Source organism: Astyanax mexicanus, chromosome 16, assembly GCF_023375975.1.
Source record: "Astyanax mexicanus isolate ESR-SI-001 chromosome 16, AstMex3_surface, whole genome shotgun sequence".
NCBI classification, from domain to species: domain Eukaryota; kingdom Metazoa; phylum Chordata; class Actinopteri; order Characiformes; family Acestrorhamphidae; genus Astyanax; species Astyanax mexicanus.
Genome location: NC_064423.1, coordinates 8,629,370 through 8,691,765, shown reverse-complemented (window position 1 = coordinate 8,691,765; position 62,396 = coordinate 8,629,370). Strand labels below are relative to the sequence as shown.

Genomic DNA, 62,396 nt, shown 5'->3' with positions numbered 1-62,396 from the left:
TCTGTGAACTGTGGTTTACTGAAATCCCAAAACTTTAGAAATCACTTTATAACCTTTCCCAGACTTTCTCTCTTTTTTGTTCCTGATTTTTTTGGATATTGGCATGATGCCTAGCTTTTGAGTATCTTTTGGTCTGCCTCGCTTTATCAGGCAGGTTCTATTTAGGTGATTTCTTGATTGAGAACAGGTGTGGCCGTAATCAGGCCTGGGTGTGGCTGGAAAAATTGAACTTAGGTGTGATAAACTAAAAATCATGAGGGAAGCAAAAATGTTTTCACACTACTATATATATACTGTATATATACTGTATTCTTTTTTCACAATCTGCTGTTTGTTCGTTATGCTTCAGGAAACTTCCCCAATGAATGTAAAGTGATGTAACTGTGTACAGTTACAGCCTGGATGAAGATATTACACCATACATATTCATTTTCTTTAATACATTAAATGTTTATATTTATATATATATATATATATATATATATATATATATACACAGGAAATTTGGCAGTGTTAAATTAACACTGAGAGTGTAAAGTTTAACACTGCTATATTTCCTGTGTATATATCTGACTTTTTGTCTAGAAATAAGTTCTATTTCAACTTGAAAATAAATTATTTAATACCTGCTATGAATGATTTAGTTTCAACCATTCATTATTCAGGGTCTACTATGAATGAGGAGTGGGTATGAAGTGATATAGCCCTAAAATAGCATCATGATGTTTCAGTGTATATTTGCAATAAAAATATTATAAATATATATAGTTCTGCTGCTCGCTTTCTAGTCTTAAAGGTCAACACATTCTCACAAATTTTGTAAAGATTTGCCATTTAAATTTACGGGATGGAAATGACTTCACCTACAATTCCAACAAACAAACAAACTTACTTGTAAACACACCCCAAAAGTCAAGAAATCAGGAAACGTAATCAGGTTCTCACTCACTGAAGAATTTCTTTATAAGTATGCAGCAGGTAATGATTCACTGGATTTAGCCTGGAAGGTTAATTGTGCAAACCTGCAGGATATAAATAGGTTCTAGCTCATTATTTTCACATATGTTTTATGAACAAGGTGTGTCTTTTAATAACTGACATAAACACACAGTCAGATTGTAGCACACACCTGGCAGGTGGGCAGATGAAGGAGCACAAAGTTCAGAGGTTCCTGGTAGAATTTCCACGGCTTATTTAATTGAATTACTTAATTTATTTATATATGCATATTCTCTAAAGTATGTATACCAGCTAAAGAAGATAATCTATATGAAAAATATACAGTACATTAGAATACTAGATATTAATATGCATAAGCAATCATTTTAAGGGGAAATTAAAAATATAGTTTGCCTGAAGATCATAGAAAACTGTGGATTGATGGACAGTTTTAAAACCTTTTTACACATATTGTGATGTTCTGCCTGTGGTTCAAATGCTTCTGCCTGTCCCAACCTATTCTTCATTCTGGCTTTAAATCAGTAAACTGTAATCTTTATACTTCATTTAATAATACTTAATTTACAGCACTTTTTATAACTCTCCTCGTTTAATAAAACTGTCCATGTTTTCCTAAATAGGTATGTAAAAAAGGAAAGTCATAAAATGTTGAGAAAGCACGGGTCTGAACAGTAAAATTTAGTGGTGGTTCCATTAAGCTGTGTGATCAGTGCAGGTACTGGGAATCTTGTTAAAGTTGAGGGTCACATGGGTTCCAGTCAATATCAGCAGATTCTTGAGAACAATGTTTAAGAATCAGTGAGAAAGTTGAAGTTGGTTGGGGCTGGATACTTCAACAAGACAACGACCCTAAACACTAAACACTAAACTCTGCTCTAAATCTATTAAAACATTCATGCAGAGGAACAAGTACAACATTCTGGAATGTTCATCTCAGACCCCAGACCTGAATATTATTAAAATCTGTGGTGTGATTTTTTTTAAAGCGGGCTATTCATGATCAGAAACCTGAATCAAACCTGACTGAACTGGAGATGTTTTATAAAGAAGAAAGAAATGATCCAAAACACCTTTAACCAGAAGCCAGACTCTCATTGGAAGCTATAGGAAGCATTTAGAGGCTGCTATTTCTGCAAAAGGAGGAGCCTAATTTAGTTTAAAGAATTATTGCACACTTTCTGTAAATACTATAATCTTCATTTCACTTTTCAAGGAAAATCATCGAAATTATCTATACCACTGTATTTTAGTAATTCTTTTGATCTCACCACAGTACAGAATACAGTACACCACAACTCTTATTAAAGTGTTAAATGATATGCGGCTTAATACTGACTCTGGTAGAATAATGGTCCTGGTCTTTAGTCCTGGATCTAAGTGCCATATTTAACACCAGAGATCATAGTATATTTTTAGAAGCATTAGAAAACTGGGCAGAACTTTTTGGAAATTTCCAAAACTGGTAAAAGTCTTATTCAGAGGACCAGAATTACTTTGTCACTATAGGTAGTGGTGAATTGGACAGGGTGGATTAACGTGGTATGCTCCAGGGGTCAGTTCTCAGACCTCTCCTGTTTAATCTCAATTTGCTGCTTTTTGGCCAAAAGCTACAAACAAATAAAATTATTGTCGTTACGCAGATGACTCCCCAGATGATTTTAGCCCTGTAGACTCACTATGTCAATGTCCGGAGCACATAAATAATTGGACGAATCAAAACATCCTGCAGTCAAATAAGGACAAGGCAGAGTTTGTGGTGTTTGGTGTTTTTTAAGAGAAAAAGATTTGAGTTATCGAACATCTTTGTTCTCGGGGTTTAAAAAACAAAAACTAAGTCTGATAGACTCAGATCTTTTATTATCTTAAAAAGTATAACTAGAGTCAAAGGGTTGGCATCCCAGCATGACCTAGATTAGCTTATACATGCTTTTATTTTAAATAGAGGAAACTATAGTACTGCATTGGATTGGTGGCCTGTCCAGGGTGTATACTTCACAAAAAGACTAGTAAAGAGTTGCAGCTTATCCTGAATGCTGCTGTTAGGTCTTACCAGCACATAACTGCTGTTCTGAGATCTCTACACTGGCTTCCAGTTACAGGATAAACTTTAAAGTGCTGTTATTAGTCTATAAATCACTGAATAGTATTGGCTCAGAATACATTGTTTAGGGAATATAAAGCCAGTAAATCTCTTAGCTCCATAGACAGCTAGTCAAGTCCAGAAGTCCAGTCTAAAGAAATGTTCAAATCCAGGGTATGAACTGTTTTCTCGTGCCTATGACTGAGCTCTCAGTTTTGTTGCACATTATTTATTTATTTTAATCCTTTTACATTTTTAATTTATGTTACTGTATTGTATTTTGTATACTGTTTTGTTTTAGAACATTTTTATTTTTCTACGTTTATTCTTTTTAGTTTTTAAGCACTTTGTCATTGGTCTAAATTTCACATTCTTTTACTACTTAACTGTACACAACACAAGCTTTATGTTCACCATGTCCAGAAGCTCCGCCCACTTCTCTACAATACAGAGTTACTATATATTCTTTAATACCACTTACAACTCCAGAAGCTCTACCCATTTCTCTACTAAATTCAGAGGAATCTGAGATAATCAACTATCACACAGTGGAAACACAGTGTACTGTTGGCAAACTGATCAGCATTACAGATCTTTCTTTCGAGAGGAAATAGACGCTGTGAGCTTAAAGATTAAAGATGACCAAAAGGATCATCCAGAATGTTCTCAAGTCCACAAGCTGTCATGGTATGGGGGTGTCAGTATCTTCTGTGATGAAGAATTAATGCAGAAAATACACTGAGATTTTAGAGCAACATATGCTGTTTTCAGGACCAATAATCTGTCTAATAAACAAAATGAATGTTGTCTGCAATGGAATATTGTCAAAGGAAATGTAAGAAACACTGTGCTTTTTTAAATTAGCTTTTTTTACTTGCCCATAATTTTCAGATTTGGTGTTGCAGTAAATAAGTACTACTTCACAGTAAAAAATTAATATATCCAAAAATATAGCTATTATTAAAATATATACATATATTATACATGTTAAACAGGTTATATACAAATTTATGAAACAAGCTCAACATAATTATGCTGTGTGTGTACAGGAGGAATGTTCTACACAGCTTCAGTGTCACATTTATAAATTAACTGGACAGATTCCTGCATATCATCTCCAGCACCTGAGAGTAAATAATGACTGAACGTGGTGTTTGTGGAGATGACACAAAGATGAGACACGTTGACACTGAGAATACAGTGAACATTTTGTTTGCTTTCTTACTGTTGGATCTGCAGGCACGGACGTGTGTGATGATAAATATTGGCTAAAGAAAGACTTGCGTAAATGTTTACTCGTTGACGCCCAGCTGCAGCCTGATGCGTTAATTATATCGGCAAATATAGAAAAATTTAAGCATCTGCAAACAAATACCAGACTGTATACACTCAGCTGTACCTGCTTCCTCCATCTTATAGTCTGTGCAATAATTCTTAGTCCTAATGCTCCCTGACCTCATTAAACCTTCTCCAGACTGAACCATGAGCAGTACCATTCTTCTGATTCATAACACAGCAGACCAACATTCTGGGACTCTGTTTTTTTTCTGTCCATTTTTCCAAATTGCAGTTGTCCACAAAGACTGCAAATACCAAACAAAATTAAATAATTTTAGTTAACTAAGTGCTGGAATTTAATAGCATACAACTATTATTAAAAAATGAGTTTAAAACTTATTGAAATTGACTCATGTTTTATCTTATTTAATTAGATCCTTAAATAAATAAATAGGACTTACTTACCCCAGTGAAATATTTGCCCCGGCTGCTTCAGAATTTTATGAAACGTCATGACATCACAATTACAATATTCTTCAGCGGGCTTTTATTTTGAAATAACAGATGCAGAAAGAGGGTCAGAAAGACAAGACTGTTTATAAAACTGAATATGAAGTTTCTGCTGCTAATGAAACCACATGTTTATCTATTTTAACTAAGTAAAGGATTTTTCTCAAATATAAATTAATTTAAAATGAAATTTCAATACATGTGTCCCAGATTGTTTTTGTTTTCATCCCTTTTTTTTCACACCTGGTGTCGAAGCCACTCCTGTCTCTCCCACACTAAGCTACCTGCAATCTCCAGACTACAATACCCACAATGCACCACACACTGACATCACTTTCGTTTATATTCATATGACGCTGCACAGGGTACTACCAGGTAATCACCTGAATATTGATTTCACCTGTTACACTCACTATATATACAAAGCGTTTATCCCATTGCCTATGTTAGCTCTTTTGTTACGACCTTGTTTTGTATTTACCAACCGTGATTTTTGCCTGCCCTCTGATATTGTCTTGCTTTGTAAGACATGTGGACTGTTTCCTGTGTAAGCTATGTTTACTCCCTCCTGCTGCAAACTGCATCTGCACATGTCTACCCATGCGCATTCTACCCAGCCATGACAGTCTCACCACCTATAAACTTAATAATCAATTCCTCTGACATTATCACTGAGGAGATGACATGCCACATGTCTCTTGAAAGACAGACAGCAAATAACTGCAAGTGTCCCTTTTTTTAACGTAAGTTCCATGTTTTTATTATAAGATGGAGATTGTCAGGCTCAACAGTTCAATCTTATTATATAAATAAATGAATTAATAAATAGTTTAGGAATAGAATAGATCCATACTGTATGAAAATGTGAATTTTCAATATTGTCAAAAACATGATCCAAAAAGTTTGCTGGTCTCCAATCACCAATAAAGCCCTTTAGCCTCACACAGCCTCGAAATTCTATCCAAATAAACCCATCACTCTCTGCAGAGCAGCAGTGTGGCTGGAACAGTGCCACGCTGTGGTAAGGAACGTGGTGTGAAAGTGCTGGGTAATCTTACAGGTGAGTGTACACAGGTGTGTTTACCCATTACTTGAACATAAAGCCACAGGTGTATCTGAAGTAGCCACAAGACCCTTATTTATTATTCATTTATTCAGCTTTAAACAATATTAACACCCACTAACAGGAGACGTGATAGTGCTATAGTTTAGTTTACTTTTAATTTACTTACAGAGTGATTTACAGACAGTATTGTAATAGGGATGTTTGGCCTCTATGGTTAAACATGCAATATTGCTATATTTATAGCCACTGTGTTTTTTGGACACAGGTGGAATGTGACCTCTGCCCTTAACCCATTTGTGCAGTGAACACACCAACACACACACACACACACACACACACACAAAATGTATTACACTTTTCATAAAAAAATAAAAAAAGAAACAGATATTGAACACTAAGAAATAAAAAAGAGAAAAATTAGCCACACCACGCAACATCCTGCCCCAGCTGATCCACACAGCATGTCAGCATGATTCTCTCTCTTCTTGGAATAAAAATGATTTATGGGATTAGTTCAGCTGCACTACAATGGAAAACAAAATATGTGGAATAAAAATCAGCAGAAAACATTGCAAACCATATGAGGCATATGTTTCACTAGCAAGATATTTAGAAACAGGTAATCTGATGTTACGTTCAGATTTATGGAAGGTTGTTTATGTAACTTAACTTCATGTTCATGACTTGTGTTGCATGACTTCACCATAAGAAAGAGAAAAAATGGCCTGCATAGCAGAGTGCCAAGATGAAAACCACTGCTGAGCAAAAATAACATTAAGGCTGATCTTAATTTTGCCAGAAAACAATTTGATGATTCCCAAGACATCTGGGAAAATACTCTGTGGACTGACATGACAAAAGTTGAACATTTTAAACACCACATTTTCAGAAAAAGAACATCATACCTACAGTAAAACATGGTGGTGGTAGTGTGATGGTCTGTGGGTTTTTTTGTTGCTTCTGGACCTAAAAGACTTGCTGGGATAGATGGAACCATGAAAGAAAAAAATCTGCTGTCTAACAAAAGATCCTGAAGGAGAATGTCTGACTATCAGTTTGTGACCTCAAGCTGAAAGGAACTTGGGTTCTGCAGCAGGACAATGATCCAAAACACTCCAGCAAGTCTACCTCTGAATGGCTGAAGAAAAACAAAAGGAAGACTTTGGAGTGGCCTAGTCAAAGTGCTGATCTAAATCCTATTGAGATGCTGTGGCATGACCCTAAACAGCAGTTCATGCTGGAATATACTGCAATGTGGCTGAATTACAACAAATCTGTAAAGAAAAGTTCAAAAATTCCTCCCCATGGCTGTGAAAGACTCACTGCAAGGTACTGCAAACGCTTGTTTTTCACACAGGGCCATGTGGGTTGTTTCTCCCTTAGTAATAAAAACCTTAATTTAACCCTTGTGTGGTGTTCGGGTCTGTGGGACCAGTTTTCATTTTTCATCAAATGATACTAAAAAAATATTTTTTCTAACTCAAACTCATTGGCATTGGCTCATTTTTTGTGAAAAACATATACTGTATCAAAACACATTTTCGATAAACACACACTGTACACCTCCCCACCCCCCACACACACACATTTATATTACATACAGTATATTTGGCCAAGGGCTAATAAACATTGCTACATTTGTAAATTTGAAATTAAACAAATTTTCTACTCATATCTTGAGTTTAATTCATTTTCTTTTACATTTTATTAAAAAACTAATAAAAAAGAGTAGCACTTTTTGAAAGAAATGTAACATAAGAAAGGTAAAGGGCAAATATTAACCATGTAAGCTGTTTATGTTGCTTGCAATTTAGGTGAAGCAAGCATGTGTAAAGCATTTTAATGTAAAATTGCTTAATTTTGCTGAATTAAATACAAGTAACAAAGCAAACGAGTAACAAAAATAGGAACACCACACAAGGGTTTAAAACGGCATTTTTTCTTTATTTGTGTTGTCTTTGATTAATATTTAAATTTGTTTGATGATCTAAAACTTTTAAAAGTGAAAAACATGCAACAATTCATTATGGGGCAAACACTTTTTTACACCACTGTATTTCTGAGCCGCAGGACAGTACTCTCTATGTAAACTTTGGTTACAGGGTGGCCAAAATACAGATGAATTGTGTATAGTCTCACTTGCAGAATAATTTGGAACACAGTGTGTTAAAGTGTAATTACATTAAAAAGGATTTTTAATAAAATGACTTTTTTATAAAAAAAAAAAAAAAAAAGAAAAGGTTGTGGTATGCACCTTATTCACTCTGTGCCCATGTTGAAATGAAAGTGAACCGGGGTGTACACTCCTAAACCTGAAAAGTAACCTCCCTGAATTAACTATGAAAACAGTAAAAAAATAAGCAGGAAATAAGTGCAAGATTCTCTGGCTGTTTTACTAAAAGGCAGGATCAAGGCTTATGTGCATGACGTGGAAGGTAACTGAGTAATTGCCTTTGTTTACTGTATTGAAAACTTGTGTGTAAGCAAGCTTGCAAGCTAGTTAGTTAATATCTAACTTAGTGACTGTAGAAAAATACAATGTGTGGCAATATGTGCAAAAACAAAGATGTGGTCATAATATTCAGACTGTGTATAAAGGCCTAAGAAGGGCTATGTTTTCTTCTTTTTTACTTAATTAAATACTTTTGGTAAATTAAAAAACATAAAAAAGCATAAAAATGAATGAGCCTTACAGGAGGAAGTCCTGAATGATCCACTTACAGTGCCAGAAGCTTAAGATAAGTGTAATTTGGAATATATCAGATATTTTTTTATTAACCCTCAGGTTTTGATATAACCCTGAGAATTTAGTTTTTCTGTGAGAAAGTGTTAGATGATGATGGTGTGTAATGGAGGTCACAAGAATGGGATCTTATATACTGCTTCCTGAAGAGTGTTATTCTGGCACTGGCACAAGCACACACAATTTTATTACCAGAGCCCACATTCGTAATTAAATGCTCTATGTTATGAGAACCTTGCAGCTATCTGACAGCTAAAGAAAGTATTCTAAACTGTACAAGTCAAAGCAAACCACAAAGAGAAAAGTAGCACAGACTTTGCTGCCATTTTTTAATCTGCGTGAACATGTGGTCTAGGCCTGGAAAATATTTTGATATCGGTATTTATCGCGATAAGAAATGTATCAATAAAGGTGATATCATTTTTGTGTATTATTTAAAGAATCTGTCACGGACAGGCGATGAATCTCGGCTGTGCTCCGGGCCGCACCTAAAATCTCCCGCGATTAAGCGACACCGACCCTAGCAGTTTCACTACATACAGTATTTTCCTTATTCTGGCTGTAGCACTTTTGTAGTTTATGTTGTATTTAAGTTATTTATAGTTAATAAAGCCTATAGGTTTGCAGACATCCCAAGTTGCAAAAGTTGATTTCAGGGAGTTCCATTCATAACCAGTCATTGTCTGGGGACCCCAGGTCAGCTTGGGGCCCTAGGCAATTGATTGGTTTGCTTGCCTTGTTGCAACAGGCCTGGCTCCGCCCCGACCGTGAATTATAAATATGAAACGCATAATGTTTACAACTGTTCTAAAGACATTACAAATAAAGATTTTTCTAACTTTGTTTTTATTAAATTAAGTTATACAAATAATATACACAGTTATACAAAAAAATTAATAAAAGCCCAATAAGTTATATTTTATAAACACTGACTGTAAATAACCTTTAAAACATATTATATTTTACTTAAATATAGCTGAGCGTTTACCAGTTAGTGTTAGCTTGTGCTAATTGACAAATGTTCATACTTAACTGTGATAGAAGCACAAAAACTCATTATTACATCTCCTTTATCCGCTGACTTGCCACGGACAGTAGGTACAGATCCCCTCCTCAGATAAAGCTATGTACCTATCTGAGGTTTTCGACTAGATGACCTTCATCTTACATTCCTCTTTCCATCTTCATTTTTTTCTGTCCATCAGCTGCTGTTCTACTGTTGGTAATTTCCCACACCAGCTAAATAAAGATTGACACGTTACCCAAAATACAATATTTGATAGTAGTCTAAATAAAAATAAAATAAAAAAGGGAGCATACTTTAATATTTTATGAGCTGATTATGTTTCTACTGGTATTCTGGGTTGTGTGGATGTGTTGGGCACTGTTGTGAGCTGTCAGCTTCTCTCTCATCCATACAAGAGTGACATCACTAACTCTGCCCCCACATACTCTACTGTTGTGGTGTCAAATTTTGCATTCATAGTGAATCATAGTTTGGGGTTTTGAGTCACTCAATCGCTGAAAAATGAGGAAAAACTTTAATTTCATTTTTAGTGACATTTGTTATTTCTGTGATGTTCAGACGCTTTGAGGAAGTTACATGACTTACATGACATGACTGAAGAGTCGACTCATAAACGAGTCAGTTGCATCCTTAAAATTACTCCGAATGTTGATCATGTTTTTGGACTAGGTCACAGATCTTTCAGTTTGGAACAGCCTACAATAAAATGCAGCCTGTACTTTTGGAAGGCAGCTAATGTGTTCACAACTAGGACCCATTCTGGACTCATTTGGGGGTGCGGCCATTTGAGTCTGTTTGTAGTTAACCCAAGACCATCGATTTCAGTAGGACAAGTTCACCAAAACAGCTTTTTTACACAACCTGGGTCTGGAAGAAAGGGCTAGACCTAAAACACCCTTACATTTCTTAGGCATGATGAATAAGCTTATAGCAGGTATTACATTTTGCTGGATAAACTGCTGGTTTAATTTTGTAAGTTTTTGTTTTAAATCAATTTAAATAAAATGTATTTGTACCTTGCTATTTACAACAGATGTTGCAAAAATAAGAGTTCTCAAACACATGCACAAACACATACACACAAATTAAATGAATGGACCAAAAATCAGACAAAATCAGCACACACGTTCATGTCTCAGTTTAGTCATCAAAATATACATATAGATAGATATACTTTTCTTTTTCTTTCTTTCTTTTTATTTTATTTATTTTTTTATTATTATTATTTTTAATTATTTACCTTTTTTCTTCCCACCTCTATCAGTCTTATTTTCAAACTTTTTTTTTCCTTTTTTTCTCTCCTGTTATCTCATCTTCCCCCAATTATCCCCTTTTCTTCATCCCCCAGCACCCTCCCCCTTAACTATACTCACAAAAGAAAAAAAAAGAAAAAGAAAAAGAAAAACACACAACAAAAACAGAAACTAGTAACTGTTGTAATGTGTACATAATCAAATAAATAAACAAAAAAAAATACTAATAGTCCTCCGAAGAGGGGGGTGGTGGCGGGCCAAAAAAAAAAAAAAAACGTTCTCCAAGTCCTAAAGTTTTTTTCATATAAAATATGAACGAAATATTATATTTTAAAAGTGCAATTTAGTTTTTTGTGCTGTTGTGACAAATTATACAACCAACCCTAAACAACAGGCACACTTTACTATAAATCACTGATCTACACTGAAGTCATCTCATCCCACTGGTAGACAAACAACCCTTACACTTCTACACCTCTTCTGAGTAGATTTAACTGTGAAATGTTGGTCTATTTGTTTTCATTCTGATAAGAGATTTCCATCTTTTGGTGCAGCCTTAATCCCATTACTGCTGAAATCTTAAAGGAAGGGCAGGCGGCTGCTGCTGGTGTAGCTGCTGTTCAGTGAATGTTATCAGGTTTGTAGGTGAGGCAGCTTTAGAAATTGCTTTGTTAACTTTCTCTTTTAGTCTGCTGATTCCTGAGCACAAAACAGAGTAAAGGGACGCTAGAAGAGTCCTGAATAAAGAGCAGCAGTTTTAGCACTTTTACGATTTAGTGTTGTAATAAAAATATACCTCAGGAAAAAAATTATGGAGTGATGTAACTGATGTGGAAACATTGACTGCTATTTTAAAGCTAGGCCTGTTCCTGGTGGCTGTTAAATACTTAGGGGGATATGTGGATCAGTGAGGGTAACCCTCAGTATACAGGTGTAGCTCAAAAAATTTGAATATCATTGAAAAGTAACTTTACTTCAGTAATTCAGTTGACAATGTAAAACTCATATATTATATAAATGTATTACACACAAATTGATCTATTTTAAGAGTTTAATTTATTAATTGTTGATGATTATGGCTTACAGCCAATGAAAAAATCAGCGTCTCAGAAAATCTGAATATTATATAAGACCAATACTTCTCTCTGCTGACAACTTTTATGTAGATGTGGATTTCATTTTCCAGCAGGACTTGGCACACTGCCCACACTGCCAAAAGTTCCAATTGGAACTTAGTTAATATTAAAATTTTCTGAGATACAGATTTTTGGGTTTTCATTGGCTGTAAGCTTCATAATCATCAACAATAAAATAATAAACAATTAAAATAGATCACTCTGTGTGTAATACGTCTATATAATATATGAGTTTCACATTTTGAACTGAATTACTGAAATAAAGTAACGTTTCAATGATATATATATATTTTTTAAATGCACCTGTACCTTTGAGTCAAAATTAATGGTTGATTAATTGAGTGATTAAAAATAATGATATGTAATATACAGACAAAACACAGTAAAATGTTCCAAATAGACATTTCCCAAACGGATTGCAGCTTTAAGCAGGTGGTTCAGATTTTAGCATAGCACTAAATGCCTTCCCGTAATCCTGCTCACAAATTAATTTCTTCATAAATCTTTATAGCAGATCCTGAATCCTGACGGGGAATAAATGAGTCAAATTAACACGTTCGGCTTCAAGAATGTGCTTTAGGTGTGGCATTAAAATATGTAATTAGTGACCAATCACAGGAGAACACACCTTGATACAGATGTGTGAGTGTGATACCGCACACCATTTGAGTCCAAATCAAACAAATCAGTGTGAAAAGCTGCATGCTGTGAGTAATTTGAGGCATTTTATGAGAAATGTGATATTTGTCCAGGTGAAAAAGCCTGAGTGCTCCAATGTGTTTGAGCTGGTGTTTAATGCAGTAATGAGTAAATAGTGATTTGTGTAAGCAGCAACGCATCAGCCGTGATTTGTGTGACAGGTGTGTTGGGCGTGTGCTTGTTAGACATGAAGGAGAAATTAAATCAGAATAATTAATTCCCCTCCCAGTTAGAAGTGCTTTAGTATAACCTGAGAGTAAAGTGCTGTGTATCAGCAGGTGCAGGTTGAGTTATTTTCGCTGGTGAATGTGTTCAGGTGTCTCCATCATACAGACAGGCTGTGCCATCCCACCGAGCGGGTGAATGTTGGCACAGTGATTTCTCGCTGGTATCACAAACACTTTTCTGTGTGACAGAGCAAACGTACACGTGGGGTTTCATTCATTTTGACTCACTAGCTTTTAATGCCTCTGTGTAAATTTGCTGTTAGAGAGATAAGACAGAGAAAAGGCGGTGGCAGCAGGAGTTTGAGGTCAAGGGAGATAATTGGTAATTAATCTTGTAGTAGGTACACACCTACAGAGGCTGTGTGTGTGCGCGCTATGAGTCAAATTAAGATAAAACAGTCAAACAAACACAACAAAAAATGCCATAGGAACCTATTTTCAAAAGAATATGTACTCAGACACATGTAAAGGAATGTAATATCAGAGACAGACAGCAATACTGAGGGATTAATAAACATCCAGGCTTCCATCTCTCACTCTTATAACTCAATAAAATAATAATCCAGCAACAATCCAGACATAATGCACACTTTTCCATGTTTTTTGACTGAATAATATGTTTTAAGATTTTAAGAAAATATGTACAGCTTAATAATGTAATGTCCCTTTTAATTTTTTTTCCCTTATATAACTCAATAATACAGAAATGATAAAAAATCAGTTAGCACAGTTTTAATATGTTAATATGTAAACTACTGCAAGTCTACTAATCAAGTGTCCCCTCAAATGAACAGGCCTGGACTTCCACTTCTTCACTCATATAACTCAATAATAACAGCAATAATTCAGACAGCCTGCATAGTTGTCCATGTTTTTTGCTAAATAATATGTATTTAAAATTGTGGATTGTAAAATATTGCTACTAATTGAAATTTCTATGCCTGGACTTCCATTTCTCACTCCTAGAACTTAACCCTTGTGTGGTGTTCATATTTTTGTTACTCGTTTGCTTTGTTACTTGTATTTAATTCAGCAAAATTAAGCAATTTTACATTAAAATGCTTTACACATGCTTGCTTCACCTAAATTGCAAGCAATATAAACACAGCTTACATGGTTAATATTTGCCCTTTACCTTTCTTATGTTACATTTCTTTCAAAAAGTGCTACTCTTTTTTTATTAGTTTTTTAATAACATGTAAAAGAAAATGAATTAAACTCAAGATATGAGTAGAAAATTTGTTTACTTTCAAATTTACAAATGAAGCAATGTTTATTAGCCCTTGGCCAAACATACAGTATGTAATATTAATGTGTAGAAGGGAGGGGGGGGGGGTGTACGGTGTGTGTTTATCGAAAATGTGTTTTGATATATGTTTTTCACAAAAAATGAGCCAATGCCAATGAGTTTGAGTTAGAAAAAATATTTTTTTAGTATCATTTGATGAAAAATGAAAACGGGTCCCACAGACCTGAACACCACACAAGGGTTAAGAATGTTCCAGATAGTTTGGATTGATGTACTTTCTGAAATGCTTCCAGTTTAATAGTCCATCCATTTTACATATATTTCCATTTAATTTAAAAAAACATATATATATATATATATATATATATATATATATATATTTTTTTTTTTTTTTAAGTGAAAGACCCGGTTATATTGTTGTAGTCCTCATAAACTTTTTGAACAATTTATAAATGTGTTCAATCCTTTTCAAATTATTAATCAAAATTCTCTATTAAAATATTAGAATTTGTCATTAATTGATCACAGTATAAAGCTGGTGTTGCATTAAAAGTTGTGAAATTGTGAATTCATAAGTGTCCAATTAGATTGAAATCACTGAGTCGCTGACATGTTGGTAAAGCGCCAGGTTCAGCCCCTCCTTGGCCTTCAGACAATAGAAGGTCTTATAAAGGCTAAAGCTCAGCCAGGAGACGCACTCAAACTCCTGTGGGCCAGCAGTCGACCCACAGGGCCACCATGGGGAATTACCGAGCGGTTCCGACGTGGGCGCTGAGATGGATGGTACTAGCCGTTGGAATAAGCTCCACACAGACAGGTAGGAGAACCAGCTTTTCTTTAGTGAAGCGCTGTGGATCAACTGCTGCCGCTCGACTGCTGTAAAAATCAGCGTTCCTTATGAATCTGCTTCTCCTTCATGGAAGGGCTTGGAGTTGTTTGACCAATGTGGGGCCTTTAGAAAAGCCTGTGTCCTGTTCTTCCAGTTCTTCTATTGTGAATATCTAAAGCTGGACGGCTGATTTATGATTAATAATGATGCTGAGCAACAGTGGAAAGCATTTGGATGTTTTTCAATAACTTGCTAATTGTTTGGCTTGTTTATGTTTATGAGCATCACACTGATCATCCGTTTGTTCCAACAGCGGACGGACCGGTCAACATCATTCCTCAGATGACCAAGATAACCATGACCTCAGGTGAGAATCCATCGTGAAGATAATCACACTGTAATCGGACTTTAATCACACAATAATTCATAATTCATAATCACGTCACAAACTTTTGGCCTAAAGGTGTCTCGGCCTTTAAGTCATAATATAAAGTTTGTAAAGATGGATTAGGGGATAAGTGATGAAGATGTACACACATGAATTCAGTGCATTTAATACGTCACTCAGAAGACCCCAGCATCGCTATCGTCCTGTAGACTTTATCCTGCAGCTAACACACCCTGCTGTAGTAACACACCTGAAATCTTTCAGAACAGAGAGGGTGTGTCCGGTGCTGCCACTGGTACTTAATTTAACTTGAGTACATTTAAATAGCCTTTACCAGTTTTTGAAATAAATGTGATTCAGATGCAATTTAAAGCAATTAAAATAGATTTGGATCATTGAGACTGTGAAAATGATGTGATCTGAAATCCTTTAAAATATTCTCAATTTAAACATAAATAATGCACCCGCACCCCCCATTTTAATGCCTAATATTGTATTAAAATGTTAAACTAAATCCATTATAACTTATTATGTATAACTAATTATAAAAAAATCATCATAGGTATTGAATAATTTATAGTAAAGACTATGTAATTCATAGTGGATAATGAACAATCTATAGCAGGTTCAGAATAATTCATGGTTAAAACTAAATATTTAAAAGTAGATATTGAATCATTCACAGTGGATGCTGAATAATTCACAGTCTATACTAAAATAAATTATTATACAACAGTCCACAGGCCAGAGTTCTCTGCTGAAGAACGAGTGAAATGTTAAGTTTGTTAAGTTTGAAATATTTTATTAAGTTATATTTTAATAAGTAATTTCTGTTTTATTTGGCAGGTGTGAGCCCTGCTCATAACGAACGAGTCTGCAGCACATGGGGGAACTACCACTTCAAGACCTTCGATGGAGATATCTTCCAGCTGCCGTCCACCTGCAACTACATCCTGACCTCTCAATGCAAGGGGAGCTACGAGGACTTCAACATCCAGATGCGGCGGCAGGTGGAGGACGGCCATCCTACCATCACCAAGATCACCATGAAGCTGGAGGGCACGGCGGTGGAGCTGACCAACAACTCCGTCACTGTGGACGACCAGGAGTGAGTACATCCAAAGCTCTGAGTAAAGAAATGAAAAATACCAGGTTTAAATGAATACATTATAGAATATATAATATACAATAAAATAAGTCTGAGCTTTACTACCAGGGCTGTGTATTGACAAGAACCTGGTGATATGATATGTATCACAATACAGGCATTATAATTCAATATAAATTCTAAGAAGAAGAAAAGATCAATTTGTATCCAGTCAGAACAGTGGGATCTGAAGACAGAGAGCAACAATAAGATTAAACACAACACAAAACCTCTGTCTGCTGCCAATCATAGCATGTACACTAAATCACTCTACTACCTTTTAAACCTATTTACTAAACATAGGCACTCTAAACTCCCTAAGACCTCTAATTAGACTTACTAAATTCATTACTCTATACAGTGTCGCAATAATCTAATGAATAGGGTAAACCTAGGGTAAAGAATATTGGTTGAAAATTATGTGAAACTGACACCAATAAATCCATAATTACTGGTATTCGTTAATTTAGGAGCATTTTATCCTCTTCAGTAACAAAGATGCTGTGAAGTATCGTAGAGAATTGTCTTCTGATATATTGAGAATCACAGTATTGTGATATCATTGTTATCATGATAGTTGTTCCTACCTTTACTGTGAGTGAACATGTGCTGGTACCCAGGTTTATATGGTGGATTAATGAAGAATGTGTGTGTGTTTTGCCGCAGGGTGACTTTGCCCTACAGCCACTCTGGAGTCCTGATCGAGAAAAACCCCTCTTACATCAAGGTTTCAGCCAAGCTGGGACTCGTGGCCTGGTGGAATGGGGAAGATGCTCTCATGGTGAGTGATACATTTAAAAATAATATTCACATAGAATTGGAGACAAATAAGGACTATTGATTTATTTGATACTCTGAGCAGAGTTTTTTTTAAGACTCTTACATAATAATAAAATAACTTAGTACAAATGTACAGAAAATGCTGATAGAGCAAAGTGTGAATTCAATTGCTGTTCTATTGCTCTACATATATGATTAATAGAAAAAAAAACTATTCATCACATATATAGAGACTCTGTAACGAATGTGGATCATTACCTGAGTATTTTGATTGGTGTATCATTGCGTGCTGTAGTGTAATGGGCCTTTAGCTTGACTTTAGTATGCTTTACATTAACATTACTGTTTACTGATATTTACTGAGTTCACTGTATTTACACTATCCTAAATATGATATTGAATTAATCTAAGAAACATCGCAGTTTAATCTATTTTGTCATTCCTTCATTTCTTCAGATTGAACTTGACAACAAGTACAAAAATCAGACTTGTGGACTCTGTGGTGACTTTAATGGAGTCCAGCTCTACAATGAGTTCATCATGAACGGTGAGTTTTAGTTTAACATTATAATCCATTTGACATTTATACATATACAGTATATTGCTGCTAGAATACAGACATACAACAAAGTTATTCATAATTCTGTAACCACTATTTTACACATACATAACCATTTATATGCATAACCAGTTAAGTCTGTTTATTCTCCTTTATAAAGGTGCTGAGATATCTCCATCAGACTTTGGACAATTTGCCAAGATAGATGCTCCAACAGAGAGCTGCACTGCTTTACCCACACCATCAGATGACAAGTGCACCAAACTGGTAAGATCTGGTGCAGTACTGATATAATATTTCATATTATGCCAAGACTGGCAGACCCAAGAGCATCAATAGAGGGTCTTCTTTTTCAGAGGAACATCATTCACTCATTGTCTTAATAAAGCAAAGTTATAGGCTGTAGCCAGGTGAACACCACCACTTTATCGAATAATCCTTGGCTGGTGGTACATTCTCATCACTGGAATGAATGTTGGGTTGCTATACATATCGCTGTCACTGCTGGGTTCCCCACCCTGTAAATTACTCACCAATAGAATGAAAATGAGGAACTAGAAGGTGATTAAGATTATCTACAGGCTACAGTGTACCTCAGCGCCTCAGGTGGAGTTCTGATGAAGGGGTCAATAAAGGATGATACAGTCTCCTCTTTCCTCCACAGACGGCAGTGTGTGAGCAGCTGTTCTCAGGTCCAGCCTTCAACAGCTGCAAGGAACTGGTGCCTCTCGACTTCTTCATCAAAGCCTGCGAGGAGGACATGTGCCAGTGCAGCAGCAACTCCAGCTCCTTCTGCCTGTGCAGCACCCTCTCAGAGTTCTCCCGCCAGTGCGTTCACGCCGGCGGGAAACCCGGCCAGTGGAGGACTGATCAGTTCTGCTGTAAGTTTGGTTCAACACTTATTATGCTTTCCACTTACCTCAGATTTTGAATGGTGGAGTTGAAAACTATGTTAAACCCGGTTGACTGTGATCCAGTTAAACATTTAGATACTAGCTATCATTGTCAGCATTGTCCCAGGTAGCACTGGTACTGATATTGTTTGATAACACAAATTATACGGTATTTTGCAGATCCAAACAGCATGTAATCATATCCACTGATATAAGTAGTACAATACTGTGTGTAGGACAGATTTAATGAGATATAAGTGATAATAAACCTTAAAATAATATCAATTCTACTAGTGCTGATGTGAGAAGCTCAATTTCCTGACTTTCCTAGTAGAAAATCTGACCTGAAATTTCCTATTTGGAACAAAGAAATTCCGACATCTGAGTTCAAATGGAATTCAGCATTAGATCTAACACAGAAGCTTCAGCTCTGTAGAAGCAATGGAGCATAGTGATAATTCAGTCAAAATGTATTATGCGATGTGTCACATATGATGTATGTTCTTATTTTTTCTTCACATTAAAATTCTCTGGTGTTTCTTTTTCCAAATTTAAACAGCCAACAAAATTTACAACAAAGTTACCATTTTTAACAACATGCAACCAACCTGTTCTGTTTTACAGCCAAGACATGCCCTAACAAGAACATGGTGCACCAGGAGTGTGGGAACCCATGTATCAACACCTGCTCCAACCCTGACCGAGGCCATGTCTGTGAAAGCCACTGCATCGACGGCTGCTTTTGTCCAGCAGGTACATTTAGCTATTAAACATTTATTTATTCCTATAATAAATAATATTCCTAAAAAAACAATAACAAAAAAGCAGGCAAAATCATGTTCTTTGATCTGCCATGTCCAGTGAAAGCCAAATAAACTTGCATTGACCTGTACTGAATGTTGATGTAATTTAGCCTTGTATTGGAATCTCAAAAATGACATTTCAAACAACATTTAAAATTGCTCTGTTTCTAGCATGAGAAACTGATATTAAAAAAAATCTTCAGTGCTATGTAGAAGCCATTTGCTTGGGTTCCTATTGTTTTGGAAACTAATTTACTTAAAACAGCAATGTCAAAAGAGGCCAATGTCCAAAGTGTAGTGGAAACAATGGTTTTAGTTCAGCTGGTGCTATAACGCTCATCAACTCTCATTTATTTAAACTTGAGGGAATTTATTCCATTAAAACCTTTATAACATATTACTATTACCCTTTGTTTCAGGTTATGTGCTTGATGACCTCACCGGTAAAGGCTGCATTGCTCAGGAACAGTGTTCCTGCACCCACAATGGAAAGGTCTATCAGCCTGGACAATCCTTCACCAGCAACTGCAAAGAATGGTGAATAAAACCTTTTTCACTGTCCAGTTATCTCAGATTTAAAGCTGCCAGTTTTTGATTTTGATAATTTATTGTCCTATAGTGTTGACTTGTGTATCAACAAGGCACTGGACGTAAAGGCATAAATTCAGTAATAATTAGCAACCTTTTAATTTTACATGTATCTTCTTCCATTTAGCACATGCACCTCTAATCAATGGAGCTGTAAAGAGAAAGACTGTCCTGGGACCTGCTCTGTGGAGGGAGGGTCTCATATCAGCACATTCGATGGAAAGGCATACAATTTCCATGGTGACTGTACATACGTCCTTACTAAGGTCAGTGCAACCCATATATATTTATCATATTTTAAGTTGCTGTGAATCAAGGTATGGACTGCACTCACTGACGTAAGTTCTTCCATTTTCTGGAGCCATGTGCTATTTAATCCAGTGACTCTGGACCTCTGGATTACCCAACTTTCATTTATATCGATGGCATTAATGGCATCTTTTCCACAGTTCTTACGTGTCAGTCATGTTTCCCAGGTAAGAAAATCTACTGTTAGGAGTCTTGCCTAAGGACTCTTTTTAGTGTAGTGTGGAGTACTTCCTGTCAGGAAAGTCAAACCCTAGTCTCCCACAGTGAGGGGGGTGGTGTTATATTCATCAATCATCACTACCAATCTGAAAATTCCCAAGATTTTTCTTGGGTCTTCACACTGTTCCAGAACTTACAGCTACAGGCTGTTACGGAAACCTGTTCACGTAACAAAACCAGGCCTGTAGGACTTGACATAACATCACGTTTCTTTCTACATATCTTTTCTTATTTCCAGCACACAAACAATACGTTAATGTTTCTTTCTTATACGAAAATCATAAGAACATTCATACTATTCTTTACCATCTCAGCCATTAAGTCTTTGCCATACTGATAAACCTTCTTTCAGTTTTCTTTACTTTATTGTCCGTGTCGATGGTCCGAGTCATTCCTCCCACCTTCTACACAGAAGGAGATCATTCCAGGGCCACGCACTCCATTCCAGTCTGTTCTTGCTTTCTTTATTTTTACCAACTTAAAATACTCAGAAGTGTTCTTCATTTCTGGTTTGTTTGGAGTCATGGAACAAATGAATGATGGTTCCCTTATAAATATATATTTAATATAATATATATTTACAAAGCTATTTCCTATTAAATGCATATAGGGTTACTTTGTTCTTGCGTTTCTTACAGCAGAATGTTTATTTTTCTCTGCACAAGTTCATGTTTTTCTGAAGTTCTGAACACTTTCCATCTCATGTGCTGTGATGCATTCAGTACCATCATTATCCTTTGGCACATCTCTATCAACACATTATTTCTTTATTTAATTTGATTCAATTAATTAATTCTTGTTCTTTGTTATTCCATTTCTTATCTTGATTTCGATTTCTAATTCATTTATTCATCTGTCTCAACAGTGTTTGTTGAAATCTTATTGTTGAAGTCTTATAAAAAATCTTCTGGAATTGTGTTTGTTGTGTTATACATGCCACCTTTGATTATTACGGCGATTATATGTGGAAATACACAGTGTTGTTTATTTTGTCATGGTGATACAGCCCTAATAAAGCCATCTGCTGTTGCCTTTCAGTCTTGTTCTCATGGGGCTCTTGCACTGAATCATCTTGAAGAAACTTCAAGACTTATTCCATCTATATTGGAGTTGTTATGTCCTTGGTCCTTGTGCTTAATGAAATAAATACTTTAACTTACACATAGTTAAATAATAAACTTAATATATGGAAAACCTTACAACGTAATCATATATAATTAACTTATACTAATGAATCTACAGATCCTTCTTCATGCAGGTTTTGTTGTTAACTTTATTGTTTTCTCCAGCAAACCAATGGCACAGAGTTCACGGTTGTAGGAGATCTGGTGAGGTGTGGTCTGACTGATACAGAGACGTGTCTGAAGGCAGTCACCCTGGCCCTTTCTGGAGGAAACACTGTAAGGAAATTTTTTACCCATTAAAAAATCTACCCACTCAATAAATCTGTCTATTATTGCTAGCATCTAACGCCCTACAGGATCCCTTTTCCAAATATAATATTATAAGTCTTTGAGGTGCAGTGTTCACTATAAATTATTATTATTTTATTTATAACTCTGTATTACTGGTAACACTGATATTCTGAGCAGCCAGATGGACATTTTATGGATTATTTGATATTTTCAGAAATATGTTTGAGCACATAAATGATACAGTACAGCACCCAAGCAAGATGAAGCCTCCAGCTGCTCATCTTATTAAATAAAAAAATAAAAACACAGCGATACACTAACATCACGTTTGTGAACTCAGAGACTACAGAAATGACCTTCCACCCTGCAGCTAATCAATCACAACTCTTACCATATGATTAGTGTTACAATGTGGAGTAATGATGCTGTAACTTTAGTAAATCTAATTGGGGGCGATTCTTAGAGAGTTTAAAGGGCCTATGTTTCAGTAAATATGTCAATATTTGATGCTACAAATCATATAATGTATCGCAAACAAAAACAATATTATTAATGTATTTGCTTATTTAGAGGTATTTTATTCTCTTCAGTAACACAAATACCATGAATATCATAGAGAATTGTGTTTTGATATATTGAGCATCACAGTATTGTGATATTCACTCCAACTCAGAAGATGCGTATCCCTTTAGTGCAGAATCCCGATGAATGTTTGCATTGCCCTGTAGGTGTTCAGCATCCAGCCAGATGGAAAGGTCTTCGTCAACAGGCTCTTCTCCCAGCTGCCTCTCTCTACAGGTGAGTAGATCTCGGTCTGTTCGATAATTCATAAAAAAAATCAAACAAACAGGCATTCTAATCTAAAAATCATGTATTTTACACTTGATAATAATGATAATCACACAGCATTTATCGTCTTTTCTAGCGGGCGTGAACATTTTCAGACCAACCACCTTTTATATCATCGTCCAGACTTCATTTGGTCTTCAGATGGAGATCCAGCTTGTGCCAATCATGCAGGTCTACATAACTGTGGATGTGATTCTTAAGGGGAAGTTAAATGGTGAGTAAATTTATCTCATGTTCACATGCTGTATCATATCAATATTATATCTTACTGTAAACTGATTAGCTGACTGAAGGGTTTCAGAATACCACTGATTGTCCTCCACTTGGTTTTTTTAGGCCTGTGTGGAAATTTTAATGACATGCAGAGTGATGATTTCACCACTGCGAGTGGAGTCTGTGAGGGAACCGGAGTAGGATTTGCCAACAGCTGGAGGACCAGAGCTAACTGCCCTGAGGTGAAGAACAGCTTTGAGAACCCATGCAGTCTTAGTCTGGAAAACGGTAAGTTGCCCCTAAACTCGTCTCTTTCTTAAGCACCTCTGTGCTCATTAACCCTTAGCGTGTTCTGAGTTTCTCTCTGCGTTTTCGGACCCTCAAATTAATCTATTTTTTGTGATTACAGAGAAATACGCTCAGCACTGGTGCTCTCTGCTGACCGACTCTAAGGGGGTTTTTGCTCCATGCCACAACGAGATCAGCCCTGATATCTACCAAAAGGTACCAAACAGCGAATAGACTGTTTCCACACAATGTTATCTTATTATTAACAATAGCTTTTTAGCTTGTGGGTATTATTTTCCATTACCTTACTATTATCATATTTTTATAATTTGCTTTCTATTAGCATTATTTTTTTATTATCTTACTGTTAACATTATCTTCTTAAACATGGCCAATTATGCACTATTATTATTAAATACAATACAATAACATTTTACCTTTAGCTTGTTTCTGTCTTTAGCTGTTGAAACCCATTTGAACCTTTAGTTTTTTTACAGTTTCGGCAATAAGCTTTTATTATTGTTGGTTTTTAACCATATAAAGTAGTTTTTATTTAGGAGGCCTAGGGAAGAAACTTTTGAGGCTTACCATGTTGTTGTTTTTTTAACAGAACTGCATATACGACACCTGTAACTGTGAGAACAGCGAGAGCTGCATGTGTGCAGCGCTGTCGTCGTATGTTCATGCTTGTGCTGCTAAAGGGATCTATCTCACCGGCTGGAGGAGCGAAGTCTGCAGTAAGTGATTCATTTTGATTCACAGATCAGAGTTTCAGATGAGAGGGTTGTATGGCAGTGAGGGAATAGTAGAGCTCTTCAAACTGTCACTTATTTAACCTGTACAATTAGACAGAAATCATGACCAATCATTCGTTTTTTCATATGACAGTTCCAACCACACGATCTGATTGTTAGAAAATGAATTAATGTGTTGGTTTTATACTGTATGGTCTTAAAATATTTTTATTGCATTCTGGAACTACTGGACCAGAAGCTGGGTTTTAATCAGAACTGGGTCATTTCTGTTCACAGCGAAGTATACCACCTGCCCCAGCACCATGGTCTACTCCTATGACGTTCAGAACAGTACCCAGTCCTGCCGCTGCCACAGTGACCCAGACTTCACCTGCGCTGCCACCTTCGAGCCGGTAGACGGCTGCGTCTGCGCCTCTGGAATGTATCTCGATGAAGGTGGAAAGTGTGTCTCACCCAGTAAATGTTCCTGCTACTATAAAGGATCAGTGATTCCCCCTGGAGAGGTCATCAGTAAAGATGGCGCCATGTGGTAGGTCCAAACTTTTGTGTTTCTTGTTGTAGAGTGACGGTAAACACATCAATCATTGATTCTGTCCTAAATAACGTATTACTCTTTTTTCAGCACCTGTAAGAATGGCCAGCTCAGTTGCATTGGACATTCCACAGACCAACCAAGTAAGCTTGCACAGAATTTTATATGTATGCACTCAGGCCACATGGAACATGCGCCCTAAGTGGCAAAAATTCGAATATATGTTAAAAGAAAAGGCAGTTGAGCTTGACTGCGATCCATGGAAAATACTAATGGACTGTGATGATCAATATGTGGGCAGAAATCAGGTTTCCTGTCATTTTTATGTACCTGTGAAATACACTAAGTGAGTAGTTCCTGAGCCCTGTGAGAGCTGGTCAGTCAGTTGATTAGATGAATCAGGTGAGCTGTATTTAGTATAAACTATAAAACCTGCAGAGTGGTGCTACTTTAGGACCAGGACCAAGAACCACCGCATTAAGAAGAGTCTGAAATCATACAGGTTTGGGTTCTGTGAATTGCAGTGATCCATTTGCTCCTCATTTAACGCTGCCACTCATTCTGTCGTTTTGACACTTAGTAGGCGCAACTGCAGTAACTTCCCACCAACTGTGATATCATGTGTATATCCTCTGTGTGTATATATATATATATATATATATATATATATATATATATATATATATATATACAGTGTATGTACACTGCACTGCATAAGAAACAGGTCTGATAACTTCTGTAGTAAACAGTCAGCATGTCGTGACACAGCCACAAGTATAAATTTAGACCTGCACCGAAAAACAAATAACATACAAAGAAATGGGCGAGTGCTGCAATAGAGAGGATCACGATGGACAAAGACACTAACGTGTGTTGAAGCAAATGAGAGATAATGCAAACAGTTTGTGACATAAGATGCCGCAAGTATGACAATTAAGAAAATACGTCATGTGTTTCCAGGAAAGGAAGAGGTTTGTGCATAAACAGAAAAGAATTTAGCAAAGATGCAGGAATACTATCATAATGTATAGCAGTGATCCCCAAACTTATGCCAGAGAGGCACAAATTTGATGTATACCCTTTTTTTCTTGGTTGTACATAATATATATGGAATGTATAAAAATAATCTGATAAATACATAACATTTAAAAATATAGGAGTTACATTTTTCTTTAAAAAGTATTTTAAAACACTACTAAATACCCTTTTAAATGGAAATGAGTAGTTATGCCTGGAGCATCAGCAGCTTGACTGTTTGATTCGTTAAAACTTTAGTCCAGTGAGTCCTACTGTGTCAGAAACCAAATAAACGTAAGTATATTTGTCATTACTGAACACCTCCACATGGTTTGTGCAGACTGTGTAATGATTATGCTAATCCCATGCTAACTGGTGTATATAGCTTTCATTACTTTGGCTATGTTAGCCTTGTAGCTCCTGTGTAAAACTAAAGAAGCACACACTAGACCCAGTAAAAACTCACCTGAGTGAAAATGTGTATCCCACTGCAATTCTAAAACACTGATTAAAAATAGTGCATCATTTAGAAACGCTGTCTTTTCTCACCCTCAGCTTGCTCCTCACCGATGGTGTTCTTCAACTGCTCCAGCACGGCACCTGGATCCACAGGCTCCGAGTGCCAGAAGAGCTGCAACAACCTGGACATGTCCTGTGTGAGTTATCTTCTTATTGTAGAACCAATCTGACTTCCTGTTACAACAGAAACGGGTACATTATTTTCATGTGAACCCTATATGTATACTAACAACTAATCCACTCCACCAACAGATCAGTACTGAGTGTATCTCGGGCTGTGTTTGCCCCGCTGGCCTCGTCTATGATGGGAACGGAGGGTGCATTAAGGAGGAACTGTGCCCCTGCGTCCACAACAGTGTTCTTCACCAACCTGGAGAGTCCATCAAAGTCGACTGCAATACCTGGTAAACACATCTCAGCTGATTTTAATGTCAGTTTTGATGACAAGTCAGGTTTAATATAGACAATTTTTATCTATCCATTCATTATAAAATGTTTGCACCATATTGAAACAGCACAAATAATACAGCGACAGTACATTAGAAGTACAATTTAGGTATTACATTTTGCACCACATTACAGCTTAAAAATTTAATAAATTTTATTAAAGAAATTCAAATAAAATATATTGTTTTTAATGCTAAAGAATCTAAAAATGACTATGAATAGATACAGTGCAAAACAGTGATGAAAAGTGTTTAGTTATTAATTTTTCTCTCTAATCTTCGTTGACTATAGCACATGCAAAGACAGGAAATGGCAGTGCACTGATAACCCGTGCTATGGAACCTGCACAGCTTATGGTGACGGACATTACATCACATTCGATGGGAAAAGATATACCTTTGATGGAGACTGTGAATACACCCTTGTCAGAGTAAGTGAGAGAAAACTATATATATATATATATATATATATATATATATATATATATATATATATATATATATATAAACCTTATAGACTGGTTTTCCAGAAGGGGGTTAAGCCTAGCTCAATTTAAAATACCAAGTCTATGATTTAATACGTTTGGGTGCTGTGTGAGTAAATTAAAAGTATTTTTCTACGTTTGACTTAGGATCACTGTGGTCACACTAATGCCAGCGCTACCTTCAGAGTCATCACTGAAAACATTCCCTGTGGAACCACCGGCACAACCTGCTCCAAGGCTATCAAGCTCTTCCTTGGGGTGAGCCTTGGTCTACCTCTACTGTTACTTCAAAATTTTAAGCTGTCAGTTTAAGTGTTTAACTTTACTTTTTTTTTTGGTTTTGTTTCTTTTAGAGGAACGAGCTCATACTGACAGATGGAAGCTATCAAGTTGTCCAAAGAGATCAGGGTGATGAAATTCCTTACCAGATCCGAGTAATGGGAATCTATCTGGTGATAGAGACCAATAATGGCGTGATTCTTATGTGGGACCGGAAAACAAGCATATTTATCCAGCTGAATCCAGAATACAAGGTGAGAAAACAGAACAAACCTTGTGGTTTTATTTAGACTGCCATTGTAGTCCCTGTTGATGCCACAGCCATTCATGGCCTGGGATGTGCAGAGAGCATAACTGTGTGATGCTAATCCATGCTGGGTGAGGGGGTGGAGTCAAAGAGTCAGGGTGGGAATTGGGTTAAAATAAATATAATAGATATCATATATGCATGTTTTCTAAAGAATGCCGCTAATTCTGATCTCCTGTAACAGGGTGCTGTCTGCGGTCTTTGTGGAAATTATGACGGCAATTCAAAGAATGACTTCACCTTGAGGAACCAAGGAGTGGTGAACAATGCGCTGGACTTTGGAAACAGCTGGAAGGATTCATCCAGCTGCCCGAGTGCAAAGAGCATCCAAAACCCCTGCTCCTTTAACCCCTACAGGCAGGCCTGGGCTGAAAAACAGTGCAGCATCATCAAGAGTGATGTTTTTAAAGCCTGTCACTCACAAGTACGATTTAAACTTCTAAATTTGTTGATTCTTTTCATTTCTATGCTGAAGACTGCGGGACATTTTCAATGGTGTGTTTTTTTGTTGTTGTTGTTGTTGTTAAGGTGGATCCTACTCCGTATTATGATGCTTGTGTGTGGGATTCGTGTGCTTGTGATACTGGAGGAGACTGTGAGTGTTTCTGCACTGCTGTCGCAGCCTACGCTGAAGCCTGTAATGAGGGTGGAGACTGTGTTGCTTGGAGAACTCCTAATTCCTGCCGTAAGTCAGCTACTTAATGCTGAATGATGTTGAACAATGGGCTGTCATTCACACACTGTTTTCTGAGGGAGGAAGAGTTTCTTAGCTTCAAATTTTTACAACGTCCAATACTGACTCAAAACAGGATCAGTTTCTGCTGTATATATGCTAGCCGCTCTAAATGGTCTGGTGTTTTAATATTAAAAAAGCAACCTGTCAAACTTAATGTTTAACTTTCCTTTCCTTTTTTAATAAAAATGTTTTTTAACCTTTTTTGGCAAAACAGTTTAATGTAAAAAAGGAAAAAGAAGAGCAGAACTACACAAACTAAAAGATAAAAAATACTAAAAGATACTTTTTAAAGGAGAACATTCACATACCCTTAGTAATTTGATCATAACGATATTTCTGCAGTTTTATGATTTTTTTATTTAAGTAGTCATGTAAACTGATTTCTTGAAACTGAATGTGTTGCTTTAACAGATAAAATAATGAAGATTCATATTTACCTATAAAATGTAATAATCCATGTTTTCTGAAAGCCACGGTAAGAGTTTCAAAGTATGCATCACGTGATTGCGTGAGAATAGTGGCTGGTAGTAAAAATATGTTACCGAAAACCTTGAGTGGGAGTTTCTCAACAGTGTCTTTTTATTCACGCTTCCAGTTCTACCTTCTAAAGTGCTCAGTTTATAAGCAGACCCACAACACGCATGAGAGAACCTGAATTAAGTTGAGTGGAAGAGTTGAGTAGAGCACTGAACAAGTCGGTCCAATTCAGTCTCTATGTGTGATATAACTTAAGCCACGTTGACAGTTGCAGCTTTTGCGACTCGTCAAGTATAAACCAGTCTATTCTCTGCACACTCCCCATGGACTGTCAGAACCCCCCTGGGATAGATAAAGGGTAGCAGTTCTCCAATATGGCAGGCATTATCTGTGAGCTTTAATGCTGTGTAGTTCAGATTTAGCACAAAAACCTAATTAGGAACAGACTTTAACTTTAACATGACACCTTTACATTTACAGAATTTGTCTGAAGCTCTTATCCAGAGTGACTTACATGACTATCATGAAACACACAAAAAGTTAGGGTATTGCCCAAACACCAGTTTGCTGCAGGAACACTATAAACTCACAGTTTGTTATTTAATTAAAATATTTCCAAATATGAATAATTTGTGTTAGGTGAACATTTGTGTGCTTTACTGTTCATTCTATAGCATCACTCCCTCCCCCATCTAATTTTCTATAAATATTTCAAATCTTAATTTTAGTTAAATTAAATCAGGAGGACTAAATTAAACTGTAATAATTTAGGTAAAAATGTGTAAAGCCTTAAGCTTAATTAACTTAACCAAAAGTTTATAGTAAACCGTATTTAAAACTGGAATTCTCAAATGATTTAGGTAAATTAAAACTTATGCCTGTATCCCAAGCTCACGGTGAAGAGCACGCCAAACACCCACCAAATGCACCAGTCACTGAACAACAGACAAACTGCTTATTTAAAGTAGCCACTGTTTTAATATTTTAATAATTTGTTTTTTGCAGCACTCTTCTGTGATTACTACAACCCTCCTGGTGAGTGTGAGTGGCACTACAAACCATGTGGCGCCCCCTGTATGAAGACCTGCAGGAATCCCTCTGGCACATGTTCCAGTCAGATACCTCCACTGGAAGGTATACTCATCTTTTTTTAAGATAAAGTAAAAGAATACATACATTTAATTATAAGCCCCTGCAGCATTTGCTCTATCTGTTCTATCTGCTCTATCTCTATCTAATATGATCTTATACTCTTGTATAGCTTCTCAGGATTTAAATTGTAAACAGGAAGTTGTAGAAGTCCTTCACAAAATGATGCACATAGCTGTTAATTAGTGTTTCAAAAAAGAATAGAATAAATAACCCAACAAGCATTTCTACAAATAAGAAATATTTTCAGTGTATTGCATGGTACACTATATTCCTGATGTTTGTGTAATAAATGCATTTAGCTACTTTATGTTAAATCCATTGATGACACTGATGTGCACACACACACACACACACACACACACATCTTTTCTAATCCCTATAGAGAAGTATTGCCAATAGAATACAACCCTCTGGCTATAAAGCCCCAGCACTGATCTGTGGTGCAGTGGAACTGTGTTCTCTGCAATGATGGAGCTCTGTCCAATACTTTTGGATGGGGTAAGTTAGGGAGTTGGGGATTAGGTGAGGTGGTGATCCTCACCCTCCAACATCAAGACCTTACTAATGTTCTTGTTGCTGAAAGTAATCAACCCAACAGCAATGTTCAAAAATCCAATAGAAAATCGTAACTTGATAGTTAAATATAACTGATTTCTAAAGAATCAATGAATAGGTGCCCCTATACGTTTGTACACATAGGTTATTTATAGTTTTAACATATAATTACTAACCTTATTTAATGAGTTCAAATGCAGTACTGGATAAAATAACTAAAAGTAACATAACATACCAGCAGAGTCAGAGGATAGTTTAGGATGTGTAAGAGTTTACAGCCACATTTAATTCAGAATACGTCTTAATATCTCTTTAGGCTGTTATCCAAAATGTCCTGCTGACCAGCCATACTTTGATGAGGACCAAATGAAGTGTGTTGACAACTGTGGCTGCTATGACAAGGAAGGAAACCATTACACTGATGGAGAGAATGTTCCCACCACAGAAAACTGTCAGACATGGTACACTTTTGCTTGATATCTTCAGAAACATATTTGCCTTTTCATCATATTTAAAACTAAGTGATTTTTTTTTCTTATGTCTGTTCTTATAAAGCTCTTGCCATTCTATGACAATTGACTGCAAAAAAGAGCAAAAAGGTAAGAAGATCTGCTCTGATAAAACTCAATTCTATTTTCAAGTGTTAACCAAAATATCCTTCTAGACTAGACTAGTCATCTGTTGATGGTAAAAGCTATCTTTCATATATTTTATTCTGCAGCCTGTACCTGCCCTTACCTTGGGAAGAAATATCCCTTTGGAAGCATTATCTACAATACCACTGATGGGAATGGCCACTGTATGCTAGCTACATGTGGAGATGATGGCAAAATCGAAAGGAACATGTTTCCTTGTTCAACACCAGCCCCAACCACATCACAATCCACTCCAACAACTGCATTTAACTTCTCCACGACAGCACCAGGTTAGTGCCATTTTTTTAACAAAGAATATGTTATATAACAAAGAATAGCTAGCGACTAGAATTACAGCAGGTTCCTGTAGTCATGCAATTTTCAAGTTTCTCAAAATCACCAATGAATATCATAGAGGACAAGGTCTATATACATAATGTCTAAGAACAGGGGGACAGATAGTAACAACAAATCAACCTACAAACTTCCTCACTAACAGAGAATGTAATGATAATTAACCAAAATTTCACCAGGCAATAACAGGTTTGTTTGAGATTGTACCAACCAAACAAAGAAAACATTAGTACAAAGTGGTCCAAGGTAATCTTTAAGAATAATACTCATCAAAGTCATAAAATACCTAAAAATTCATAACCACAACACATTTGATTTCCTTTACATGTTTATCACTTTGCCTTCTAGCTATTTTGCAAGAGCAAACAATAAAGGCAGTACTAAAGAACTGAAAAAAACTAAAGCCTATTTCCAGTCAAAACAATTTGCTGCAACTAAACAAAGGAACAATCCTGTAATAATTCAGATTTTGTAGCACAGAAGTGGCACCAGTCTGAGCAGTGATCCAACTGCAAATATATTGCAATTCTTTCATATAAATGTAACGGAACCAACAAGTGTGCAACTGATAACCATGAGAATGTTTTTTTTTTCAGTTTCAACTATGCAAACTAGTACTCACACAACACCTCAGTCAACCACTACGTGCCAGCAATCATGTTCGTGGTCACAATGGTTTGATTCAACATTCCCCACCCCTGGTCCCAATGGAGGCGACTCTGAAACATACAACAATATAAGAGCAGCAGGCTATAAGATCTGCGATAAACCAAGTGAAATTCAGTGCCGTGCTGAAAAGTATCCAAATAAAAGTATAAGTGAAGTTGGGCAGGTTGTGGAATGCAATGTCAAAGAAGGCTTGATATGCAAAAATGATGATCAATCTGGTCCGTTTCCACTATGTCTGAACTACCAAATGCGAGTTTACTGCTGTGATAACGAGCAATGCCAAACAGCTCCACCACAAACAACAACACAAAAACTAACAACCACAGCAAAGACAACCCAACGCCGTTGTGAAGTCTGCTCTTGGACCAAATGGATAAATGTTGATTATCCAGAATATGGACCAAATGGGGGTGACAATGATACAATCAAAAACATCATCAAGTCAGGAATCAACATTTGTGAAAAACCAGCTGAAGTCAAGTGTCAAGCAGTGCGCTACCCAGGTGTTCCTTTATCAGAGTTGGACCAGAATGTTACTTGCAATGACGAAGGTTTGCTTTGTGAAAACAAATACCAAACTATAATATGCCTTGACTATGAGATAAAAGTTAAATGTTGTACCACCACTGAATGTCAAACCACAGTTCCAACAACTCCAACAACTACAACAACACAAACTCCAATAACTACTACAACATCTCCAAAAACAACTTCCCCAACCACAACTCCAAAACCTACTCCAACAACCAAGACCACACCCCCAACTACAACAACCTGCAAACTTTGCCGTTGGTCACAATGGATGGATTTTGGTCCTCCTACAACAGGTCCCAATGGCGGGGAAATTGTGCCAATACAAAGAATAACTGAGACTTATCCTGGAACTTGCCCTTCTCTAAAGGAAACACAATGCAGAGCAAAACTCTACCCTGGACTTCCACTTTCAGATATAGGTCAAGAAGTGACCTGTAATGCCCAGGATGGACTGATTTGTTTGAATCAAAACCAGGGTCTCCAGGAGCAATGCTTTGATTATGAGATTAGGGTGTACTGTTGTGACATACCTTGCAATGAAACAACTCCGATTACAACTCCGACTACAACTCCAACACCAACTCCAACAACCACTCCAACAACAACTCCAACAACGACTCCAACATCCACTCCAACAACTCCAACTACTACAACCACAACTCCAACAACAAGTCCAACAACCACTCCAACAACTTCAGAGACTACAATAACAACAACCACGACAACTACAACCACAAACTTACCTCCAACTTGTGAACCTTGCCAGTGGTCAGATTGGATGGACTTTGGTCCTCCTACAACAGGTGTCAATGGTGGTGAAATTGTGCCAATAAAAAGAATAACTGACACTTATCCCAGTGTCTGTGGCAAACCCAGTGAAGTGCAATGCAGAGCGAAACTCTACCCTGGACTTCCACTGTCAGATGTAGGCCAAGAAGTGACCTGTAATGCCCAGGATGGACTGATTTGTTTGAACCAAAACCAGGGTCTCCAGGAGCAATGCTTTGATTATGAGATTAGAGTGTACTGTTGTGACAGATCAGAACATTGTACAACAACTCCAACAACAACTCCAACAACCACTCCAACAACAACTCCAACAACAACTCCAACTACAACTTCAACAACAACTCCAACAACAACTCCAACAACAACACCAACGACAACTCCAACAACAACTACCACCACTCCAACAACAACTACCACTCCAACAACAACTCCAACAACAACTCCAACTACGACTTCCACAACAACTCCAACGACAACTCTAACTACAACTACAACAACAACAACAACTACCACCACTCCAACAACAACTCCAACTACGACTTCCACAACAACTCCAACGACAACTCTAACTACAACTACAACAACCACAACTACAACTACAGCAACTACAACTACAGCAACAACCACTCCAACAACAACTCCCACCACAAGCTTACCTCCAACTTGCGAACCTTGCCACTGGTCAGATTGGATGGACTTTGGTCCTCCTACAACAGGTGCCAATGGTGGTGAAATTGTGCCAATAAAAAGAATAACTGACACTTATCCCAGTGTCTGTGGCAAACCCAGTGAAGTGCAATGCAGAGCAAAACTCTACCCTGGAATTCCACTTGCAGATTTGGGCCAAGAAGTGACCTGTAATGCCCAGAATGGACTGATTTGTTTGAACCAAAACCAGGGTCTTGAGGAGCAATGCTTTGATTATGAGATTAGAGTGTACTGTTGTGACAGATCAGAAGGTTGTACAACAACTCCAACAACAACTCCAACAACTACTCCAACAACAACTCCAACAACAACTCTAACTACGACTTCAACAACAACTCCAACGACAACTCTAACTACAACTACAACAACAACAACTACAACAACTACCACCACTCCAACAACAACTACCACCACTCCAACAACAACTCCAACCACAACCTTACCTCCAACTTGCGAACCTTGCCACTGGTCAGATTGGATGGACTTTGGTCCTCCTACAACAGGTGCCAATGGTGGTGAAATTGTGCCAATAAAAAGAATAACTGACACTTATCCCAGTGTCTGTGGCAAACCCAGTGAAGTGCAATGCAGAGCAAAACTCTACCCTGGAATTCCACTTGCAGATTTGGGCCAAGAAGTGACCTGTAATGCCCAGAATGGACTGATTTGTTTGAACCAAAACCAGGGTCTTGAGGAGCAATGCTTTGATTATGAGATTAGAGTGTACTGTTGTGATAGATCAGAAGGTTGTACAACAACTCCAACAACAACTCCAACAACTACTCCAACAACAACTCCAACAACAACTCCAACTACGACTTCAACAACAACTCTAACTACAACTACAACAACAACTACAACAACAACCACTCCAACAACAACTACCACCACTCCAACAACAACTACCACCACTCCAACAACAACTACCACCACTCCAACAACAACTCCAACCACAACCTTACCTCCAACTTGCGAATCTTGCCACTGGTCAGATTGGATGGACTTTGGTCCTCCTACAACAGGTGCCAATGGTGGTGAAATTGTGCCAATAAAAAGAATAACTGACACTTATCCCAGTGTCTGTGGCAAACCCAGTGAAGTGCAATGCAGAGCGAAACTCTACCCTGGACTTCCACTTGCAGATTTGGGCCAAGAAGTGACCTGTAATGCCCAGAATGGACTGATTTGTTTGAACCAAAACCAGGGTCTCCAGGCGCAATGCTTTGATTATGAGATTAGAGTGTACTGTTGTGAGACATCAGAAGGTTGTACAACAACTCCAACAACAACTCCAACAACTACTCCAACAACAACTCCAACAACAACTCCAACTACAACTTCAACAACAACTCCAACGACAACTCTAACTACAACTACAACAACAACAACTACAACAACAACCACTCCAACAACAACTACCACCACTCCAACAACAACTACCACCACTCCAACAACAACTCCAACCACAACCTTACCTCCAACTTGCGAACCTTGCCACTGGTCAGATTGGATGGACTTTGGTCCTCCTACAACAGGTGCCAACGGTGGTGAAATTGTGCCAATAAAAAGAATAACTGACACTTATCCCAGTGTCTGTGGCAAACCCAGTGAAGTGCAATGCAGAGCAAAACTCTACCCTGGACTTCCACTTGCAGATTTGGGCCAAGAAGTGACCTGTAATGCCCAGGATGGACTGATTTGTTTGAACCAAAACCAGGGTCTCCAGGAGCAATGCTTTGATTATGAGATTAGAGTGTACTGTTGTGACAGATCAGAACATTGTACAACAACTCCAACAACCACTCCAACAACATCTCCCACAACCACTCCCACAACAACTCCAACGACAACTCTAACTACAACTACAACAACCACAACTACAAAAACAACCACTCCAACAACAACTACCACAACTCCCACCACAACCTTACCTCCAACTTGCGAACCTTGCCACTGGTCAGATTGGATGGACTTTGGTCCTCCTACAACAGGTGCCAATGGTGGTGAAATTGTGCCAATAAAAAGAATAACTGACACTTATCCCAGTGTCTGTGGCAAACCCAGTGAAGTGCAATGCAGAGCGAAACTCTACCCTGGACTTCCACTTGCAGATTTGGGCCAAGAAGTGACCTGTAATGCCCAGAATGGACTGATTTGTTTGAACCAAAACCAGGGTCTTGAGGAACAATGCTTTGATTATGAGATTAGAGTGTACTGTTGTGACAGATCAGAACATTGTACAACAACTCCAACAACAACTCCAACAACCACTCCAACAACAACTCCAACAACAACTCCAACTACGACTTCCACAACAACTCCAACGACAACTCTAACTACAACTACAGCAACAACCACTCCAACAACAACTCCCACCACAAGCTTACCTCCAACTTGCGAACCTTGCCACTGGTCAGATTGGATGGACTTTGGTCCTCCTACAACAGGTGCCAATGGTGGTGAAATTGTGCCAATAAAAAGAATAACTGACACTTATCCCAGTGTCTGTGGCAAACCCAGTGAAGTGCAATGCAGAGCAAAACTCTACCCTGGAATTCCACTTGCAGATTTGGGCCAAGAAGTGACCTGTAATGCCCAGAATGGACTGATTTGTTTGAACCAAAACCAGGGTCTAGAGGAGCAATGTTTTGATTATGAGATAAGAGTGTACTGTTGTGACAGATCAGAACATTGTACAACAACTCCAACAACAACTCCAACAACCACTCCAACAACCACTCCAACAACCACTCCAACAACAACTCCAACTACGACTTCCACAACAACTCCAACAACAACTCCAACAACAACTCCAACTACAACAACCACAACTACAACTACAGCAACTACAACTACAGCAACAACCACTCCAACAACAACTCCCACCACAAGCTTACCTCCAACTTGCGAACCTTGCCACTGGTCAGATTGGATGGACTTTGGTCCTCCTACAACAGGGGCCAATGGTGGTGAAATTGTGCCAATAAAAAGAATAACTGACACTTATCCCAGTGTCTGTGGCAAACCCAGTGAAGTGCAATGCAGAGCGAAACTCTACCCTGGACTTCCACTTGCAGATTTGGGCCAAGAAGTGACCTGTAATGCCCAAAATGGACTGATTTGTTTGAACCAAAACCAGGGTCTTGAGGAACAATGCTTTGATTATGAGATAAGAGTGTACTGTTGTGACAGATCAGAACATTGTACAACAACTCCAACAACAACTCCAACAACCACTCCAACAACATCTCCAACAACCACTCCAACGACAACTCCAACAACAACTATGACAACCACAACTACAGAAACAACCACTCCAACAACAACTCCCACCACCACAACAACTTCAAGCACAACCTTACCTCCAACTTGTGAACCTTGCCACTGGTCAGATTGGATGGACTTTGGTCCTCCTACAACAGGTGTCAATGGTGGTGAAATTGTGCCAATAAAAAGAATAACTGACACTTATCCCAGTGTCTGTGGTAAACCCAGTGAAGTGCAATGCAGAGCGAAACTCTACCCTGGACTTCCACTGTCAGATGTAGGCCAAGAAGTGACCTGTAATGCCCAGGATGGACTGATTTGTTTGAACCAAAACCAGGGTCTCCAGGAGCAATGCTTTGATTATGAGATTAGAGTGTACTGTTGTGACAGATCAGAACATTGTACAACAACTCCAACAACAACTCCAACAACCACTCCAACAACAACTCCAACAACAACTCCAACTACAACTTCAACAACAACTCCGACAACAACTCCAACAACAACACCAACGACAACTACAACAACAACTACCACCACTCCAACAACAACTACCACTCCAACAACAACTCCAACAACAACTCCAACTACGACTTCCACAACAACTCCAACGACAACTCTAACTACAACTACAACAACAACAACTACCACCACTCCAACAACAACTACCACCACTCCAACAACAACTCCAACCACAACCTTACCTCCAACTTGCGAACCTTGCCACTGGTCAGATTGGATGGACTTTGGTCCTCCTACAACAGGTGGCAATGGTGGTGAAATTGTGCCAATAAAAAGAATAACTGACACTTATCCCAGTGTCTGTGGCAAACCCAGTGAAGTGCAATGCAGAGCAAAACTCTACCCTGGAATTCCACTTGCAGATTTGGGCCAAGAAGTGACCTGTAATGCCCAGAATGGACTGATTTGTTTGAACCAAAACCAGGGTCTTGAGGAGCAATGCTTTGATTATGAGATTAGAGTGTACTGTTGTGACAGATCAGAAGGTTGTACAACAACTCCAACAACAACTCCAACAACTACTCCAACAACAACTCCAACAACAACTCTAACTACGACTTCAACAACAACTCCAACGACAACTCTAACTACAACTACAACAACAACAACTACAACAACAACCACTCCAACAACAACTACCACCACTCCAACAACAACTACCACCACTCCAACAACAACTCCAACCACAACCTTACCTCCAACTTGCGAACCTTGCCACTGGTCAGATTGGATGGACTTTGGTCCTCCTACAACAGGTGCCAATGGTGGTGAAATTGTGCCAATAAAAAGAATAACTGACACTTATCCCAGTGTCTGTGGCAAACCCAGTGAAGTGCAATGCAGAGCAAAACTCTACCCTGGAATTCCACTTGCAGATTTGGGCCAAGAAGTGACCTGTAATGCCCAGAATGGACTGATTTGTTTGAACCAAAACCAGGGTCTTGAGGAGCAATGCTTTGATTATGAGATTAGAGTGTACTGTTGTGATAGATCAGAAGGTTGTACAACAACTCCAACAACTACTCCAACAACAACTCCAACAACAACTCCAACAACAACTCCAACTACGACTTCAACAACAACTCCAACAACAACTCTAACTACAACTACAACAACAACAACTACAACAACAACCACTCCAACAACAACTACCACCACTCCAACAACAACTACCACCACTCCAACAACAACTCCAACCACAACCTTACCTCCAACTTGCGAATCTTGCCACTGGTCAGATTGGATGGACTTTGGTCCTCCTACAACAGGTGCCAATGGTGGTGAAATTGTGCCAATAAAAAGAATAACTGACACTTATCCCAGTGTCTGTGGCAAACCCAGTGAAGTGCAATGCAGAGCGAAACTCTACCCTGGACTTCCACTTGCAGATTTGGGCCAAGAAGTGACCTGTAATGCCCAGAATGGACTGATTTGTTTGAACCAAAACCAGGGTCTCCAGGCGCAATGCTTTGATTATGAGATTAGAGTGTACTGTTGTGAGACATCAGAAGGTTGTACAACAACTCCAACAACAACTCCAACAACTACTCCAACAACAACTCCAACAACAACTCCAACTACAACTTCAACAACAACTCCAACGACAACTCTAACTACAACTACAACAACAACAACTACAACAACAACCACTCCAACAACAACTACCACCACTCCAACCACAACTACCACCACTCCAACAACAACTCCAACCACAACCTTACCTCCAACTTGCGAACCTTGCCACTGGTCAGATTGGATGGACTTTGGTCCTCCTACAACAGGTGCCAATGGTGGTGAAATTGTGCCAATAAAAAGGATAGCTGACACTTATCCCAGTGTCTGTGGCAAACCCAGTGAAGTGCAATGCAGAGCAAAACTCTACCCTGGACTTCCACTGTCAGATGTAGGCCAAGAAGTGACCTGTAATGCCCAGGATGGACTGATTTGTTTGAACCAAAACCAGGGTCTCCAGGAGCAATGCTTTGATTATGAGATTAGAGTGTACTGTTGTGACAGATCAGAACATTGTACAACAACTCCAACAACCACTCCAACAACATCTCCCACAACCACTCCCACAACAACTCCAACGACAACTCTAACTACAACTACAACAACCACAACTACAAAAACAACCACTCCAACAACAACTACCACAACTCCCACCACAACCTTACCTCCAACTTGCGAACCTTGCCACTGGTCAGATTGGATGGACTTTGGTCCTCCTACAACAGGTGCCAACGGTGGTGAAATTGTGCCAATAAAAAGAATAACTGACACTTATCCCAGTGTCTGTGGCAAACCCAGCGAAGTGCAATGCAGAGCGAAACTCTACCCTGGACTTCCACTTGCAGATTTGGGCCAAGAAGTGACCTGTAATGCCCAGAATGGACTGATTTGTTTGAACCAAAACCAGGGTCTTGAGGAACAATGCTTTGATTATGAGATTAGAGTGTACTGTTGTGACAGATCAGAACATTGTACAACAACTCCAACAACAACTCCAACAACCACTCCAACAACAACTCCAACAACAACTCCAACTACGACTTCCACAACAACTCCAACGACAACTCTAACTACAACTACAGCAACAACCACTCCAACAACAACTCCCACCACAAGCTTACCTCCAACTTGCGAACCTTGCCACTGGTCAGATTGGATGGACTTTGGTCCTCCTACAACAGGTGCCAATGGTGGTGAAATTGTGCCAATAAAAAGAATAACTGACACTTATCCCAGTGTCTGTGGCAAACCCAGTGAAGTGCAATGCAGAGCAAAACTCTACCCTGGAATTCCACTTGCAGATTTGGGCCAAGAAGTGACCTGTAATGCCCAGAATGGACTGATTTGTTTGAACCAAAACCAGGGTCTAGAGGAGCAATGTTTTGATTATGAGATAAGAGTGTACTGTTGTGACAGATCAGAACATTGTACAACAACTCCAACAACAACTCCGACAACCACTCCAACAACCACTCCAACAACAACTCCAACTACGACTTCAACAACAACTCCAACAACAACTCCAACAACAACTCCAACTACAACAACCACAACTACAACTACAGCAACTACAACTACAGCAACAACCACTCCAACAACAACTCCCACCACAAGCTTACCTCCAACTTGCGAACCTTGCCACTGGTCAGATTGGATGGACTTTGGTCCTCCTACAACAGGGGCCAATGGTGGTGAAATTGTGCCAATAAAAAGAATAACTGACACTTATCCCAGTGTCTGTGGAAAACCCAGTGAAGTGCAATGCAGAGCGAAACTCTACCCTGGACTTCCACTTGCAGATTTGGGCCAAGAAGTGACCTGTAATGCCCAAAATGGACTGATTTGTTTGAACCAAAACCAGGGTCTTGAGGAACAATGCTTTGATTATGAGATAAGAGTGTACTGTTGTGACAGATCAGAACATTGTACAACAACTCCAACAACAACTCCAACAACCACTCCAACAACATCTCCAACAACCACTCCAACGACAACTCCAACAACAACTATGACAACCACAACTACAGAACCAACCACTCCAACAACAACTCCCACCACCACAACAACTTCAAGCACAACCTTACCTCCAACTTGTGAACCTTGCCACTGGTCAGATTGGATGGACTTTGGTCCTCCTACAACAGGTGTCAATGGTGGTGAAATTGTGCCAATAAAAAGAATAACTGACACTTATCCCAGTGTCTGTGGTAAACCCAGTGAAGTGCAATGCAGAGCGAAACTCTACCCTGGACTTCCACTGTCAGATGTAGGCCAAGAAGTGACCTGTAATGCCCAGGATGGACTGATTTGTTTGAACCAAAACCAGGGTCTCCAGGAGCAATGCTTTGATTATGAGATTAGAGTGTACTGTTGTGACAGATCAGAACATTGTACAACAACTCCAACAACAACTCCAACAACCACTCCAACAACAACTCCAACAACAACTCCAACTACAACTTCAACAACAACTCCAACAACAACTCCAACAACAACACCAACGACAACTCCAACTACAACGACCACAACTACAACTACAGCAACAACCACTCCAACAACAACTCTCACCACAACCTTACCTCCAACTTGCGAACCTTGCCACTGGTCAGATTGGATGGACTTTGGTCCTCCTACAACAGGTGCCAATGGTGGTGAAATTGTGCCAATAAAAAGAATAACTGACACTTATCCCAGTGTCTGTGGCAAACCCAGTGAAGTGCAATGCAGAGCAAAACTCTACCCTGGAATTCCACTTGCAGATTTGGGCCAAGAAGTGACCTGTAATGCCCAGAATGGACTGATTTGTTTGAACCAAAACCAGGGTCTAGAGGAGCAATGTTTTGATTATGAGATAAGAGTGTACTGTTGTGACAGATCAGAACATTGTACAACAACTCCAACAACAACTCCGACAACCACTCCAACAACCACTCCAACAACCACTCCAACAACAACTCCAACTACGACTTCAACAACAACTCCAACAACAACTCCAACAACAACTCCAACTACAACAACCACAACTACAACTACAGCAACTACAACTACAGCAACAACCACTCCAACAACAACTCCCACCACAAGCTTACCTCCAACTTGCGAACCTTGCCACTGGTCAGATTGGATGGACTTTGGTCCTCCTACAACAGGGGCCAATGGTGGTGAAATTGTGCCAATAAAAAGAATAACTGACACTTATCCCAGTGTCTGTGGCAAACCCAGTGAAGTGCAATGCAGAGCAAAACTCTACCCTGGACTTCCACTTGCAGATTTGGGCCAAGAAGTGACCTGTAATGCCCAAAATGGACTGATTTGTTTGAACCAAAACCAGGGTCTTGAGGAACAATGCTTTGATTATGAGATAAGAGTGTACTGTTGTGACAGATCAGAACATTGTACAACAACTCCAACAACAACTCCAACAACCACTCCAACAACATCTCCAACAACCACTCCAACGACAACTCCAACAACAACTATGACAACCACAACTACAGAAACAACCACTCCAACAACAACTCCCACCACCACAACAACTTCAAGCACAACCTTACCTCCAACTTGTGAACCTTGCCACTGGTCAGATTGGATGGACTTTGGTCCTCCTACAACAGGTGTCAATGGTGGTGAAATTGTGCCAATAAAAAGAATAACTGACACTTATCCCAGTGTCTGTGGTAAACCCAGTGAAGTGCAATGCAGAGCGAAACTCTACCCTGGACTTCCACTGTCAGATGTAGGCCAAGAAGTGACCTGTAATGCCCAGGATGGACTGATTTGTTTGAACCAAAACCAGGGTCTCCAGGAGCAATGCTTTGATTATGAGATTAGAGTGTACTGTTGTGACAGATCAGAACATTGCACAACAACTCCAACAACAACTCCAACAACCACTCCAACAACAACTCCAACAACAACTCCAACTACGACTTCAACAACAACTCCAACAACAACTCCAACAACAACTCCAACAACAACTCCAACTACAACGACCACAACTACAACTACAGCAACAACCACTCCAACAACAACTCCCACCACAACCTTACCTCCAACTTGCGAACCTTGCCACTGGTCAGATTGGATGGACTTTGGTCCTCCTACAACAGGTGCCAACGGTGGTGAAATTGTGCCAATAAAAAGAATAACTGACACTTATCCCAACATCTGTGGCAAACCCAGTGAAGTGCAATGCAGAGCGAAACTCTACCCTGGACTTCCACTTGCAGATTTGGGCCAAAAAGTGACCTGTAATGCCCAGACTGGACTGATTTGTTTGAACCAAAACCAGGGTCTTGAGGAGCAATGCTTTGATTATGAGATTAGAGTGTACTGTTGTGACAGATCAGAACATTGTACAACAACTCCAACAACCACTCCAACAACCACTCCAACAACCACTCCAACAACAACTCCAACAACAACTCTAACTACAACTACACCAACAACAACTACAACAACAACCACTCCAACAACAACTACCACCACTCCAACAACAACTCCAACCACAACCTTACCTCCAACTTGCGAACCTTGCCACTGGTCAGATTGGATGGACTTTGGTCCTCCTACAACAGGTGCCAATGGTGGTGAAATTGTGCCAATAAAAAGAATAACTGACACTTATCCCAGTGTCTGTAGCAAACCCAGTGAAGTGCAATGCAGAGCGAAACTCTACCCTGGAATTCCACTTGCAGATTTGGGCCAAGAAGTGACCTGTAATGCCAAGAATGGACTGATTTGTTTGAACCAAAACCAGGGTCTTGAGGAACAATGCTTTGATTATGAGATTAGAGTGTACTGTTGTGACAGATCAGAACATTGTACGACAACTCCAACAACAACTCCAACAACCACTCCAACAACAACTCCAACAACAACTCCAACAACAACACCAACGACAACTACAACTACAACAACCACAACTACAACTACAGCAACAACCACTCCAACAACAACTCCCACCACCACAACAACAACCCCAAGCACAACCTTACCTCCAACTTGTGAACCTTGCCACTGGTCAGATTGGATGGACTTTGGTCCTCCTACAACAGGTGCCAATGGTGGTGAAATTGTGCCAATAAAAAGAATAACTGACACTTATCCCAGTGTCTGTGGCAAACCCAGTGAAGTGCAATGCAGAGCGAAACTCTACCCTGGACTTCCACTGTCAGATGTAGGCCAAGAAGTGACCTGTAATGCCCAGAATGGACTGATTTGTTTGAACCAAAACCAGGGTCTCCAGGAGCAATGCTTTGATTATGAGATTAGAGTGTACTGTTGTGACAGATCAGAACATTGTACAACAACTCCAACAACAACTCCAACAACCACTCCAACAACCACTCCCACAACAACTCGAACAACCACTCCAACAACAACTCCTACAACAACTCCAACGACAACTCCAACTACAACAAAGACAACTACAACTACAACAACCACAACTACAACAACCACTCCAACAACAACTCCCACCACCACAACAACAACCCCAAGCACAACCTTATCCCCAACTTGCGAACCTTGCCACTGGTCAGATTGGATGGACTTTGGTCCTCCAACAAAAGGTGCAAATGGTGGTGAAATTGTGCCAATAAAAAGAATAACTGACACTTATCCCAGCATCTGTGGCAAACCCAGTGAAGTGCAATGTAGAGCGAAACTCTACCCTGGACTTCCACTTGCAGATTTGGGCCAAGAAGTGACCTGTAATGCCCAGACTGGACTGATTTGTTTAAACCAAAACCAGGGTCTCCAGGCGCAATGCTTTGATTATGAGATTAGAGTGTACTGTTGTGACAGATCAGAACATTGTGCAACAACTCCAACAACCACTCCAACAACTACTCCAACAACAACTCCAACTACAACTTCAACAACCACAACTACATCTACAACAACAACCACTCCTACAACAACTCCAACAACCACAACAACAACTCAAACTACAACCTTACCTCCAACTTGTGAACCTTGCCACTGGTCAGATTGGATGGACTTTGGTCCTCCAACAAAAGGTGTAAATGGTGGTGAAATTGTGCCAATAAAAAGAATAACTGACACTTATCCCAGCATCTGTGGCCAACCCAGTGAAGTGCAATGTAGAGCGAAACTCTACCCTGGACTTCCACTTGCAGATTTGGGCCAAGAAGTGACCTGTAATGCCCAGACTGGACTGATTTGTTTAAACCAAAACCAGGGTCTCCAGGCGCAATGCTTTGATTATGAGATTAGAGTGTACTGTTGTGACAGATCAGAACATTGTACAACGACTCCAACAACCACTCCAACAACAACTCCAACTACAACTTCAACAACCACAACTACATCTACAACAATGACCACTCCTACAACCACAACAACAACTCAAACCACAACCTTACCTCCAACTTGTGAACCTTGCCACTGGTCAGATTGGATGGACTTTGGTCCTCCAACAAAAGGTGCAAATGGTGGTGAAATTGTGCCAATAAAAAGAATAACTGACACTTATCCCAGCATCTGTGGCCAACCCAGTGAAGTGCAATGTAGAGCGAAACTCTACCCTGGACTTCCACTTGCAGATTTGGGCCAAGAAGTGACCTGTAATGCCCAGAATGGACTGATTTGTTTGAACCAAAACCAGGGTGTCCAGGCGCAATGCTTTGATTATGAGATTAGAGTGTACTGTTGTGACAGATCAGAACATTGTACAACAACTCCAACAACAACTCCAACAACCACTCCAACAACAACTCCAACAACAACTCCAACTACGACTTCAACAACAACTCCAACAACAACTCCAACAACAACTCCAACTACACCTCCACCGACATCAACAACCACCACAACATCAACCACAACCTTACCTCCAACTTGCGAACCTTGCCACTGGTCTGATTGGATGGACTTTGGTCCTCCTACAAAAGGTGCCAATGGTGGTGAAATTGTGCCAATAAAAAGAATAACTGACACATATCCCAGCATATGTGGCAAACCCAGTGAAGTGCAATGCAGAGCGAAACTCTACCCTGGACTTCCACTTGCAGATTTGGGCCAAGAAGTGACCTGTAATGCCCAGAATGGACTGATTTGTTTGAACCAAAACCAGGGTGTCCAGCAGCAATGCTTTGATTATGAGATTAGAGTGTACTGTTGTGACAGATCAGAACATTGTACAACAACAACACCACCAACCACTCCAACACCAACTCCAACAACCACTCCAACAACCACTCCAACAACAACCACCACAACATCAACCACAAGCTTACCTCCAACTTGCGAACCTTGCCATTGGTCGGACTGGATGGACTTTGGTCCTCCTACAAAAGGTGCCAATGGTGGTGAAATTGTACCAATAAAAAGGATAACTGACACTTATCCCAGTGTCTGTGGCAAACCCAGTGAAGTGCAATGCAGAGCGAAACTCTACCCTGGACTTCCTCTTTCAGATTTGGGCCAGGAAGTGACCTGTAATGCCCAGGATGGACTGATTTGTTTGAACCAAAACCAGGGTCTCCAGGCGCAATGCTTTGATTATGAGATTAGAGTGTACTGTTGTGACAGATCAGAACATTGTACAACAACTCCAACAACCACTCCCACAACAACTCCAACAACCACTCCAACAACCACAACAACTCCTCCACTGACTGTAAAGACTGAATCCACGAGAAGGCCTTCCACAGATAAACAAAAATGTTGGTGTATTTATGATGGAAAACCTTTCTTGGAAGGTAAAACTTTGTATTTCAGTCGCAACATTTATGGTGTAATTAAGCAATAACAAATGTGGTAATGCTTGCGTTTTTATTTATGTTTGAAATAGGTTCCGAAATATACAATGTAACCGATGGCGATGGATGGTGTTACATTATGAAGTGCGTTAAAACAGAGCATTCCAAATGTTCCTCTGTTGCCCAAATGCAACAGTGTGGTGTAACCACAACTACACCTTTACCTACTACAACTACACCACTGCCTACCACACCTGCACCACACAACTGTGATAATCACCAGCCTCCCCTAAAGGTAACGCATTTAACAATCTGCTTTGTATAATAGTGACTCTACTATTTGCCATTCACACAAAAATGTTTCTGCAACAATTGGAAATTTTAGTTCTTCTCTTTATTCTTTGGTTTATGTTTAGTTTCATATTTGTCAGTTATTTAATGTCAAAACACAATGCTGTGCATTGTTCATTAAAAGCATTCCTTATCAATTGCAATTGAGGTACAGTGCTCAATTTAATTTGATATTGATTTGTGGTAATTTGACTGCACACTCTTACGCAAAATATTTTTTGTAATGATGCCCAAACTGTTTTGTCTGACATTTGATAATTTCATTCTCAATTAGAAAATTTACAAACGTATATCCTTTTAAATTGCAATACATACAGTATTGAGCTGTGGAGCTCTCTGGAATGATGGAGCTCCATCCAATACCTTTAGAATGGGATGAGCTGGGGAAGATGTGGTGGGGGGTGAACACCCAACTTTCTGACCTCACTAATGCTTTTTTTGCTGAATGCGACCAACTCCTCATTGCAACGCTTAAAAATCAAGTATAAAGTCCTTCAGTAGAGACAGTTATTCCAAAAAAGGAAGGACAAACTCTTTGTAACACTTTTGATTATAAAAACTTTTTAACAGAATGGTGAAAGTATTCCAGATGGAAAATGCTCCAATATCACATGCATCAATGGATCAATCGTGCATGAGCATATGCACTGTGCGCCTGCACATTTGCCTGTTTGCGTCAACAACCACCCACCAGTGAAAGTGACTGATGATTCTGGGTGCTGCTCCACTTATGAGTGCCAGTGTAAGTACATGCAATAGCTTCACTTCTGTCTAGTGCAATACTCTAAAGCTCAGATGTGGGGATAACACAGTGTGTTGTGTCTCATTCAGGTGTCTGCAGTGGTTTTGGAGACCCACATTACATCACCTTTGATGGAACTTACTATCCATTCCAAGGAAACTGCTCCTATGTCCTGGTCAAGGAGATACATCCAAAATACAACTTCAGTGTCATCATTGACAATGTTTACTGTGATTCTGAAGATGGCCTCTCCTGTCCTAAATCACTGACAGTGCACTACAAATCCTTCGAGATTTTCATGGCACAGAACATTTCTAATGGAATTGTCACAAACCTGGTAACTAATTGAAGTTTTGATGTGATCTGTTTAAAGGCAGCAGACTTTTGTAATTATAAAGCTTGAATTAATTTACAGGGAACCTGGTATAGAAAAACTACTAGATAGGGGCTAATCTACTGATCAGTTTATTTTACAAAAACAAGTTTCAGAGCCATAGAAATGAGATGGAATGCACTCAGGGAAGCATATATTTTATAAGGTCTTAGTTTAGTTGTGCTAAACTTCAGGCACACTGCGATACAAATAACTGATGATTGTTAGCATACTTCAGTAATGGGTATGCACTGTGGGTAAAACTGGGAAAAGTAACCTCCCCTTTTCCCCTTATAGATTGATATAAACGGGAAGCGAGTGCTGCTGCCATTTGAAAACAGTGATTTCCGAATAACAGACAACGGCATTGAATCACTGGTGGTGATACCAGCCATTAGCGCACAGGTCACCTTTACTGGAATGATGTTTTACATCAGTCTCCCCTGGCAGAAGTTCCATGGCAACACTGAGGGACAATGTGGTAAGATATATTATCTTATTAAAATAAGTAGAAATATAAAACATACAGCGTCCTGAGTGGTGCGGACGGTTTCTCCCAATGGGAGGTTAACATTTTCTTTTCAATCCGAACCAATGGCTATTTTAATCCAAATCCAGTTTAGAGTCTTTGTTTTAACCGGTGTCTGCAATGTTACTCTGCTATTTCACAATGGAGAATTAATATGTCCCATATTATCTAAAAATATGTAAGAGTAATACAGAAACACTTAGAACGAGATTAAGCTAATGCTAATTCACACAGGGTACAGAAATCCCCATCACAGCAGATTCACCCACTTTTAACAAAGGAGTTTTAAAGGAACTAGATAATTAAATCAAAGGGCCACGCTGATCTAGTTTTAATGATTCAAGTGTTTATACTGATTTTATTCAGTATAATTATTAATTATTATTGATTTATTTTTAATAATAAATAATCTGGCAAGTATTTACAAACTTACAATATTGTAATTGTGTTGTAACCACAACAAAATTGTATACATTAAAAAGAAAAACAATATTACTGTCACACTAAACTTTGCATGTTTTACTCAAAAAAAATTGTGAAAATGTCCTGTGTGAAAGCGTTCTCAATTGTATAATTTGTCCATGTTGATGTGATTTGTTTACAATGCCCTTTCAGGAACCTGTGATAATAACCGCACTGATGACTGCCGCCTACCAAATGGCACCATTCTAACATCATGTGAGAAGATGGCACCCCACTGGCATGTTCATAAAAATGACAGCTACTGCCCACCATCTCCAACACCAGAACCACCAATCCAGTGTCCTAATTACACAATCTGTGAAATTCTTAGTAGCAAGTAAGTATTACTTCCAAATTTAGACAAGTTTACCCAGAGGGATGTTTATACTGCAGTGCTATAGTGCATACTGCTGGTTTAAACACTGATGATTTACGTTAGTTTGTGTGCATTTGATGTTTAACAGGGTCTTTGAGAAATGCCACAAGGTTGTCCCTTACGAGCCTTTCATGAAGGGCTGCAACTACGACATATGCCACACAAACAAAACGTCATTTGGCTGCACCAGCTTGCAGATGTATGCAGAGGAGTGCTCTATGGCAGGAGTCTGCATAGACTGGAGACCGGAAACACGAGGAAAATGTGGTAAGGGCAATAAAGCTGCAGCTTACAACTGTAACATTTTCAAACTGACTCAAATCAAAATGTCAAAATCTCACATATTTCTGTTCCTTACACACACAGAATTCAGGTGCGAATCCCCCAGAGTATACAAAGCCTGCGGTCCTCAGATTGAAGAAACTTGTGATGCAAGGTAGCGTAGACTGTACCACTATAATGAACGCTTACTTACTACCGTTGTTATTTTAAACAGAATAAAACACATAATGACGTTTCATTTCCTGTCATTTTAGATTTAACCTGAGGTTTTTAAGTGAGCCAAGTGAGTTCAGTGCACTGGAAACCATGCGCTGGGAGGGATGCTACTGTCCAACTGGCACAACATTGTTGAGCCCATTCATAGATGCCTGTGTTAATAACAGCTGTTGTAAGTGATCTTTATGTGAATTTTACTTACATGATCAATATTACTGTGTATATTATCGGTTAAAGTGTCAATTCAGATGATGCAGGTGTTAGTGGTAGACTTTTCTGCAGGTTTGTATGTTCTGTTTTTTATTTTAATAACAGAATCATACTGAACTAATCTGTTCTTTCTGTGTAATTCTACAGCATACTGCATTTTGCCAAATAAACAGTGGAAACCGGTAAGACAAGCATTTGAAAAAGCTGAAAGATTTGGGCAAACGTTTGTTCGATTTTTTCAGAAACACACTACATTGTGATTGTCTCTTGTTTTCTTTAAGGCTGGTGCGATATGGACACTAAACAACGGATGTGAGATTTGCACATGTGTGCCAGAGACCCTGAACGTGTTCTGTGAGGCTCCAGTATGTCCTACACAAAAACCAGTGACCTGTGACAAGGAGGGTCAGGTCCAGATCACAGAGACAGTGGGTTGCTGTAAGAACACCACATGTGGTGAGTGGTGCGACCTGCTTGATTTATACACTAGAAACATTTAACCATGTTCTGTTTCAAAAGACATATGTATTTTTTTCTGCATCTCAGTATTCTTACTGAATTTGAATCTGGCAGTTGGTCTTAGAAACAGAAATGCTCCAAAATCATTTGGAACAAAATCTTTTTCAATATGAAGGTTTTTTCCGCCTGCTGTAGTTGACATATGTGGAAGATACAAAGTCAATGATGTTAATATATATAACACATCTGTAGAAGAGTGTTTATTTTTAAATAATATACCGAAATGATTGGCCTAAGGATAAGCACTGGAGTGTTTTTCTAGGTTAAACCATCTTTATGTGGGATTGTGTGCTGATTTCACAAATGACCCTCAAACTCACAGTCAATGGATGCGATTGGTGAGCCATGCACGTATGTTTTATTAATTTAGAACATCTTTCTACAGTGTGTAATAGCAGTTTATGTCAGAGTAAGAAGCACAGCTGCCCTGTTGGATACACACCAGAGGTTGTAATGGGAGTCTGCTGTCCAGAATACGGATGTGGTGAGTGTTAATCAGTGTGTGTATGTAATATGTGTATGCTCTGATAATTAACGTTTTGGTGTGTTAAAATGCTTTTTTTTTTGGTTTTTTAGTACCTACTACAAACATCTGCCTGTTCAATAATACTGAGTACCAGGTAAGACTAAGAGCATGAGCAAACCGTGGTCTTACAAATACAAAATTATCGATATTTTTTCTGTTTAAAAGATTTATATGTGATTTATCACTGAAGCTTTCTTGAGCTATTTTTCTGTTACTCACTGGGGTTTCAATATTCTGTGTTTACACTTGTATGATTTTCTGCTCTGATATTACCATATTTTTCGCACTATAAGGTTAATTTAAAATCCTTAAATTTTCCCCAAATTGTCAGTGTGCCTTTTATTCCAGTGCGCCTTATGTAAGAACTTCATCAGTCAGGTTGTAAGAAGCAGTAAAGCCACTCCACTGAAGTACAGTATTATACAGGAGTTTCAGTTTAGTTCTCCAGCAGTATTAGTATAAGCTGTTAACCATGCTAAGCGCTAGCTTTTTGGCCGTCCAGAGGTGAGTCTCATTGGCCTGTAGCCTGATGCTAACCCTGGCTAGCACTGCTGAAGCAGCATTGGCATTAGCCACTAACCATGCTAAGTGATAGCTGTTTGGTCGTTTAGAGGTGAGTATTATCGGCCTGTACCCTGCTGTCAAACCCGGCTAGCACTGCTGAAGGAGCAATAGCATAAGCCACTAACCACAGCACTTGCTTTTTTGCTGTTCAGAGACGAGTATATCGGACTGTGGCCGCTAATCGCTAGCGGTTAGCTAGCTAGCGTTCAGTGCGCATTATAGTGCGAAAAATACAGTAAATATGTTATATATTTATATCTGGTATTAGTTCTTTAATTTCCTTCATTTGTGTTTAATTACAGCCTGGTACCCCTGTACCTATGAAACAATGTGAGCGCTGCGTATGTTCTGATAAAATGGATTCCCAAGGTAACTGGAACACAATTGAGTGTCAACCTCTTCCATGTGACACATACTGCCCACTGGTAAGTGAAGCACAGATTATCTATAATTCAAGTTGATAGATATTAACTAATGGTCAGAAACAGCTGTTGGGATAATTAATCTATTTGCTATTTCAAAACATGCCATTAGCTTATGGCTATGTGGGAACTCAGGAAGGAGAGATAATAGAGGTACATGAAGGAAATAGAGCAGTGAAGGGTAGCTAAAACTCGACGTGGTACATAGGAGAAGTCAAGGTAATTTATAGGATGCTTGATTAGAAAGCGTAGGAGATTTAGGCATGTTTCTCCTCCCACAACATAGTTATTTTATATCACCTAATGTAATCCTAATAATAGTTAAAAAAGGTAATGTGTTATAGAATAGTGATAATGTTATCAGTGAGGCTGATATATATATTTAAATGGCCATTACTTTTTGTCATAAAGGGATACGAGTACCAGTTATCTCCAGGCCTTTGCTGTGGAACCTGTGTTCAGACGAGCTGCGTGGCCACGTGGGGCAACGTCACCCAAACCATTAAGGTAAGTTTTTCTGTGTTTTGCTTTCTGAATAAATCATAGCTTCATCTATAGCTTCGTACTACTTAGAATGAAAACATACTAAACCTGAACTGAAATTTCTTGTCAAGTAGGTTTATACTACATTAATATTTTACATAATGTATATGTGTTAAATTATTTTATATGTCCTTTTTTTGCAATGTAAAATAAAAAAAAATGTAATAGGTATAATTTACATATTTATTAACATGTTGTGTCTCTGTGTGCAAAAAGACAAAGGCACATGTTTTAAATACCACCACAAATGTGTATAGGTATCTTATTTAGGTTTCTTTATAGGTATCTTTATAGGTATCTTATTAATGGTGCACAATAAATAAGCCTGTACATACAATACCACCTTAGTCATGTCTGCTTTTTGAGCTCCTTTGATGATACTGATTATATATATATATTTTTCACAGCCTGGTCAAATCTGGACTCCACCCACTGATAAATGTTTGAAGTTCGAGTGCATGAAGATTGGGACGCAGTTCATCGTAATTGAAGCCAAACTCGTCTGCCCACCGATTAATGAAGACGACTGCATTCCTGTGAGTTACCTACCAGTGAACTTTATGCATGAACGAAAACAAATACAGTCATGTACAAAAAGATATCAAATGTGAATATTTTTTATGTATTTTTACTCACCTGGACAAATCTATATCCAAATCTGCTACTGTTTTTTTGCTTTATTTACTTTTTTGGATTTCTACACCATATTATTCTGTTCACAAACAAACAAAATAAATGAATAAATGTCAGCAAAATTATGTATATGAATCACATAGAGGCTTACTTAATTAGCAATGTATAACTCACTTTTTTCTCTTTTATTAACACAGGGAACAATAGTTGTTGGTCTTGATGGCTGCTGCATCACCTGTGAGTGTTTAAATTATGTTCTATTTCATACTAAAAGTAATAAACGCATTCCATTAACTTCAAATGTTTTATATTTTAAGGCATAAACAAGACTGACCACTGTGGCGTCAGCAAAACCTCCACATACCTCGAGAGCAACGGCTGCAAGACTGCCAACCTGGTGGAGATGACGACTTGCAAAGGCTCTTGTACCACGTCCTCCATGTAAGTGATTCAGAACTTCACCTGAGGGGCACCAGTAAATGGAGTTAAATATATGCTACACAATTCAAAACACTAAAGTAACCAAAGCAGAAAAAATAAAAACTTTAACTATTGTTGATATATCATAACAGATATGATATCATATATCATAATAATAATCAGTGGGCATCAGGGAAATTCAGGGAAAAATAAGAAAGTCAGTAAATTAACCAAATTAGTTGTTTTCTATTGTTTAAAAGTACATAGATAAAATGTACCCTCTTACTCTGCCTCCCCTCAGGTACTCAGTGCAAGCCAGAACAATCCAGCACTCCTGCTCCTGTTGTCGTGAAATGGTCACCAGCCAGAGACAGGCAGAACTTATCTGTCCAGATGGAAAGAAGGTCGTTCACACGTATCTCTACATTGAGAAGTGCGGCTGCCTCGAGACAGAATGTGCGGAGACGGCTTCTGTCAGGCAGAGGCGTAGGCGGCGGTGATCAAGTGTGCAACATGCTCAGCCTTCTTAAATCAAAGTTAATCTATTTATGACTTTATTTACAGTTTAGTTTACTTAACTGAATCACTGAACATCTTTACTTTTTGTTTCTCTTACTTACTGTTTCTTTTCTGAAGCTTAAAATTCAAATAAATATCAAGCAATTAACACATTGTCATGTCTTGTTTATAACCTCGAAATGCCTGAAATTAACCAATACACAGCTTTGAGGTATCAATCATGGTCATAGAATCTAAATGAAAGTTCTAAATGAAAACGCTATATTAGGCTCTCATCCTCTCTACTGAAGGCTGAAAATTAAGATGTAATTTATTCTAACCTAATAATGTCAAAATTAAAAAGTAACCTTATAAACAACTTCACATCCTTTGACTGAAAGAGTGGGTCTCAAGGGAAATTTACAGAAAGCATCTTAAAAGTGGCTAGATTTTGCAAAATCCCTCAGAAACTGTTATTTGACAACTATAATGGTTTTGTACTGAACAATGACAGCCTAAAGAACAATTTGAATGATAAAACAGTTCTTCACAGTCCATAAGAAGGCTCTTTTTCTTGTTTCTTTCAAGGTTAATAGAGTTTTTACTGAGTGATCAGCTGTGCTCATTAAATAATATGTCAGTGGCATGTATAACCTCTGAAGCTCCAAAATGGAACCTTGACAGGAGAAGGAAAAATACACTTAAAGGTCCTTTTACACCAAATATTGTTTTAGAAAAATGAATGCAATATATTAATGCATAAAATAGTGCAGGCTCTAAAAAAAAAAAATACAAAGCATTGCAATCTGTAAAGTACAACTGAAATTATTAAACCCCAATTGCCAATTTTAAAGGTTTACTGGCAATATTTACTATTATAAACTTTCAGCTTCTTGCAATAAACTAATTAAACAAGATCAGTTTAAATTTCACATTTAAAACACAACATAATTAGTGTTTTCTCTAAATTTAGCACAAAATGAATCACCTTTAATAAGTACAGGGAAGTGACCTCCAGTTTAATAATTATATTAGGTTTGTGTGTTTCAATCACCTTCTTCAAATTCCACCAAAGATTCCTCTGGGTTTTAAGTCAGGCCACTGTGAGACCACTCCAGAATCTACCAAGACATCTGCTGAAACCAGGCCTCAGTGGACATTAGTGTATGTTTGGGATCACTGTTCCGTTTGAAGGTCCAGTGATGCACAAGCTTCACCTTTCTCACAAAAGGAAGGTTCTAATACTAACACCACATGTTTCACAGATCTTGGGAGTTTTAAAGTGAGAAAAACGTGAGAAGGTTGCTTAAAACTTACTGGTTTTCTAAGTGTTTTCACTCCTACCCTGTTAGGTCTGGTCTTTCAGACTTTTTAGTTGGTTCTGAACTAAAAGTGTTCTTATTAAATAATAACAAGATTTTGGGAGCAGGAATATGCCTAAAGCACCTCCTCTTTTCAATCTAACATCCTATAAATTCCCTGGATTTCTCTTATGTATTATGACAAGTTTTTGCAACCCTCCACCACACAATTTTCCCCTTTAACTCTGTTATCTATCCCCTCACATACAGTATTACACTACTGATACTGAAGTGTGTTAAGGACATAAATTTTAAGGATTATCAGGGTCAAGACAAATTATATTTTTTAAGGCCACAGACATGGAATAGATAAAAGCATGGATATAGATTTATTTTTTAAAATAACTTTTTAAGTTATTTTAAGGATGTGTACTCAACATTCATAAAGTGTTTTAGAATGCTTTAAATTGCTTTAAAAAATATGACAAACTGCTTAGAAAGCAAATAATGTTTGATTTCACTGTGTTCAAAAAACGTTTCAAAAGTAAAAGTAAATGTCCAGATCTGACACAGCTGGACCACAAATGCTGTGACTCAAAAATCAGTAATAATTGACCCAAATGTAAAAGGTTCCACCATGAGGCCAACAGGTGTAACTGCCCCTGTGCAGCAGAAGCTTTAAAAACGATTTTAGAAAGTGCTCTCTGATGGTGTGGTATTCTTTTCTGCAGGAAATGTGAATAAAAATGTTAAACAATGTTGTGATAAAAGTTTACTGAACAACAAATACAATCAGCTGCAGTTGTTCTCGATTACACCCTGAATTTATGTTCATATTAACTTATATGATAATATTATAGTGATATAATAATATTTTGTTTTTATACTACATTACTAATCTTAACTGGCGATGATAAGTCATTACTCAATAGAAAATGTCAGCAGTGAATTTTGATGTATCCCTTGGTATCAGCAGAAAGAGGATGACTATATGAGCAAAGTCAAACAAAAGAGAAGTCAGACTTTCTGACTTGTCTGTTGAGTCACTGGTAACTGAAGAAATGTGAGTGTTTTAATATCAACATCTTTAAAGCAGAGACTAAACTAGATAAATAAAAATGTAAAGCCCCCATGTGTATATACACACCTAGGACTCTCATTATACTACCATTGCTGTAAAAATAATATACATATGTTTAAAGAAACAATTATTTAGAACAATTTAATGCACTAATTGTACTAATACAAAGACACAAAGACACTCAATGACACTCTTACAATTCAGAGTTTCATATTTTGTGATCATCAGTATATCATCATCCCCAGAAATCCCTTGTTTACAAACAACCCAAAATTAACTGAAGCACTTGGTGCTCTTAAAATTTCATGTACGCCATTGGTTCTGTGAGCAAACCTAATTAAAGACATACAAAAATAAATAACCAGCGTCACACAACACAATTCATGCGTGAGATAAATAACATGTGCGGCAGTACCCTCCCTCCGCCTCACCCCGTGTACATATTTATACAATTCAAAGTTACGAAAGAAACCTTTACATAAAAGCTCTGCTCTCTTCACGTCCTTCGCCTCGGTATTGGCACATGTCAGCGCCGTGCATCAATCATCACTTCATGTGTTTGAATTACGCTGTTGAGCTATTGATTTCAATCCTGCATCCTGAATCAAGTTTACTCTAAGGGAATATTAAGCTTCATCTGTTGACCCAGCGACTGAACAATGGCTTCGTCCCAGAGCTTGTTCACCTACAGTAACATATGGCAGGGCGAGGGACCAAATACGCCCGCAGCTTTTCTCTTGGACAAACAGGCGAAACAGGCTGGGTTTCACAAGCACAATTTCAGAGCACACAGCCTGCGGCAACTTCAGCTCTGGATGCTGCTGCAGCCTGGAGCTGGAGGAGCTGCCAGAAGGTCATTTCGCCTCATTCTTTCTTTAAGATGCTCAAACTGATAAATGGTGCTCTCTGTCATTCTCTCTATACATCACCATGCCAATCAATCAACTACTCTTTGCCTGGTGTGGCGATGAGGAGGAGGGGTACCATGTGCCCACCCCTACGCCACAATATACACACAATCTATCTGACTCAGGCTAAATCGTACAGACAGTGGCTGTACTGTGGCTGTTGGCCACAGGATTGCAGGTCAATACAAATAACACAATGCCTTGTGCTCTCTGCAATAACAGGACATTTTCTTAAATAATGACAGATGACCAAATAAAACTACTAGAAAGTTCTGTTCTGAACACAACTGCTTGTTCATTACAGTTTCTCCCTGCATATCCCTTGACCTTTTACAGTTTTGTGAGACAAAAGGGTTTGAGCTAAAACAAACAAAATTTACAGCAAGTATGTATTTAGCCTATTCAGAGTTGTGTGTGTTTAACATGCTTTATGTAAATTTATTAAAAAACATATAAAGATCTACTTAAAAAGCTGCAAACAAAGCCTGCACTCTTTTTATTCACACTTGACAGAACTTTTCTCAATATATAATCAAATCACACACAGCCAGCTTCATCAGCAATTCTATAGCAGAGTAAACATGTTGTAATATTATATTACACCAAAATAACCATAAAGCCAGTGGTCAGTGAGTGTGAATACAACCAACCAATACATTTTGTGCTTAAGTTAAATATCAATAACACTTGGCCCCAATAGTTGTTCTAATATGTGACTAAGGCACTATCCTAACCAGGAACTTGGTGATGTCAGTGGTTTTCAAACATTGTATTAGTAATACAATACATTAGCATTAGAGGTCTGGAGCGAGGGTACTGTAATAATAAAGCACACTGTGATAGGACTGGAGAGAGGGTACTGTAATAATAAAGTACAATGTGATAGGACTGGAGAGAGGGTACTGTAATAATAAAGCACAATGTGATAGGACTGGAGCGAGGGTACTGTAATAATAAAGAGCACTGTGATAGGAATAGAGTGAGGGTACTGTTATAATAAAGAGCACTGTAATAGAACTGAAAGAAAGGGTACTGTAATAATAAAGCACACTGTGATAGGACTGGAGAGAGGGTACTGTAATAATAAAGCACAATGTGATAGGACTGGAGCGAGGGTACTGTAATAATAAAGAGCACTGTGATAGGAATAGAGTGAGGGTACTGTTATAATAAAGAGCACTGTAATAGAACTGAAGGAAAGGGTACTGTAATAATAAAGCACACTGTGATAGGACTGGAGCGAGGGTACTTTAATAATAAAGAGCACTGTGATAGGACTAGAGCGAGGGTACTTTAATAACAAAGAGCACTGTGATAGGACTGGAGCGAGGGTACTGTAATAATAAAGAGCACTGTGATAGAACTGAAGTGAGGGTACTGTAATAAAGCGCACTGTGATAGAACTGAAAGAGAGGGTACTGTAATAAAGCGCACTGTGATAGGAATGGAGTAAGGTACTGTAATAATAAAGAGCACTGTGATAGGACTAGAGTGAGGGTACTGTAATAATAAAATATTGTCAGAGGTACAGTCTCAAAACTGTCAAATGCAAAAAGTTAAATAAGCAATTACATGTATAATTACACAATTGCATCACATTTAATTAACATTTATGGCACTCAGCATCTAATGCTGTAGACGCTTTCGGGCGACTGTCTTTTAGCTTGTTTACACACACACACACATACACACACACATACACACACACACACACAGGTTCAGAACCAGGAAAGGAATGCAGAGACTATCTTCTTATTTCACAGAAAAACTGAACAGTGACAGAGCCTCTTTGACCAGCTGAATTTAACATCATTTATCAAAATTTACAGTGCACATGCATTAATGTGTTCCCTAGAAGACAAACTTACCGTAGAGAAGCAATAAAGCATTTGGGATGTCCAAGTTTTTACTGGGGGTTTAATTATTTCTCACAAGAAAATAAAGCCCCAGAATTACAGACACACTCTGATGGACAGATTAACCGGAATGAACTGCTGATTAACTAGAAATATTGTGAACTCACTGAGGTAAATTACAGAGACTTACAGAAGCTCCCGGTAGTATACAGTAATGAAGCAAAAGTCATTTGTTACTGTTGGTAAGTAGATTTTTAAGAACTTTTTGTTTTTTTATTTTATTTCTATTTTGTGTGACTTACATTAATCCCACAACATAAAAAATGTGTTCAATTTCCAGAGGAATTAATAATTTCCAAGGCAATGCAGGTACTCAGGGCACGCATTTGATGTAATATATGGGATATATACAGATGGAATGTATTGTTTTTAAAACTTTTTTTTTTTACATAAATTTGTAACTAAGTTGCAAATAAAACGTTTTTTTCAGAGCCTGTTTAGTTCTGCTTAATATAAATTGTTTGCTCGGAGTGTAGAGTCTTTTTTTCCTAAAATGAGAATATTCAAGAGTCTCTCAACAAAAATGATAATAGGACAAATCATTGTATTATTAACTTTGAAGACAAACACTTTTGTACTTTTACCCAAGTGAAGGTCTGAAATGAAAAAAAAATACTGTACTTATTTTTTATCTTGGGTGTCTCTACTTACTTATACAACTCAGCTAGAAGCTCCATTGGTTTGCATTATGATCTGTTGAAGAAAGCAAACTCTGTTTTTACTGTTTTACAGTTTCAAAATCCTACAATAACATATGTATAATTAATGATCATCTACTCTTGTGAAAAAGCTTTGGACGTTAATTTTGCACAAAAAAGAAAAAGAGAGGGACTGTAATATTAGCAGCATTTAGATAGCTAGCAAAGTCTAGCCTTCAGTATCTTCTGAAGGAGACTGAGTCCCCAAAGAATCTAGGTAGAAAAAATAAACAATAATGAAATTAACAGAGAGTAAAACATTACCTCAATTAAATAAATAATTTAACAACCTCAATGTACAAAACAAATGTTGCGGTGATCAGTAGCTAAGCTAAAATGCTAACTTTTTCAACTAAAGGGAAAAAAACTAAAACTAGTTAATTTGCAAGAGTATTTTAATAAAAAAAAGAAAAAGAGTCTAGAGTGAGGACTTATACCTTAACTGGAATAAAATTTTTACCTTGGTAATCTCTACTTCAATTTAGCTGGAAGCTCCACTGTTTTGCTTTGCAATCTGTTGAAGAAAGCAAAGTTTTTTTTTAGTTTAAAATGTCATTTTTTTAAATTATATACTTAAAACACATCATTATTTGTATTTTAATAAGGTTTATCTACTCTTACATAAATCATTTTGCACTTCAATTTGGCAGCAGATTAGGCTGATTTGGTAGCAAATTAGCCTGTTAAAACTAAATAACAATAATAACTAGAAAAGGCAAAGTTCGTGAACGAACTTTAAGTTGGCTTGTCAAATAGTTACTAAGTTGTGTAGTGTGGTGTGGAGTGTGTGGGGTGTGGAGTGGGTTGTGGAGTGTGTTTGGTGTGGTGTGTTTGGAATGTGGGGTGGAGTGTGGTGTATGTGTGGTGGAGTGTGGGGTGAGTTGTGTGTAATAGGTGTGGAGTGTGTGTGTTGTGGAGTGTGTGTGGTGTGCTGTGGAGTGCATGGGGTGTGAAGTGTGTGTGGTATGTGTGTGGTGGAGTGTGTGTGGTGTGGGGTATGTGAGCTGTGGAGTGTGTGTGTGGTTTAAAGTGTGTGTGGTGTGGGGTTTGTTTGGTGTGGAGTCTGTGTGGTGTGGGGTATGTGTGGTTTGAAGTGTGTGTGGTGTGGGGTATGTGTGGTTTGAATTGTGTGTGGTGTGGGGTTTGTGTGGTTTGAAGTGTGTGTGGTGTGGGGTTTGTGTGGTGTGGAGTGTGTGTGGTGTGGGGTATGTGTGGTTTGAAGTGTGTGTGGTGTGGGGTATGTGTGGTTTGAAGTGTGTGTGGTGTGGGGTATGTGTGGTTTGAAGTGTGTGTGGTGTGGGGTATGTGTGGTTTGAATTGTGTGTGGTGTGGGGTTTGTGT

General features: G+C 38.3%; 1 protein-coding gene and 1 long non-coding RNA gene across 2 annotated transcripts; one reads left to right on the top strand and one right to left on the bottom strand.

The window, feature by feature from the left end:
• Positions 1–14,948: 14,948 nt before the first annotated feature.
• On the top strand, positions 14,949–55,320 carry LOC103035069 (mucin-5AC). The gene is made up of 54 exons (XM_049465963.1): positions 14,949–15,045; positions 15,371–15,424; positions 16,292–16,553; positions 17,259–17,373; positions 17,829–17,919; positions 18,092–18,198; positions 18,596–18,812; positions 19,449–19,577; positions 20,047–20,164; positions 20,343–20,481; positions 22,033–22,143; positions 22,887–22,956; positions 23,084–23,221; positions 23,344–23,508; positions 23,630–23,724; positions 24,119–24,245; positions 24,540–24,792; positions 24,886–24,938; positions 26,368–26,468; positions 26,584–26,735; positions 27,070–27,208; positions 27,410–27,520; positions 27,616–27,795; positions 28,033–28,272; positions 28,377–28,533; positions 30,067–30,195; positions 31,085–31,229; positions 31,324–31,367; positions 31,490–31,693; positions 32,354–33,033; positions 36,228–36,413; positions 40,263–40,448; positions 41,175–41,402; positions 42,633–42,872; positions 45,051–45,296; positions 46,017–46,156; positions 46,916–47,045; positions 48,407–48,578; positions 48,668–48,915; positions 49,249–49,432; positions 50,096–50,279; positions 50,407–50,585; positions 50,685–50,754; positions 50,855–50,988; positions 51,174–51,208; positions 51,308–51,482; positions 51,931–52,029; positions 52,122–52,165; positions 52,938–53,060; positions 53,469–53,564; positions 54,008–54,136; positions 54,431–54,470; positions 54,551–54,674; positions 54,955–55,320. The coding sequence occupies exons 1-54, from the start codon at positions 14,967–14,969 to the stop codon at positions 55,151–55,153; spliced, it is 8,196 nt and encodes a 2,731-aa protein (XP_049321920.1). The 5' UTR covers positions 14,949–14,966; the 3' UTR covers positions 55,154–55,320.
• LOC125782173 (uncharacterized) lies at positions 37,703–42,588 on the bottom strand. The gene is made up of 2 exons (XR_007424723.1): positions 42,537–42,588; positions 37,703–38,018 (listed from the first exon to the last, which is right to left on the bottom strand). It is a non-coding gene; the product is annotated as an uncharacterized LOC125782173 (long non-coding RNA).
• Positions 55,321–62,396: the final 7,076 nt, after the last annotated feature.

Excerpts from the sequence above, each read along its gene's own strand:
- LOC103035069 (XM_049465963.1), top strand. The coding sequence starts at position 14,967 with ATGGGGAATTACCGAGCGGTTCCGACGTGGGCGCTGAGATGGATGGTA. Across the intron at positions 42,873-45,050 it reads ACTTGCGAACCTTGCCACTG|ATCAGAACATTGTACAACAA; the intron begins GTCAGATTGGAT and ends CTGTTGTGACAG. Across the intron at positions 53,061-53,468 it reads GTGACACATACTGCCCACTG|GGATACGAGTACCAGTTATC; the intron begins GTAAGTGAAGCA and ends TTTGTCATAAAG.